Genomic DNA, 72,089 nt, shown 5'->3' with positions numbered 1-72,089 from the left:
TATCGTATCGTATCATATCATATCATGTCATATCTTATCATATCATATACATATACATATGCATAATTTATTTGTAAGTGCATATAAATAATGTGTTTATATTAATGTGTATGTACATAGGACCACACATATATTCAGTAACAACAAAGCCATCTGGAGATATGCCCTCTCAGATACCCCTTCAGGGTATCTCAAACATCTCAGGTATATGTAATTTCATTCCAGCTTCAAAAATACACTGTATAAAGGCAGGCAGCCACACCATAGCTCTCTGCTGCCAGAATTAAGAGGAGAGAGATCCTGGATTGAACTGCTTGGAAGAAATAGTCTAGCTCTTCCAAACATGAAGAATTTGCTTGGCAGCTGCTGAGGAACTTAATATACTTCAGTTCGTTGTATTGCACTTTAAAAGACTCTGCTTTCTCCTGGCACTGCACTTCAGCCTGCAGGATGCATCACTACTTATAGCAATCACCTTGAATATTTTCTTCACTTCAGATCACAGGGTCTTAGTTTCAACTTTTTCCCCTTAAGGGAGACAACAAGTTGACAATCAGCATGCAGCAGCTCAAGTTGTATGCCCTATGACACTAATCACAAGCATTACCAATCTGCTGGTGACTTTCAGGGGCTGTCAGGTCCACTTTGCCCAAAAGGAAAGGTTTTAACACAGTAATTTCATGATGCATCACTTTCTAAACCTTAGAAAGCAAACCTGAGGGATATGTAATCACAGACTATGCAGGAATTAATATAGGAATTTCAAAATTACATTCACTGAGACAAGAATTGTCCAGAACTGTGGTTGTGCAAAGCAGTGCTTGCTACCTGGACTCTCAACAGCAAAAAAATCTACAGTAAATAGTATCAAGAGTCTCTAATTGAACATTGACAGACTTTTATCATGGAAAAAACATAAGCTCTGCACACCATAGGAAGGTGGTTTGGAGATGAGTATAGTTCTATTCTGCTGCAAAATACACTACTTTTATATTAGATATTATTTATTTTGATATGTTGTCAGTCTTAGAGTAATTGAATGAAATAATGACCACAGCAGGACTGGATACATTTCAAATTAATCAATAATGTAATCTTTATAATAATGTAATTTTTTTTTCTCAAGCCCCCAGCACAATATTATCACATCTTTTATTTGTTTCCTAGTATTTCTGACTATGTTAGACTTACAGGATGAACACACATGATGCAACTCACAATTGAACTTTCTCAATTCTATTTGCCACTCCAGTCCTCAATGCAGTCATTTAATTTCATTTTCTGTCACCTTCAAAAATAATTATCAATTTCCCTTTCATGTTGTGATAGATGCACTCAACCCCTTAACCAAAGTAGGAGTATTTCAGTGCAGGTTTCAAAGGAGGTAAGGGACTGAGCCATAACCAGACCAAGAACTCCTCTAGTTTCAATCTGTTCACTGAAAACCCACAAAGGAGCAGAGTGACACAGTGCGCATCGATGCATATGAGCTTAGAACAATGCTCATGCATGAACAGAAGGTGGCTTTTCCAGGACTCCTTTATCAAGGAACAAAGAAAGTTGTGGGTACAAGGAGCCTCATGCATACCTTTCCCATCACATGTAATTTAACTATGAGACAATCACTTTATTCCATGAATATGACAGCCGAAGTGAACCTTTTTTGAGCTCTCCCGGCTAGTCATCCTGGTTGCTTGGTGGTGATCTCCCCTTGAGCTGCGACACCTCTCAATGGCAGATCTCTGGTATGTGACTGAAAGCATGCTGAATTAATACTAATGAAACATTACTAATACATGTACCTATTAAATATTAACTATTATAAAATTTATACAGATAATTTCATTAGACATAAACCATTGTCCATGTCTGAGACTAAGATTAGACATAGCCACACCTAAGCTCTATCAGGAACTTAGAAAGCAAAGGGATCCACTCTGAACCTTGTGACTTGATGGGAGGTTCTTCCTTTCCTTTTTGCATCTCTAGTCTCTGTGAATCATTCTAACTCAATTTTGCTTTGCATGCTTCTTCCATGCAGTAATTAATAAGGTGAACCTTGTCATCAAACTTACTGAACCTTGGTAAACTACTGTTAAACTTTGTTATATTCCATTGAATTTATTGAACTCTGTCAAATTATTATTTTTACCTCAATAAAATGTATTGCTGCTTCTCTCTTTTGAATAAGGTACAGTCCACTCTCACAACATATCTTGCCTTTTTTTAACTGAGTCTCATTTTACAATATGGTTTTGCAAAGCTATGTAACTAAAAAGTTGCAGTTCCTTATCTTAAATGTTCCATGTCTTAATCTCTTTTTCTTGGCTATCAGTATCATTTCACACTGGCATCTACACAGCATCAGAGAAAACTGCTTCCTATATAAGCAAAACTGTAATTTAAATTTGATCTACATGATATTTTGGAGCAGATGGGGTTTGTTGTGTGTCTCCTTGGCCTGAATCTGAATGAACGACTGAGTCATGCAACTACTGGGATTGCAGTAATTGCTTGTTGGTTTTCTTTCGGCCATTTGAGGCTGAAAGCACTTTTGATTTCTTCATTATACATTTGAGGAAGGTCACTGATTTGATTTGTGATAGTGTTCAATTCTGCTGTTAATGCTTGTGTCAAACATAGTGTAAATGTCTGGTTTATGATGTCTCCAAGACTCCTTACAATTGACATTTAAATTGTAATCAGTGCATTTATCTCAAATTGAAGGTTCTCAAAATTAAATAGTTATATCTAGGGAAATAAAGAAGTATTTATAAAATGTGATAGTCTTAATCGTCATTTTTACAAATTTAGAAACCAAGAGGACATAGTACATTTCAGCTAGATAATAACAGTGCGATATTTTGCCTGAGAATATAAATATGCAATGTTCAGTATTAATTTTTGAATGAGGAACAGAACATCTATACTGACTGCTTTATTACAAAATACACAATCTGGGGACTATAAATCAGCTTTTTTCTTCCCTGCTGTGGGAAATAGAAACCCTGGGACAATACTGCCCAAATCCTCCTCTGCTATATAGTTCTGCTGCAATTCCCCACGTAAAAACAGAAGTCAGTTCTTAAGAGGCCCATGTCACACAGATACTGAATGCCTTTGGCCATCTCTGTCCTGTAAAAGATAAATTCTACAGTAAGATTTTCCTTTTAAGTCACTGCTACTTAGTGTTGCAACAAAAGGATAGTGAACACTCTACTGCTTCATAATATGATTCCTGGGTTTGCCCATGTTCAGTTTTGTAACAAATTACAATATGTTTCCTTTAAAACAGCATGCATATTAACATATTATTGATGAAAATCTCTTGTTTCTTTACCTGCTGGCTGCCCAGCAGCTCAACATTTTTTTCTCTAGGTACTGCAGTGCCTGCTGTTTGATAACATACTGGCCACTCTGAGACATTAGTGTGGCTGCCTCAGTATGGCCAATTCATACTGAAGCAATATTACCTTATTGACGTTACTCTCACAAACGTATGCTTGAATCTAGGCCAGCTGTGTCAGTTTGACAAATGTGAAGGGCAATGATTTGGATGGGTAGGGATTCTGATTTTTCTTCATTAGTGTCCCAAGCGCTTCACAGCAGAAATGGTACTGCTAGCTGACAAGGCAAAAATTAACAAGCTATTGACTACCTCCATGATACACATCTACTTTTACCCTAGATTCCTCGGGATCTTAAAGCTCAAGCAAACAGGGTAAAAGACGATCATAGCCTTTCTAGTACTGTTTATTATCTGGATTTATCTTAAACCACCTATGTCGTCATCTTCTAGTACCTTAGCATGCCACTATATTCACTCCTGAAACTTGGAAAACTCACTTTCAATGTGACACTTCCAGCAGTTGCCAATGACAGGAAGTACAGCCAGAATCGGCACGCTGGAGATTCTTTTCTAAAATAAACAGAAAAGACTCCTTATCCTGTTTTTAGAAAAGTATTTTTTCTCTCTAACCCATTTCACAGGCAGTCCTTTCCCTTTCCAAAAAAAACCCAACCAACCCCCCAAAAAAACAGTCTTTGGGAACACACAACTATGTTTTAGCTGGAATGGAAAGTAAGAAAAAAATTAGGACATCAATTTTGGTAAACACCAGTGAGGTTTGCTCATGAGTGTTTCAGAAAGATGGTCTATTCCGTAAGTGTGTGTGTCCATATGTGCACATATACATTGTGATTGCAGAAATTATTAACTCCAGGCATCCTCAGTTGCTTGTCTGTACTAGCTTAGCTTAAACAGAAGATCTCTTGTAGTTGCCTGTTTAGACTGAAGTGGATAAAGGAGTGCTCATACAGTTTAGGAAGAAAATGAACAGCTAGCTTGGTTGACAATTATGTTCTTTCTTGTCTAGTACACCTGTAGACAGAGGCTGCAAGTCCTCATGCCTTATTATGAAGTCATTTCTGTGTAGTTCAAAAGAATCCCTGGTATGAAGTCATGTTTTCACTGCCACAAAGGTCAGAATCAACCATCTGAACATAGAGCAAAAACTTTGACAGAATCCTTGCTCCCTAGGATAAAGAGCTTGCTCTCTAAGTCTCTTTTTAATTTTTTTTTAAGAACTTTTCCTTTCTTTTGCAAATCAATGCACAAACTATAAAGTGAGCATATGACTCATGCACTCCACAGCACAATTCTGAAATCTTTTAATGAATACAGTTACAATCATAATCTGTTCTCATATATATAATGGAAATGTAGAAAAATACTAAGGAAAGCATCCAAAAAATATTCAAAACTATGGATGAATGCAAAGTCATGCAAATGTAGCTGTCCTGAATTAACTTTTCACCTCTGCTAAGTAGAAGAAAAAGATTATTCCATGTGTGTCTGGTTGTCAGCTCAGTCTCTTAATAAAAATACCTTTCATTTCCCATTCTCTTTTAGAAAAGTTCCCAAACAAGTACCTTCGATGCTCAGAAATGCATTACTTTAGTAAGTTGTGCAAACTTTCAAGTTAATAAATTACATTTTTCCTCTTTTGGCAAAAAAACCCCAAACTTCTATCATGTGTAGGTCAGATGTTTCCCACTTACCAACATTCATAAAATTTGTGTGGAACAAAAGTTTAACATTCATTACAATGAAACCAGTAGCAAAGCTCTGGTCTAGAAGTTATCTTGTTTATAAATATGAAATAGCAAGCGTTTTATTAAGCAGTCAGTACACCACATTTATTTAAGGCATGGGTATGTGTCCAAATTAATTTAATTATTGTTGTGGTTTAGCCCCAGCTGGCAACTAGGACCACACAGCTGTTCGCTCACTTGCCCTGGTTGGGATTGGGTAAAAGTGAGAAAACTCGTGGGTTGAGATAAAGGCAGTTTAATAGGTAAAGAAAAAGCTGTGCACGCAAGCAAATCAAAACAAGCAACTGCTTCCCATCATCAGGCAGGTGTTCAACCATCTCCAGGAAAGCAGGGCTCCATCAGGTGTAGTGGTTAATTGGGAAGACAAATACCATAACTCCGAATGTCCCCCCCTTCGTTCTTCTTCCCCAGCTTTATAGACTGAGCATGATGTCACATGGTATGGAATATTCCTTTGGGGAGCTGGGGTCAGCTGTCCTGGCTGTATCATCTCCCAGCTTCTTCTGCCCTTCCAGCCTACTTACTGGTGGGGTGGTATGAGGAGCAGAAAAGGCCTTGACTGCCTAGCAACAACCAAAAACATTAGTGTGCTGTCATCACTGTTTCTCATCCCAAATCCAAAACAAGAAAGTTAACTAACAAGAAAGTTAACTCCATCCCAGCTTAAACCATGACAACTATGTAGTGAAAAAAAAAACTGGGAGAATGGATTATCACTATATGCAAACTCATAGACTGTCTTTTTCCATTTGCAACAGATTTTTATCACCCAGTTGAAGGAATTCTGAAGAAAGAGAGTAGTAGATGACTAGGTTTGCCATGCGCCACAGACAAAGAATAGAAGCATTACAAAAAAAAATGAAACACTGAAGGAATACATTTACATCTTCTAATTAACCAATGAAAAAAAAAAAAACAGAGAACCATGGTTGTTTATATTACATGGTTTCATTCAATTGTGCAGAAAAAAAAAATGTATTCTTTTTCCCTACTTTAACAATTAAATCTGTAAGAGAAGGGAATAAAACCACTTTAAAACGACACCCAGGTACTTGTTTTTCAAAGGCAGTAAAGGTTGGTGAAGAATAAAGGTGAGAAAGAGAATCAAAGATGTTTTCAGCTCTTGCTTAAATAATCTAATCTCTCTAAGCAGATCTAAAACACTTATTGCCCTAACATTAAAGCAAAGTGCACCTTAGAATGAAAAGTCTAGAACTATAGCAGGAAAAGACTTTGCACACATATGGAGGAAAGGTAGTAATGCTCTGCTAATTTTGGAACCTTTAAATAAATTTGTTTTAAAAGATAGGTGATGTAAAAACATATACAAGTGAAATGTAATAAATACGCTGACTAGCACTGCCATTAATCTTATTTATGACACTTAACATGAACTTACACTGAGCTTTTGTTCATTTATAAAAACATGCACTAACACAAGGAGTTATGGTGAGACTGACAAGTTTCATGAATGAATCCTAGCCAGTCAGTGAGTTTGTGGAGTCTGTCTCTTTTTAAGACAAATTGCCATTGCATCCATTTAAATCATGCACCTAAAACTATAATGAGAGTAACGCGTGAGATTTATATAATATTCTTCATTCACAGGTCTCTGACTTTTGGATGAACCAATTTGTTAACTGAGGATGGATTTCTTAACAAGAGATGAATGGAATATAATCTTTTCCCAGGTTTTTGCAAGAAAATTTGCAAATACAGATAGATATAATTTAGGAACTCCGGCTTCATGGTTTAATTTCATAGGATAGAAAAGCATGAAGCCTTATCACAAGATCTTTTTGAATTTAGAGTCATTATAACATGCATCAACTAAATGTGAAAAACACATTCCAGAATTAGACAAAAAAAAATTTAAGCCACTCTTCACAATTCATGGTTAGTGCCAATATTTTAAAGCCCTTATATTGCTGGGAGGAAAACATGTGGCGGAAGCATGAGTCTCCTTTCCTCTTCTCTTGATGATAATGCTGCACTTGCAATTTAGCTGTAAAAGCAGTTTTGTTTTTCTATCAGAATTCAACTGCATCTCCCAAATCATCTGGCTTATCTCCTCCATGATCTCTGGCAAAGGGAAAACAACTTGAAGCCAACAACAAAAGTAGCTCTAACCATGTGGGTTTTAATCCATGCCAAGTGATTCCTCTCCCATTGTACCACTTAACACATCTTCTTGCTATTTTGTTCAGTAATACCAGTGAATCATGAGCTTCTTTGACGAGCTATGTCTGTCAGCATGTGGGGCAGCATGAGGTCTGCTCACCCTTGCACTCTCATAAGTAAGAGAGGAATTATCTGCTACCACACAAGCAACAGTCACCCTTCAGCGGTGAATACTGGCTTTAAACAGCTGGGACTGGTTGTCCTTGAGTTAGGAGAACTCCTCAAAACATCCCTGTTACACTGAAATTAGTAAATTATATTTTGTGTTCCATAAAAACAGAGAACCATGCAAACTCAGTTACAGTGAATCATTGGCCAAGTAGTTATTACACACTCTGTGTGTCTGTGTGTGTGTGTATGTGCGTACACGCGCACGTGTGTATGTGTGAAAGGTTGTTTCCAGACATCTGTAGGAAGCTACTGAGTGTTATTCACAGCATTTTTGAAATCTGTATCAGAATGAATGCCTGCCGATGCCTTTGATAAAAGGCAGGAAACTCCCAATCATCACCCAGCCAGCTGCTGTTGTTACCGGCTCATTTGCTGCTTCCTCTCTCCCCTTCAGGAGATGGCTTCTTGGGAGCAGAGTGTGCCATGAGTCTGTATGAGGAACAATAGATTGAAACAGAGCAAAAGACAATCTAATCATGAGGATGGTTTTGTTGTTTGGTTAATTAAAAATGAGAAGAGGGAAAATGCTAGAAATCATACTGTATTTTATTATGTATAATTTCTGCCAAACACTTCTGCCACTCTTTCAGCTACTAGTGCAAGCATTGCTCCCACCATTCCCCTTGAGCCTAGCACAGGCATAACATCAGGAGATGTCAACAGTCAGCTCCTATGGGGAAAGGGCATGTGTTAATCTTACCTTTAAAAAACCCTTTGGAAATAAATAATAACAAAAAAATAAAATTAAAAAAAGCAAAATTTGTCATCTCCAGGACTGAAGAGAGCATCTAATTTCTTCCATCATGAATTTTTAAGAAGAAAACTTGGGAAGGAATGAAAACGTAATTAAAGACAAGGTGACATTTTCACTGAGGAAAGTAAATAGAAAATAACAAAAATAGCCCCCTTTATGTGATTACCTTTGTCTCATTAAATTGCAGGAAGGTACTTCACTGAGATCACTTACAGCTAAAGACTAAACAAGGGAGACTGAGCAGTCACAAAGCACTTTCCCACTCAGAGCACTCCCGCATTAAATAATCAGTTAATCTAAACATTCTGACAAGATGTTTTTCAATATGTTGACTGATTACTGTGATAAAAATATGATTATGTAAAGTATCTTTCTGTGACCAGTAACGTGGCCATTTGTTGAGTATACATTGTGAGAAGAAAAAGGAAAGGAAAGGAAAGGAAAGGAAAGGAAAGGAAAGGAAAGGAAAGGAAAGGAAAGGAAAGGAAAGGAAAGGAAAGGAAAGGAAAGGAAAGGAAAGGAAAGGAAAGGAAAGGAAAGGAAAGGAAAGGAAAGGAAAGGGAACTGTGGCATCACAGATATACACATTCTTCATAGTTTTAGAAGACTGATTATTTCCAAGAATCAGAATTTAAAAGGAATCTATAAATTGTTTTGTTAAGAAAATTGCTGACAGGGAATATACTGATGTGGCAGACTATACCAGGATAACTTCTCTAACAGCTTACGCTGGTTTTCTTCTTAATTAAGGCAAGATCCCTGTCACTGAACTCAAGATAATTGAAAGGTATAACCTGGTTTAAACCAGTCAACTAAGTACCTATATAATCAATGAAGAGGCAAAGAGGAGAGTTGTCCTTGTCTAAGACAAGTGTTCAAGACAGTTTGGATTAATTGGCTTCAAGAAAAGTCTAATCCTCACTGTGGCCTACAGAGAGAAATGAGGCGATTAACAGAAAAGACCATAGCCAATGTTCAGGCAGCTTGGATAATTAATGGCTTTTAAGGAGTGGCAGGGGAAAAACCTGTATATGTTTGTGCCTGAAAAATAAATGATCTGTGTTATGGATATGTGTCTTAGACCAGTATTGGCGGAAGCAGCATGAATTCTTGGAGGTATAACATGTAGAAGATGCTTCATGTTGAATGATAGATCCTAAAGGCAAGCTGAAGGAGAATGAAATTGGTTTGAGGATAGGTTGTTCCAAGACCAACAGGCATCAGTCGTTTAGGCAGATGAAGACAACTAGAATATGGCACTGTCCAATGTTAAAGAAAAAAACACCTGAAGCTGTCTGTATGCATATATGACAGGATAAACACTGTCTTGGAGCAAAGAAGGATAAACCTGTGCTTTCTTAGCAGATTAACGCTAGGAAAGCCATGTAGATGAATGCAGAGAAAGAAATGGGACAAACTGACAAACTGTTATCCCTATCATTTTTCAGAGGCAGTACAGAAAATCATGCTTTGTGGAGTGAACATTTCTAATGATTTAAGGATTTCCAAAGTCTAATTAGAGTGCCAGCATACTCTTCCATTTTCTCTTGTTAAAATGTTGCTATGGTTGGTTACCAAACGCAAAGATGTGAACAAACTTAGAAAGTCATGAGGCTGTTGAGCCAGACTGTTACACAGAATCAGAATTTGCATGCTATAAAAATTAAGATCATCACTAATTACTTATGGTCCATTTTGCAGAACTATCCAGCTGCTCATTTTTAAGGTAGTGGTGGACAGCACAGCAGCATTTTGTAACACTTGACTTAAAAGGAAGAATTCTAGCTTGTCTCAAATATTTAAGTTTCTTTTTCAGCTTTGCCAATGTCAGTAGTGTTAGAGTTTGCATCTGTCACCATTGCTAAACATCCCAATTGCCATCTGCACTTCAAAATCACAAATTATTTCTCAGAACTTCCTTCATGCCAAAATCTCCACTTCCCGTTTCAACCAGCTGCAGAGATATCTGGTGCCTCAAAATAAAAGTGTTTTGATGTTTAGAATGCTGTTGAGTAGAGCTGAACAAGGGATATTTCCAATGATGAGTACAATTCAGTGCTGCAGTAATTCAGAGATCACTGGAAGAGCACTAGCAAAGGATCAAGCCTGTCACAGCATAGTGGTATCTTTTTATCTTCAATAAATTCATTGCTTTTGGAAATATCATGGCATGTGTTGACACAAGTCTTGACACATTAACCAGGAGGTGTTACAGTCCTGTGTATGCCTTGTGTGACTTGACTTAACATTTGAATAGTGAGACACAGTCTGCTGTCAGGAATTTTTCTGTCATCCTGGGGTATACTAATTTTGTGTGATTGCACCAAAGTATTTCAGACCTTTTGAAATTGCTGGGTTTATGTCACTGTCTGGCACTTCATATATCCACACGCATATACATGTATATGTATATGTGTGTAAAAACTTGTGATAGATGCTTGCAATGTAATGTCTACTGTTTAAAAATATTTAGAATGTAGGCAAAATTCCTGATACTAGCCTTAGTGGGTTAACCTCAGCAGGCCACAAGGTGCCCACCAAGCCACTGCCTCACTCCCCCTCCTCAGCAGGGCCGGGAGAGAAAATACAGTGAAAAAGCTCATCGGTAAGACAAGGACAGGGTGATCACTTACCAATTACTGTCACAGGCAAACCAGACTTCACTTGGGGAAATTAATTTAATTTAATGCCAATTAAACCAGAGTAGGATGGTGAGAAACAAAACCAAAACTAAAACCACCTTCTCCCCAAAACTCCCTTCTTCCCATATCTACCTCCTCCTCTCCCCCATGAGTGGCACAGCGGGAAGGGGAAAGGGGGGTAACTGCTCTCTCACAGCTGCTGCACAGTGGTTTTTTTTTACACTTGCCTAAGTATGTTACCACAGAGGGGCCACCGGACAGCAGGTCTGTCTTGAAGCCGGCTGACACTGGCTTTGTCGGACATGGGGGAGCCCCTGGTGCCTTCTTACTTCTTACTTACTTCTTACTTACTTCTTACTTCTTACTTACTTCTGCTACCAAAGCCTTGCCATGTAAACCCAATACACTAAATCTGCCAGAAAGCAACTGTAAGAAGAAAAAAAGTTTAGCCTTTGAAATTATCCATTCAGTCTTTAATTTCTTCACTAAAATGGAAAATAAGTACATGGCTGAATTTTTTCGTACCCAGACAATAACATAAACATTAAACCATCACTTTGTCATCAAACAGTAATGAAGTTCAGTTCTTATTGATATTTGATAGGCTTATATTACACAATAAATGTTGTACACCCAGTCTCCTAGCCAAAGATGAACGTTGTGTGTATGAATGGTTAGCCACTCTGAAATTCAAACATCTTAAATTTATTAGTCAAGAAATTTACCTTGGGCAGGACCACGAGTTAAGCAAGGCTCATGTATGTCTGCAAATAAACCACGTTATCTTAGATAAACTTAGATATAACCTCTCGTCTATCTTCTGAGCTATCTTAGTGTTATTGCATCTTTTCTTCAATGGTCATTAATCCAGGCAGTAATTTTTAAACAAGCTCTGCCCAAGTATTTTAGAAAAACCTGGCCATCCTAGTGAAATGTGTACTGTACTTACCTTTCCTGGTAAATTCATTTGAGACAAGTTCTTTGGCCAAATTACTCCATATGACTATTTATCATCCTTATTGTAAAAATCTTTGAGGAAAAACAAGAACAAAAGAGTTCCTAAGCTAGATTTAATCAACTGTACTAAGGAGCAAATTGTCGCAGTTTTGGTTCACAAGCACTGAGAAGCAATGAAGAATCATTTCAGAAAAAAAGTGTTCTTTCATTTTTATGAACTTAGGTGCTTAACAACACTTCATGGACTTTAGGAATGAATTTTTATGGTCAAGTGCATGAGTACAATTTGAAGAGAACTCTGATAATACTTGTAAAAGCCTTAAATACATTCAGAGCATGTAAGCTGACCTGACACCTAGTGAGAGCACCACAAGACAGAAGGGTCTGGATAATAGCATCAGATAACGGTATGGTATTTATATGGTGATCTTTCCATTCTCTTCCTACTATGTAGAGAGAGATTGTTCTCCTGTGGCTTCAATGATAGACTAACAGTGCCTCTGCAATCAAGTGCTTTTATTTAAACAGATTCTCCTCTCCTAAGCTTTGCTGAATGTGTCTGAATTTCACCCATAGAGAGTCAGTACAAAGCCTGTCTACCCTTTACTAACACATCTCTTGAAGACCTTTGACCTAAAGACGTCTGCAATGGGTCCTGTATGAATTCTCGATAAAGATTTAGTTTAGGTTCAAAAGAGCAGAGGAACAAAAAAAGAAAAAGCCGAAGTATCTGCGAAGTCACGCTCCAAAGGTTTGGATCGTCAACCAAAGCACTTCCTTACCTTCAAGTATACTCCTTAGTTTGAGTGACTCCAATCAAAGTTAATTATTCCTCAAACATGTTGCTGAACTGGTGTCTTAATGCAGTGCTCTGCTGCCCACATAAAGCTTACTGGAGAGCAACAGAACGAAATGACAGAAAATGACAAAAATGAGAAAATTACTGTTATTTGGCTTACTGACAAAGTCACCTTAGCTATTTTGATTTGGTTTCATTTTAAGTGGGTTGGCAATTACCACTGTTTCCTTAACGGACTGCATTATAGAAGTTTATTATGTGTCGGGTCACCACACTCATGCTGGAAGATACAACACTACTACACGGGGAGAAATGTCTTGAGGTCTTTTAAGATCAGGCCAGATGACCAGGCAGCCAACTCACAGCCCATTGCAGTGCTCTGTGAAGCTGCGTATCCTCCCCAGTAAGCCCGTCTGAGATGCCTTGAAACAGCCCGAGAGACGGCCCTGTAGACAGTCTGTGTATGGGGGCAAGCAGATTGCACGTAGCCTGATGCCATTTCAGCTGCTCTCATAGCTGTCTGTCAGCTAATGTGCTGACATGGATGAAGAGATCCATAGTCAGGCTGAAAAGAATAAATGCTTCAAAGTAAGTACTACAAGAAACGTGAGAGTAAGAAGCAGCTGTATGCACATTATTGTCTTTTTATTATAAATGACAAAAATGACAAAATATTACTGCAAAAATCTATTGTCAAATTGTAAAACTCACTTAAAAAACATTCAATATAATGGCTAAGGGTAAGTTTTACATCAGCTTTATACTATCCTGTCCTTAAACAGTGCAGGTGCAACTGAAAGTCAAGGTGTTAAGTGAAGAAATTGCATATAGCTTTAGTCATTTAAGAAATTATCATCCCTGGCAGCTTATTACCTCTCCTAGTTAGATGCTTCTGCCACCACAGTTGAAATGTCATAAAGTTAGATCACCTCTGTCTAAAGTGAAAACAGTTAGAGGTATGGAATATACAACAGCCCCCTGAACATTACCTACCTGCTGTTGAATACCAGTGGTTCATAGGAAAGTTTCTTGTTTGTGCAGCATCACCCACATCTTTCCAAAATCAGCCATTAACGGAAACTTCTGAAATGAGGGGTTCAGCAGCTGCGAAGCCAAAGGAGGCCGAAAGAAACACAGCCTTCTTTCTTTAAAAGCCATGCCTTGGTGCTGGAAGGTATTTAAAGTTCTCCGAGACAGTAAGAAGAGCACACAAAAAGAGATAGGACCCTTAGTTCTATTTCTAGTGGTTTCTATTTTACAGAGTTTTCATTGGGTGAAACATTTCAACGTGACTCAGATCTCCCATAGGTCAGTGCTGCAATTTGCAGTAAGGTTTCCTTTTAATTCTTTATTTGTTCCCCCTTTGTCATGTACATTTCCAGGAGCATGGACAATTCATCAATAGGACTGGAAAGAGCGCACGCACATACAATGCAGACTGGGATTAAGGTTCTGCCTGTGAGAACAGACTGGATCATATCATCCTCAGTCAGTACTGAGCAATGATAAACAGGGGAAAAAAAAAAGACAAAATAAGATTTCCTGTGCTTTAAGTTGCCCATCAATTGTAGTAGCAGTAATGATATGATATTATCAGTGTTGCACATTTTTAACAATGTTGAGATGTCATTGCATAATAATCAATGTATTTGTGCCAAATAGATGGACTCTTACAGGTACTGAATGGATTTTGAAAACTGACAAATAGTATTTTCAATAAGCAACTGCCCTGTTCTCTACCCTCACCCTTGTTCTGGGTTCTGCTTACCTACTTTCTCAATAAGCCATTACTAGATATTGTACAGACAGGAAGTATAACCACCTTGTCTGAAAAAAAAGCAGCCCATTACTCATTTTATGTGGCAAGGCATTCCCTCCAACTTCCAGTGATGTGTAGCAAGAGCATGCCCTGAGACAGCTGACTGGATCAGCTCCCACAGAGGACGTGGACTGAAGAACACTTGGTTTATGGATTCCGATTCAGAGATTTACAGCAATTGCCTTAGCCTTGATCATAGAATCATTTAGGTTGGAAAAGACCCTTGGGATCATCGAGTCCAACCATCAACCCCACTCTGCAAAGTTCTCCCCTACACCATATCCCCTAACACCACATCTAAACGAGTCTTAAACACATTCAGGGATGGTGACTCCACCACCTCCCTGGGCAGCCTATTCCAGTGTCTAACCACTCTTTCTGTGAAGAATTTTTTCCTAATGTCCAGCCTAAACCTACCCTGTTGCAGCTTGAAGCCATTCCCTCTTGTTCTATCACTAATTACCTCTGGGAAGAGACCAGCACCAATCTCTCTGCAATGTCCTTTCAAGTAGTTGTAGAGAGTGATGAGGTCTCCCCTCAGCCTCCTCTTCCTCAAACTAAACAGTCCCAGATCCTTCAATCGCTCCTCATAAGATTTATTCTCCAGGCCTTTCACCAGCTTCGTTGCCCTCCTCTGCACTTGCTCCAGCACCTCGATATCTCTCTCGTATTGAGGTGCCCAGAACTGGACACAATACTCAAGGTGTGGCCTCACCAGTGCTGAGTACAGGGGGACAATCACCTCCCTACTTCTGCTGGTCACACTATTTCTAATACAAGCCAGGATGGCATTGGCTTTCTTGGCCACCTGGGCACACTGCTGGCTCATGTTCAGCTGCTTGTCAATTAGAACCCCCAGGTCCTTTTCTGCCAGGCAGCTCTCCAGCCACACTTCCCCAAGCCTGTAGCGATGCACGGGGTTGTTGTGGCCCAAGTGCAAGACCCGGCACTTGGCCCTGTTGAAGCACATTCCATTAGCATTGGCCCATCGGTCCAAACTATCCAAGCCTCTCTGTAGAGCCTCCCTATCCTCAAGTAGATCAACACTCCCGCTTAACTTGGTGTCATCTGCAAACTTGCTGATGATACACTCTATGTCCTTATCAAGGTCATCAATAAAGACATTAAACAGAAATGGTCCCCACACCAAGCCCTGAGGAACACCACTTGTGACCGGCCGCCAGCTGGATTTAACTCCATTGACCACCACTCTTTGAGACCGTCCAGCCAGCCAGTGCTTGATCCAGCAGATTGTATGCTCATCCAGGCCACGAGCAGCCAGTTTTTCTATGAGAATTCTACGGGGGACAGTGTCAAATGCTTTTCAAAAATCTAGGTAGATAATATCCACAGCTTTTCCCTCATCCAATAATCGGGTTATCATGTCATAGAAGGAGATCAGGCTCGTCAGGCAGGACCTTTCATAAACCCATGCTGACTAGGCCTGATCCCCTGGTTGTCCATTATATGACTTGTAATGGCACTCAAGATGATCTGCTCCATGACCTTCCCTGGTACTGTGGTCAGACTGACAGGTCTATAGTTTCCCGGATCCTCCTTTCTGCCTTTCTTGTAGGTGAGTGCGACATTTGCTACCCTCCAGTCCATTGGGACCTCCCCAGTTAGCCATGACTTCAGGTAAATAATGGAAAGTGACTTGGCGAGCGCGTCTGCCAACTCTTTCAGTGCTCTTGGATGTAACTCATCCAGTCCCATAGACTTGTGTGCATCCAAGCGGTGTAGCAGGTCACTGATCACTTCCTCTTTAATTGTGATGACCTCGTTCAGCTTCCCCTCCCTGTCTCCCAGCTCATGAGGCTGGGTGCCCAGGGAACAGCTAGTTCCACTGCTAAAGACTGAGGCAAAGTAGGCGTGGAGCACCTCAGCCTTTTCCTCATCCTTTGTGACTATGTTTCCCTCTGCATCCAATAAGGGAGGGAGATTTTCCCTAATCCTCCTTTTGTTGTTAATGAATTTATAGAAACATTTTTTGTTATCCTTAACAACTGTAGCTAGGTTGAGCTCTAGCTGCGCTTTGGCTCTCCTAATTTTCTCCCTGCATAGCTTCACTACATCTTTATAGTCTTCATGAGAGACCTGTCCCCTCTTCCAAAAGTCATAGACTGTCCTTTTGTTCTTGAGGTCCAGCCAAAGGTCCCTATTTAGCCAGGCGTTCTCCTTCCCCGCCTACTTGTTTTTTGGGCACATGGGGACAGCCTGCTCCTGTGCCTTTAAGACTTCACTCTTGAAGTATGTCCAGCCTTCCTGGGCTCCTATATCTTTCAGGGCAGCCTCCCAAGGGATTTTGTCCAGCAGTCTTCTGAAGAGGTCAAAGTTTGCCCTCCAGAAGTCTAAGGTGGCAGTTTTACTAACCCCTCTCCTTGTTTCTCCAAGAATCAAAAACTCAATCATCTCATGGTCACTGTGCCCTAGATGGCCACCAACCTTTACTTCCCCAGGTTCTTCCCTGTTCACAAGAAGTAGGTACAAGAGGGCACCTTCCCTGTTTGGCTCACTTACAGCCTGTGTAAGGAAGTTATCCTCCACACATTCCAGGAAGCTCCTGGATTGTTCCCTCTCTGCTGTGTTGTATTCCCAGCAGATATCTGGGAAGTTAAAGTCCCCCACAAGAACAATGACAAGTGACTGCAAGATTTCCCCCAGCTGCTTATAGAAAGCTTCATTCACCTCACTGCTTTGATTGGGAGGTCTATAGCAGACTCCCACAGCAATATCAGCTTTATTGGCCCTTAACCTAATCTAAACACTCTCCACCCCATCATCACTATACTTGATTTCTGAGCTCTCACAGCATTCTCTAACACACAGGGCCACTCCAGCACCTCTCCCTTCCTGTCTGTCCCTCCTGAAGATAATACAGGTGTAGTTTCAAACATATTAATAGTGCAGTTTTAGTTATTTCTGGAGCAATGAACAAAATGAGACAAGGCCTCCACAAGATCTGGGTAGCTTCACAGTTAGATGACATACGAAGAGCAGGATCAGAAGTTAACATCTGGGTATTTTTCCCAAATCCCTTTTTAGATAAATAGTATTTATTTACAAGCATAGATATTTTTTGAAAGATTTGTTTTATTGTGTTTTTCAAATAAATCCTAAACAGCTAGAATGCTTACACAATGATGTGGTTTCTGGTAAAGCAAACAAACAATTGAAAAAAAAAAAACAAATATTTGATGCTTCTTGACCTAAGCCTAAAATAGAGTTTTTCCTAGGATTTTTTTTTTCAAGTGCATACATATATAAAAGCCTACAGTATCCCAGGAGACTATTCATGTGGAATACTACCAAATAACAATAAAACTTAAAAAAATGAAGCATAAAAGCATGTTTTAATGATCTTTTAAGTGAAGTGTTATGAGGTTAGAAGCATCAGCTCATACACAAAACACATATTTTCTGGCACTTCTATCACAGTGTTTCTGATTTACTGTTGTTGAGGTTTTGTTACCTGGTGTGTCAAATGAGCTTTGACTCTGACACATGGAAAGAAAATGCTAAATATATGCTTTCAAAAATCAAATCAAAAATCAAAATCAAATCATAAACAGTTTTCATAGAGCTGCAAAGGATATTAATGACAGCTACATGGAGAGATTAAAGGAATATTTTCTGTGGATGTTTTTTTAGATTTCTCTTAACTTCAGCAACTGGAGATGTATTATTTTAACACTATGGTATCAGATCCACATTGGGCCTAAACTTGCACAGTGCCACTAACTCCAGCCAAGATAAACACATTTATTTATACTTCTTGAGAATATGAACAGCTACTGTTTATACCTTGATTTCCAGGGGCAGGATTTTATTTCCTTCCCATTCCTCTGATGCACAACATTGTGATGCATACATAGGATGCCTACAGTGTGATCTCTTATAAAGAGGATCTTTTCTCTAGCTTTATTAATCTTTCTCAGGAATCTGTACCTGGAGAGAAGAAATGCTTTTCTTCAGTCACCAATACATAAGTCTTTGAAGTTTAGTCTTTAGAGAAAACCCTTTTTGTATTGTAGAGTCATACTGTGAGCAACAAAGTCCATAAATAAAAGAGTGCCACACAGCTCACAGGTTATCTGTTTAACAACGACAGCTTTGTTCTTCTTTCTAATTTAACACATTTCAGTATGCTAAGATTCTGCAGTTTAATCATTCTTAAAAATTGACTAAAACGATTCCCACTGAGATTTGAAAAGCAAGAGCAACCACAACACAGGTCTAAATCAATGTGTGCCCTGCAAGTGGGTTGAAAATTAGAAAAGGTTGGATCCTTTATTTTATTATGTGAAAAAAAAAATTAAAAGTGGTAGGAAGCTTTTTAATTATATAGGCATGCTTAAGTCTCTAACTTCTAGATGTTTCTTGGAATACATCTACAAAATAAAGCTTTAAAGTCTCAGTGTTATTGACAGCAATGAGATTTTAGGGATTGAGTTGAGTTAGATTAGTTTATCCCTCACAGAAACTTTAAAATGAAAGAAAAAAAATATCCTTGGATTTATTTTAACTGAGTAAGATAAGGTTCTTCGCTGGTTTTATTTAGTGCTTTGGCTTTACTACATACTTCAGTTATACAATTATTAAGTTATCAGTAAAATAAAATAATTGTAAGAAAAATTATGAATTCTCTGAATATCCCTTTATCAAGCTATAAAATCTGTTTTGAATGTATGTTTTTACTTCTAACTAAAATGTCTAGCAGGTGCTAAGCATTTATTTAAGCATTTTATTGAAGAAAATCTTTTAATAGCTCTAAACACTCTGTTGATTCCTATCCCCAAAACATGGTTTTCAATGGAAACAGGTCAGGGAAATCACTTGCTGTTGATAAATGAAACAGAGAAGTTTTAAAATGACAAAGGAGCTATTGCCAATCATTTCACAGCTCAAGACAAGCAGAACTAAACAGTTTGTAAGGCAGGAGTGAAATTTACCAGTTCTCTTGCTTTCTCTGTGAGATTTCTTTAACAGACCCCTGTTTGATACTTGCTTTCTAGAGCAGCATTTATTCCTAGAGGGCTACTGTATTATCTCTTCAGTTCTCAGATCCCATATTAAAGACACGATGAGCGGCTATTGCTTTTGGCAAAAGAAAAGCTATAGCATAATATAAAACCGACAAATATTTGGTCAAAGGGTGACCCTCCCTCCTGCTGTTGCTGTTCCTGATATGAAGGTGGGGAGGTCCTGCAGCCCAGTGCAAGGAATTCAGTGAACTGGGCAAGTACTGACTTCAAAGTTTTAGAGGTGTGAGCCTAGCTGCCCTGAATGCTTGTGAAACCCAAATGGAAGGAGTGGATATTTAGAAGTGAGGCTTAGGAGTGGAGGAGCTTTTGTCTTTGAAAGTAAGAGTTCTGTGAGAGAGAACTGGAAATTCAAAAATTGCATAGGGAGGAACACTGTCTTAAAAAACACCGCTGGCAACATCTGTTAAAGATCTGGAGCAATTTCTGTAAAAGAATGATTTTTCTGTTAAAAATATTGTCAATGACATTTCACTTCACTTTTTGGTTTTTTTTTAATTTTATAGCATTTTTCAATATTACTGTGGAATGATGTCAAACTCACAGGATGAAAAAATTCATTGCTTTCAGCATGTCAAATTCTTTCATTATTAAAAAAAGGTGGAGAAGCTCTGAGAATGTGAAATTACAGATTCCTTTAATTTTAACACAGAAATAAAATATAGTGTTTAGTCCAACCTATTCATAGAATTCTAGAATCATAGAATGGTTTGGGTTGGAAGGGACCTTAAAGATCACCTAGTTCCTGCCATGGGCAGAGACACCTCCCACTAGACCAGGCTGCTCAAAGCCCCATCCAGCCTGGCCTTGAACACTTCCAGGGATGGGGCATCCATGACTTCTCTGGGCAACCTGTTCCAGTGCCTCACCACCCTCACAGTAAAGAATTTCTAGTATCTAATCTAAATCTACCCTCTTTCAGTTTAAAACAGTTACCCCTCATCCTATTGTTACACTCCCTGATAAAGAGTCCCTCCCCATCCTTTCTGTAGGCCCCCTTTAGGTACTGGAAGGCTGCTATAAGATCTCCCTGGAGCCTTCTCTTCTCCAGGCTGAACAACCCCAACTCTCTCAGCCTGTCTTCATAGGAGAGGTGCTCCAGCCCTCTGATCATCTTCATGGCCCTCCTCTGGACTCGCTTACGTCCTTCTTATGTTGAGGGTCCCAGAACTGGATGCAGTCTCCTGAGAGCAGAGTAGAGGGGCAGAATCACCTCCCTCGACCTGCTGGTCACAGTTCACACTGCTGTGATGCAGCCCTATTATTTCATGTTATAATATATTCCTAATGACTCATGTCATGAAGGATGTATAAAATAATGTGAGTAACACAAGAAAATAAAAAAATATTCTTTTAAATACACTATTTGTAATTCTTATGCAAGAAATTATCACAATTCTGTATGTCTGTCTTGGTTTTTTTTTAATTCGTGAGGATATAGAATAGTTGAATTTGTTCCAATCAGAATAGAAATCTTATACGAAAAAAGACAATTCAGCTAGGAACAGAGCAATTTACATTTTGAATAGCTCTAACTTGAACTTCTATAACTATACAAAGTGCTAAAATTACAATATTGCTGTAACTATTTCACTAGAGTATTGTGCAAGACAATGTATGCCTCAGGATACTGAAACCTATTTTACCATCAAGTTCAGTAAAACTGAGTTTCTCTTGCTGTTTTCAGTTGGAAATATAAGAGTTTTATTTTCAAAACAAGTGGTCTATAGCAGTTGTTAATGATTTATAAAAGCAAACGAAAGTGCTTCATTGACTTTAATACATTTTGCACAAGAATTTAAGCAGTCATGATTCACTAATGGGATACATAGACAGGATTACAAGCCTTCTGCTCTGCTGATGTCACTTCAAAGGAGACATAGGCCAACTAAAAAGAGTCCAAGTGAGAGTAATCAGAAAAGTCAGAGATTTGCAAAATATGACCTATAAAGAAAAATAAATTAATAGTAATTGGTTTTTCTAATTAAAGAGAGAGTGAAGAGGGAGATAACAATCTTCATATACATAATCTATTTTCCATATTCATGGAGAATAGAACTAAAATGAGATTATGTAGGATCTGCAAAGTTAGACAGTGCAATTTTTCAATGGTAAGGTCAGTGAGGCCCTAGAGGACCTTGCTGAGGACAGTTATGGGCTTTCAATCAACAGAGGCCCTTTGAGGACAGCAGATGTCCAGAATAATACAGTTATAGAGGATCTGCTCTGCAGAAGTTGTGGATGATTTCCTTTGGTCTCTTTGAAATGGGGATATGATGTGCGTAATGAAAAGAATGATAATAAACATGCAAGAGTGATAAAAAACTGCAATAAACATGAGAAACCACAAATATCTATAAAATTATTTAAAGCGTTTGACTAAATAAAACCAGATACAGATAGGACCAGAGATCTTGATTCCTACTTGTTAAATATACGAAGGAACTGATCTCACGTTTGTTACCCAAACCAATCACACAGAACTCTGAACCTGCAAAAGGGCTGTGGAGTAAAAACCTTCTTCATTATGGTCAGTGTAATGCCTGACTTGGACCTTAGTTTGCATGCTTGCTAAGGTATTCTTATTTTTTTTAATTAATATATCATCAAACTGTTGCATTTTGGCCTCTATTTTCTGAAAAAAGGCCTTTGAAACATACAAGTAGAAGAAATAGGCTGAAAACCAATGCAAATGATTCTAACTTACTTATAAATACTTTTTTTAATATCAAAGAAAAGTTATTTTCTTTTTTAAAATTGACTTGATATTGATTACTTTTATGTGATTTAATTTCATTATTTTTTCAAAACTGAATGGTTCCATTTACAGATCACAGGGATTATGAATGCAAATTGGAGAGGGAGGGAAAGCAGTGGGTAGGTAACCGTGGTGATTGTTCATTTCTGCTGACACTAGGGTTAGTAAAACATCAATTGTGGGTAAATTGTACTTGACATTATTGATGAAACAGAGAAAATGACAAAAAATTCCAATATCTCTTTCATTTATTTAATAGATTCATGGACTTTTCAGGCCAGAGGGGGGACCATTACGATCACATCATTTGACTGCTTCTATTACATAAGCCATACAACTTCCTTGGATTAGTTTCTGTGGCTACACTGGAATATAAATTGTTCTAATATTTAAAATGTGAATTATTTCCTATCTGAATATGTCTACCTACAACTTTCATATGCTATAATTCATTATTCAATTCCCTGCTAGATTTCAGAATAATCTCAATAAATTTTTATTCCTTATATTATTTCCTATCAAAAGCAATCAAATCATACTTAACAAGTGGGAGAATTGATGTGGAGTTCATGAATTATTATTTTTTTGCTGTGGAATCTTTATGTTTGTGCAACTTTAGCATCACTATTGGGGCTTTCTGTTTTATTCTACTACCTTTATGCCTCAATTTTGAGGAGAAATTCTGAGGGGAAACGACACAGAACTAAATCTAACAAATTAAGAAAATGCTATTTAGGAGTGGAAACAAACTAATGGAGTAGATCAACTAGTCAACAACAGATCAACTAGTCTGAAATGTATATTGATCTTATTAGTCATTCAATTTCAGGAAATTACTCTTTTTAAATATTGGAGATATTCATCCCACTGTGGAGATGTTCTGTCCCCACATATGCTGCTGGAAGAACAGTTTGACAACACCACAAGACTGAATGTGACAAAATCGTCTCATTCTTTAGATGACACTAGGGAAAAGCCATCAAACCTCTGCCTAGAAACAATAGCCAATGTTTAGCCAGATTGATCCCAATCAGATCCCAATCATCTGCGACAATCCAGAGAACTAGAGACAGCATGAATGGATGCACAAGGATGCCTCAGGACAGATGAGTGGCAGCAGCACCCACAAGTGCTGGGTTTGTGCAGGGAGCTCCAGTGGGACACCAGACCTCCAAAGAGCCTCACAGGAACCCCAGAGCCCCGTTGGATCCCAAAGTAGCCTGCTGGGACAAACAGTGAGCAATGGTACAGGAGAAAAAAGTGAGGAATCCAATCTCTGGGAGAGGCAATGTATGTAGGCATGTGTTGAGTTTTGTGTTTGGGGATGGGTGCACCTATGGCATAAGAAACCCTTGCACTGCTCTACGATCCTGCCATACCTCCATTGTCCTCACCTGCTTTTGCTAGAGGAAATTAAAGGCTGTGTGATTCAAAATTTTAAAGGCATATCCGGAGTTTGCATTTCCCTCCATGCAACACTCCAAATCCCTCCCAAACAGCAGGCATGAGCAAGAAGAGCTACAGCTCTGCTGTACTGAACTGGAAGGGAATGAGTAGGACACCACACACAGCCAAAAGACATGAATAAGAGAGAACATTTTAGAAGAGACATCCTATGCTCAAGAAAGATTCTAGGTACACTGGCCAACTCAGTGAACTGGAGAAAGGTGAGGGAACAAAAAAATGCCAACTCTGACTTTTAATATTTTGTTGAGAGCTGACATTCTGTGTAGTAACTAAAGCAAAATGCTTTTGCCGAAAACCTCTACAAGCCTGTTGGCAACACCATTTGGTTATTTCAAATCCATGTAAACAACCAGTGTGAATTACAGGAAAAGGTATAGCTAAGGTGGTCCGTGGTGATCCTGGAAAGAAGGCCAGCTCAGCTATGAGGTGCTGCCTCTGGAAAGGGGCACCAAGGTCTGTACCAGGCATTTAAGAAAGGACAGAGAACTGGCAGAACATCCTTTCACAGTGCAAGAAAAGCCTGTGAACACAAAGGTCTACTCTGATGAGCATCCAGCTGTGAAGAGCTATGAGTGCTATAGACACAGTTCTTAACCTTTCCTTTGCTAAATTTATAGTTTGAGCTCCCTGAGTCTCTCATAGTCCTTTAATAATTCTCCTGGATTTCCATTAATCCTCTCCAATTTATCAATGCCCTCTTTGAATTGTGGATTTCAGAACTGGAAGCAACAGCCATACAGGGAGAAGTACAGAGGTAGCATAATTCATTTCTACTCAATATTTTCATGTTTATGTCTCACATTTGCCCTTTCCATGTGGAACTGTATTGAGTGTTCATGTTTGGTGTGACTTCTTGCACCTTTTTAAGAGCAGCTGCTCTTCAAGACAGCATTTGTAGCCTCAAAGTGTGGCTTCTATTCACACATCACTACATCGAAATGTGACTTGGCTACACTGAATTGCAAGTGGTATATTTATACTGTACTTACCAAACAACCTACATTTCCCTGCTGAATACTATTTCTTTGACATTCCTTTATGTGCATGTGTGCATATGCTATAAAGTCAATCAATAACAGTTTTGTTTTCCTCCAAGTCATTGGTAACAATATTAAATAGCAAAAGGTCAAGAACTGATCCTTAAAGACCTCACAAACATCAGTAAGAAAGGCAGTGTTTAATCAATATGAACTGTTCTATTGATTTTGTATCATCTGGCTTCTTAATCAAAATATCATACTGTTGCAAACCAAACAGTTTACAGAAATGGAAGTGGTAAATTACACTATGCTGTTATCAATGAAGCTTACATTTAAAAGAAAAATTAATATCCATGTAGAACTCATAACCCCAGTCTGCCTAGTATTGTTATCAGTCAGCTTTGCATTATTTTGATAATTACATATTTATTGTAAAAATGTCAAACCACCTAGCTGCTGAGCATTAAGGAGTTCACATAACACGACTCAGCATGGCAATGATGTTCAATCATCATTAGCACTTTCAAGCAAACAGCAGAAGACATAGACATCAGTCATCTGATAGTTACTCAGAAGTATTACACTTTCCCCTGTCAGTCTTCAGTCACGTAGGACTGACACAGAAAGAATTATTAAACTGAACTTAAAAAAAAAAGAAAAGGAATATAATACAATTACTACAGGTAATGTAACTAATTTTTTAGGTGTGTGATAACTTGCAGCAGGAACAAATGGGAAGAGAAGGTTCAAGTGGGATACTATGAATGTATGTAAATATCTGAAGGGAGAGTGCAAAGAGGATGGAGCCAGGCTTTTTTCAGTGGTGCTTAGTGGCAAGACAAGAGACAATGGACAGACTGAAACACAGGAAGTTCCCTCTGAACATCAGGAAACCCTTTTACCATGAGGAAGACCAAGTAATTGGGATATCTTGCCCAGAGAAGTTGTGGAGTCTCCCTCATTAGAGATATTGCAAAACTGTCTGGACATTGTCCTGGGCTCTAGGTGGTCCTCCTTGAGCTGTGGGGTTGGACTGGATTATGTCCAGAGGTCCTTTCCAACGTCAAATGTTCTGTGATATGTCACTTTAAAGGAGACATAGCTGGGCATCTCCTTTATCAATAATACTTCTTGCACCCTGGGAAAATGCCATCACCTTCAGGATTATATATTGGTTAAATTTTGGACCATGACAATGTAAATACTGAAGCGATATGAAATATTCTGTGCCATTGTTTACCTAGCTAGACCTGAAGTGCCTCAGAGAGTGCACTGCATTTCCTAGTGGAGGGAAATGCTATCTTATTCTGCACCAAACTTTGCACTGTCGTATTTCTTGTTCGCAACTGTCCCCAGACAGATTCTCTTCCCTCCAGCTGACGCAGTAAAGCAGGGGCAATTGTCATCTAACCAAGTTTCTACTTGGTAAACCAATCTATTTTATCTATTGTGTTTTAAACAAAATCACTTATTTTGTCCGATAGTTCGCATGAGATTTTTCATGCCTGAGATGGCTTCCACTGCTCTGCATAACTTTTTTTCTGTGGTGGACAATTGATCAAATTGTAAGCATTTCAGAAACAGTCAGAAAAATCACAAAGTTAGAAGGAAAAATTACAAAATGGGAGAGACTATATATATTCATTCAAAAATATTCTTTCAATAAGGGCCATGTAAGGATTTAAAAGACATAAAGCAAGAGGAACAGATATTAAAATGAAAAAATACACTGGGAAAGACTAAGGCCTGTCTCACAGTAATCTAGAAAGCTGGATAATGTGACATCCTAGAGCCTATCAGCTTTTAAATGACTACATGATATTAACGCAGTCTGATGCTAACCTCTGTATGTGTGAAACAAAATTAAAATTAATTTCTGTACAAATTAGGACTGCTGAAATTAGCAACCACGGTATAGAAAATGCCAAGAAAATGAGAAAATGCAAATGACAAGGTTATGGACCTAAATACAATCAACTTTCTTCTTAGTATTATGCTTATCTGTATCTGATAATATCTTTTTACTTGAGCAAAATCAAACAAAACAAACCTAGTGATCTACTGGATGTTGTACTCAATTTATACACACACACATTTCTCCATATGGTGAATGATAAAGGAAATTCTGTCCATCATTTCTTTAAATTTTGTTGCTTATAACTGAAAACACATTTTAATACTTTTTATATGTTACTGTGGCAAAATTCAGCCTAACTCAATTTCTAAAGGTGAAAAAATTCCACCACAAACATGCAAACTTCAGGCACAGCCCTTAATGAATTAACTAAAGCAACATAGAATCATAGAATCATAGAATTGTTAGGGTTGGAAGGGACCTTAAAGATCATCCAGTTCCAACCCCCCTGCCATGGGCAGGGACATCTCCCACTAGATCAGGTTGCTGTCTGTTGAAGAAACAATATTTTCTTTCCTTTCAGGTAGGAATAAATTCCTTATAGGTAAGCTAAAGCTTCACTGGCCTTACATCACAATGCCAGTCATCTCACAACTGACCTAGGGAGGAACATTCCCGGAGGTTCACCTGGATGAAACTGGGAAGCTATGCTCTATAGCAGGAGGAGGAAGATCACAAATGATGTAAAACAAGTACACAATTCATTCTGTTTCAAAGTTAAGTATTGCAAGCTGTTTAAGTTGTGATACGCATTTAAAGGACTTCTCGTCACTCACATCTCACTTCTTAAACTTTGTTTTTGTTTCAATGTTAAAATTCTAAAATTGTGTTTCAGATGAGCACTAGTGTTCAGCAGCTGCAAGCTGTTAACATATGATCTCTTCCTGCTATAAAAGCAACAATCCTACAGAAATGCTTACAAAATGCATAGAGCAAATCATTTAAACAAAACATTCAAATATATTTCTCCAAACATTAGGGGAAAAATACATTCAAGAAATGGTAAAATTACTTCTATATATATTTTATTGCTAAAAATATTCCCCAAGCACTTTTGCAAATTGCTCACAAGCAGTTCTTTGAAAATATCCGTTGCTACTGGCATTGGTTAATTTTGATCAAATATCTTTTCAGCTACCCAGAGGGAGGGTATGGAAAAGATAGTGCCAGACTTTTCTCAGAGATACATATTGAAAAGAAGAAAGGCATTGGGCATAACTTGCAATGCAGGAAATTCCAATTAAACATAGGAATTTTTTCACAGTGATGGTACTTCAACACTGAACAGTGAGTCAGCTGTGAAGTGACACTGCCTGGTAAAGTTAGTGGGATATATCCAGCCAAGTTAACTAGGCACAATGAAATAACTGGAAATGACAGAGAAGAATTAAGTAATGTTACTGTAAGCTGAAAAAAATAGTGAGGGAAGAGAAGATATTTTGAATTATAGGGTTTCAGAAAAAAAAATCATTAAAGAAAAAGAAAATAAAAGTCAAAGTCAAAGAAAAAGATACAATAATAAGATTAAAAGGAAATTTTAGACAGTTAAAATCAAATGAAAAATATAACAAATGAAGGTACTTACTGACAGTGCTAACTAATTCAGATAGGAATAAGAAATAATCAAAACAATTACAGTGATTTGTTAAAGATTAGATCTCCGGTCAAGTGGAATGTGTTCTGGTGATCATTAAAATGATAGGTATATTGATTGAGTCTTTGGGACGGAAGAGAGACATGTTTGCCAGGCACAAATCCAGTCATTTGCTCTGACTGGGTTCTTGCTACAGCTACAAGAACGCTTGCGGCTGTTGTGCATAAAGCTGATGTTACACACTAGTCTGTTTACTTTTAATTTGACTTCGCGTTGTGAACAAACAATGAAAATATCTATTACATATCCCATTTAAAAGGAGTTACCAAGCTGAAAGAAAAGCTGAAATTTGAAGGTTTACTCCTGCTTTTATATATGACAATAAAAGGCATCTGACTGGTTTAAGGAAAAAAGAATGTGTTTCCAAGCCTCCATTTGCAAGGCCTTTTCAATAAAATTGCCGGTAAGGGCCAAAGTTTTGCCCTACTAAGGGAATTCTTGAAAATTTCTTGCAATAAGTAAAAGCAAAGTACAGGTTCTGCAAAATAAGCTCTCTGTAATGTTATTTCACAAGATCCTTGCATTTGGGCAAATATGGAGCCCTGCATAATATGCATCACTTATTGTGCAGATTAAGGCACGTTAGAAAATTGCACTGCTACTTTGCTTTCTATGACCTAAGTGATTTAGTGTCAATACTACTCAGGGAAGACCAGTAATAATTCTTACACTGTAATATAGCTGTAAATAAAGCTAAGTAAATATTTACATAGTTGATCTATTTAATTTCGCCATATTTTTTAGCTCAGACGTGACTCCAAGTGTGTAAAATATCTACTTCAACATAAAATGTTGCTGGATTTTCTTTTTTTATAAATTCAAGATGCCATGCTTCTGACAAGGTAAAGCTATTTTTCATTTCTGTAATGACAAAACAAATGCACCTGTGGAAAACAGCACAGGTATTTTGGGAATAGAGACTGCTTGAATTCCCAAGCAAATTTACGATTAGAAGATTATGTTGGTTCACCAGAATTTTGCTCCCTTTAATTTCTACAATCTTTCTAATTTATTTTATTTTCTGTAAAGAGTTGATAAGAATTGAAATTACAACCGATTCAAGGCCCACTTCTGCTATCACAAAGGCCCTACACTAGTTACTGAAAGCTTCATCAGCATAAAGGAGTTCAAACAGCACCTATAAGTCCTTACCCTTGTAACCAATTACTGTCTATTGAATGAGAAAGGAGAGCTTTTTCTCCCACTTCTTTGCTTCCCTGGTTCACAAAGCCACACATTCACCAAAACACATTCTTCCTCTGTGCTGATCTTGACCTTACTCTAAGCTTAAATCAATACCTACTTAGCCTCTGCATTTAGTCACACTAGAATTGGACCCATAACTTCTTCTGTGTTCTGTTGCTATGTGAAAACGGATTTTTGGTGAATTACTCATTCTTTCCTAGTAGACTCTGTCCTCTACATGAAAGAAACCTCGTCATTTCAGTTATTGCTGAAGCTCTTTGTTGAAGCATCCTCTCTTCTGTTGAAACACCTCCTTATGTAAAACTTCTTTCTCTTACATAAACGTGTATGTCCTTTTCTATCATGAAATGTAGGCCTACTTAAACTCCCAGGAAGAAATATTTTATTACAAAATATACTCCTTAAATCCATGGTTCATGCTAAAAGGGCTGTACAAATTTGTTCAAAGCTTTAGTATTAGCATAATGCAAACAATGTTATCTTCATGTGACCCAGAACTCACTTATATGTTGTTGTTTCTTTTTCAAACTAACCCCTGGACTAGAGAATGTGAGAATGAACAGCAATGGGTCTGCTGGAATTCATTTCTCTTGAACTAGGTAGGACTCTCAGACACTTCTAGTGCCCCATGCTTTAAATGTTGCTTTTGTGTGCTCTTCTGACCTCTACCTACCCGAAACAAGGGAACAAGAAATTTATTAATGCCTGGTGCACTCTAAGCTAAACCCACACAATCTCACTATTGTCATGGTGTGACTAAGGAAAACTTGCCCATTTCACTTATGAGTAGTTTTTCTTGAACTTAACTGCTGAAGTAATAGATATCTGGTAAAGAGGAAGGGAGAGAGGAAATAAAAACCACTATAGACATACTGTGAGATCAGAGAGAAGTACAAGAAATATTTCTGTTCTGTGTTTTAGTTGTCTTCACTTGAAGATGCATAAAAGCGGGCCTTAAGTCAACAGGCAAAAAAAATCCAGTGAGAACGGATATAAAAGTTGTGAGTAAAGAATAATATACTATCTAATATTAGACCACAGTGAAAGGAAGAAGCACAGGATTATCTGTTAAAAAGCGTCATAGTTGCTTGTAGTTTTTTTATATAACCTTTTGTGCCACTGTTTAAAGGGAAAAATTTTCTTGTGATCTTTGCCTAGTATCTCACTAATGCAGCTACTGCAAGCTAAGTTAGGGTTTCAAGATCAGTAGCTTCACAGATTCACTCATTTCAAATTTAAAAACAACCCATTTTTTTTAAAGAAATAACAGCTATCATCAATTAAGAAAAGAGAAAATTTGTTTACAAATTAATCTGCTATAATATCAAATGGTATTTAAAAAAGTTTTCATCCTTTTCAATACCAAATACATCAAACATATACTCTTTTGAAGATTACATTTCTTCTTTTTATTCTGACAGCTCATCTGTGGATTTAAAATAATACAGAAATAAAGCTTTCTTGCAGTTCAGAAATTCTCTCATCTGTGTTTGAAATTACATGACTGCCTCAATCAAAAACCCTCTAGAAAATACGTACCTAGAGATTTCTGTGTTTGCAGTTTTGGTGAATAGATCAAATGTGCCACTCTCTGTATGTTTTTTAAATCTTCTTACAAGAGAAGTCACAGCATTGATAATACTTTTTTTACAGTGAACTAAAAAAATAGCACCTCTCTAAACAACTCTGCAACCAACAGTCCTTATACACTGAAAAACAAAAACTAGTTAGAATCGGGCCACTTCAAGGTTGTTTTTTATTATTTGCCCTTTTTATTCCTCCACTACATTCCCCTTAATGCTTCTAAATCATCGATTGAAGCTGTGAGGACTAGGAAAAGCTAATGAAACTAACTTAACATTCACCTGGTAAAAATCCAGATAAAATTACAATTGTTATTTACCCAGTATTGGGTCTTGCTGAAGGCAGTTCCTGCTTATTCATAAAATCAGTCTACTGTTAAAGCAGTCATAATCCAGGAGGAACTTCGGATCCAAAGATATTATTCAATATGCTTTAGGTCATGCTGCAACCTCTTCTATTATTCATGGCCGCTACCTTGCTTGCTTAGACTTGATTTGTGGCTGTGCTCCAAGCCCAGAAAAAGTGTCCAAGAATAGAGTGTAAGAGGAGACAGTGTATGAAGGCATTAGGCAGGAGAGGAGAATCTGTAGCTGATATAAGACATACTCGAGAAGTAGAAATGTGCTTTCAGCAGAAGCGCTCTATGGAAGTGGTGTCAAAGTGTGAATAAAGACAGCCAGGAGGTTCTCCAAGAAGAAGAGAAGCCAGACAGTCAGGAGTCTTATTTCAGCAATGGTAAGAGGAAAGGAAAACCTGAAAATTCAGAAATTAAAACAATGACATAGCCTCAATTGAAAGAATGACTGTTTGATTTGTCTTAGACCTACTGAGCTTTCTATATTGAAATGTCACTTATCTAAGTCTATCGAATCCAATTCTCAACTTGGTTAACTGCAAACTTGTGCCTAGATTAGGGCAGGTCAGCAGGTCATTGGGACAATGGACACACTTTGTATTTGAGCAGGGACTGGCAAAACAACATGCCAGCTCTTTATAGAATATAGTGGTTATATCCTTCTCCACCATTTTAAGCTCAACTCTATACACTTCTGCATATCAAAACATACCTGGATATGACACATAATCACTGTTTCAAATGTCAAGACTTTTCCTTACTGACGAGAGTGACTGCAAGTTCCTCAATGTGTTTGCCATCTGGATGGTAGCATTTGCTATGGTTTTATTATTTACTTTCTCATTCATACTATATGCAGTACACTGCTGATTCTGTTACTTTTTCTTTTCTTCCACTGCAGCACAGCAGATATTTAGTGATACAAACAAGAAAAACAGTGAATAATTGTAGAGATTAGTTATCTCACAGAAGGACAGTAAGAATTCTTTAACAAGTCCTACCTTCCCCCACTCACTCTCTCCCTGAAAAATATAATAAAATCTTTTAATCACCTAGGCAGAGTGAAGGAAAGAGGAAAAGCTTTATGGAAAGTATCTAGATAGAGTCTATTATTCCATGAGAATAAGGCTTATGAAATAGGCACCAGATATTTTTACCCAAAGTACTCATCTTAATAGAAAGTAGGTCATGGCTAACGTAAAAGTGAATGCTTCAGAATAATCATTTTAAAAGGGTGTGACAGTCTAAGAAATTAAAATATATCAATCCTAAGCAGTCATAAAAATCCACTTGTAACCAAATGCGTTCCAATAAGTTCCTTGTACCTAATAATTTATTTAAACGTTAGCATTCTCAATATCTACCATAATTTAGTTTTCTAAGAATAAAACAGAGCTGCATATACAACAGTTGAGTGGAGATTTGTTTCTCATAACTGTCAATAGATAACCTAAGTATGCAGTCTTTTCCTGGCATAGACAGAAGGGGAGCTCTTGTTATTTCTACTTTGAAAAACTTTTCTAAATCTGTGTTCTTTTACAATGCATTACAGACTGAATATGAACAGGCATATTTTCAGAAATATAATTTTTAAAGAGGGGTGTTGCTAATTTAAAGTCTGAGGGAAGTACCTCACTGAACAAACTGAGCAAAAAGCCAGACAAATTTCTCACAAAAATGAGTCAAGTGAGTTTCCATGATCTTTATTTCTAAATTTTGACTAGTTTCAGGTAACATTTGTAACAATGATAAAGCTACAGTATTATGTTTTCTATAGTTTTATGTTTTAATATTGAGCATCCCTGAAAGGAAATTACCAAGATTCCAAGGCAAATATTAAAATAATAATAAAAATCTCCAAATAAGGCAATAATATTCTTCATTTTTCATTTACCTATTTCTATCATGTTTCCATATATTCAGGAAAAATCTATTAGTATAAACATACACCAGAGAAAGAATTGGCTGTTACAATTATTGAAGACAAACAAGTCAATCAAAGGCTTGCACCATGTTCACAAAAACTTGAGTACATGAACATTGTGTTGAATCTATATTTGTTATGCCTGATTAATGAGCACTTGTAGAGTCTCTTCATTTTACAGTTTTCACATAGAAATATCAAATTGACAAACCTTTAGCAGCTTTTGCAAACTACACCCAGCACGTTTGTCATATAATCTTTCAACCATGACTGGGATATAATTCACTATTATCTTGTTGACAAGGCTATGATTCGTTTCACACATCACTGTTCATTAAAATAATATGTAACTGTGCTTTGTCCCACTTCTACCAACAAATTCACGGTCAATTAGTTTAACTGAATGAATAACAGTTAGAAAACTATGTAGGTTTCTCACCTTTTTGTATTTTGTGTTTACATTAAATTAAAACCTCATAAATCAGTTACAATACAGTGAATTAGTTGTGGTTCTCCATTTCTTTAATGTAGTGGAAAAAGATATGTTATTTTCTTTTAACTTGGAAGTGAAAAAAATCTCTCAAACAATTGATTTATTTCTGTAGGCTGGTAAATGCTGAAGAAATGCAAAATTAATTCTCTTAATGAGTTTTCAAAACAGTACATATTTCTTTGGGACTTGCAGAAGCAAAGAACTGAAGATTCTTTACTGTGTAACACCTCTCAAGACTGATCCTTTATGCTCATATTGTTGGCCTTTCCCTCCATGAGTGTAGTCTTTTTTTTTTGGAAAAAAAAATGTAACAGACATTAAAATTGAGAAAAACATCTAGTTTCTTATTCCTTAGAGATATATTCTTCTAAAATATTGACCAGAAAAATAATCTTTTATGTCACTCATCTTTACTTGTATCTTTTGTTTAACTTGAATGTTTCGTATAGAACATGTGTAGTGTTTTTTAGTATGTGCAGGTGGAGTTAGCATTAGTTTACCTCATATTTCGGAGCAAGTATACTGCAATTGGGAATGCTTGCACATACAAACCACTACTGTACTCAGGGGGGACCTTAGTATCTGAGACATCTGTTGAGCAACAGATACACATAAAAACTGATCAGTTAAGAGAATCTTAAGTCACACAGAGGGCAACAGATGATCCAGAAACTAAACAACCTGGCTAACAAAACAACTTAAGCCAAACTCATTCTTTCTTTTAAATTCAGCAATTCACTTACTCAAGAGAATATTTGGCCAGGATGAAATGGATATCTTTAAAAAGTACATCATAGTCATCTGTGATCTTAATTACATTATGAGACAGCTGCTTCTGCAAAAATTGTAGTTTCTGGAATAAATTTCAGAGGGATTTTACTTGAGGAAGGAGAAGGTTAACATAGAGGGATCCATCCTGACATCTTTACACAAGTGAAAAATGGTAAGTGGCTGTTCTTTTCCTTTAAAACCTGTTATTCGCCATCCTCATTTTTCGCTCTTCTAAAACATAATAATCTTCAAAAGGCCTTGTTTGTTCAAGATGGTTACACTCATATACGGCAACTAGGTTTAGTTTTTGGGTTGCTGACACAGATTAATACAAACAGAGAAAAAAAAACCAAAACAAACCAACCAACCAACCAAACTCCCCCCCAAAATCATAGTCATAATGTTTTGGTTGAACTTCAAATATGCTAAAGTAGTTTTGACAATATTTTAGAGAAGACACACTCCTTTTAGTAGGCCCTTTACTGGTAACAATTCCTATTTTTTACTACCTTTGCTTTAGCAGACTGGATTCCTCAAGGAATTTCAATATTCTCTGTAAATTCCAATTGCCTATGCAGAGAAGTCACTACAAACCCAGATTCCTCAAAATACCTTGAGCTTTAATTTTTCAGCTAGTGCCTAGAGCAAGACAGCAGGGACAAGCCAAGGATTTAAAAGGCTGATTGGTTTGGGTTTGCTTTTTTTTTTTTTTTTAACTATATTAATGATTTAAGTTAAATGAAAACAGGGAAAAATAGGACAGAAATATGATCTCAGAGACTTTAGCTAGAGTTGTGTTCTGAATTAGTTCAAAATTAAGTTGCTTGATATTATACCATAACAGAGTTTGGGCAATTTGAATGTCAGTTGTTCATGACTTATTTTTCTTGATGCAAGCAGTATCATAAGATGCTGTGCTATATCATATGATTTATCAAAGAAGAGAGAAACTGTCACCTTACAAAATAAATAATGTGGCTATATAGCTTGGACCCTAAGAGAGAACACTACTATCCCATGAACATTTTCCATGAATCATGGTGGCCAGGATGATAATTAAAACTGAACTATTATTGAATTAAAAGATGTTTAGGTATTTCATTAGACCAGCACAGGTTTTTCTGGACAAGCTCAAAAACAAAAGAACAAGGAGATCCTGGGCAAGCTCAGAAGCAAAATGAGGCCTACAGAGGGTGGAAGCAAGGAGGGGTAGGCTGGGTGGAATACAGAGAAACTGTGTGAGTGGCCAGGAACCAGATTAGTCAAACTAAAGCCCAGATAGAATTAAATCTGGCCAGAGACCTCAAGAAGAACAAGAAAAACTCCTAGAAGTATGTCAGGGATAAAGGCAAGACTAGGGAAGATGTGGGTACTCTCCAGAAGGAAACAGGAGAACTGGTCACCCAGGATATGGAGAAGGCTGAGGTGCTGAATGACTTCTCCCCGGTCTTCACAGGCAAGGGCTCCAACCACAGTGCCCAAATGGCAGAAGGCAAAAACAGGGGCTACAAGAATGAAGAACCACCCACTATAGGAGAACTTCATGTTTGAGACCATCTAAGGAACCTGAAGGTACATAAGTCCATGGGACCTGATGAAATCCATTCACAGGTCCTGAGGGAGCTGGCAGATGAAGTTGCTAAGCCACTTTCCATTATATTTGAAAAGTCGTGTCAGTCTAGTGAAGTTCCAACTGACTGGAAAAGGGGAAACATAACCCCCATTTTCAAAAAGGGAAAAATGGAAGACCCGGGGAACTAACTACATGCTGGTCAGTCTCACCTCTGTGCCTGTCAATATCATGGAGAAGATCCTCCTGGAATCTCTGCTATGGCACATGGAAAATAAGGAGGTGATTGGTGACAGCCAACATGGCTTCACCAAAGGCAAATCGTGCCTGAAAAATTTGTTGGCCTTCTACAATGGTGCTAGAGCACTGGTAGATAAGGGAAGAGCAACAGACATCATTTACCTGGACTCATGCAAAGCATTTGACACTGTCTCACATGACATCTTGGTCTCTAAATTGGAAAGGTGTGGATTTGAAGGATGGACCACTCGGTGGATAAGGAACTGGCTAGATGGCTGCACTTAAAGGGTTGCAGTCGATGGCTCAATGTCCACATGGAAACCAGTGATGAGTGGCATTCCTCAGGGGTCAGTACTGGGACCGGTGCTGTTTAACATCTTTGTCGGTGACGTGGGCAGTGGGATTGAGTGCACCCTCCACAAGTTTGCTGACGACACCAAGCTGTGTGGCACGGTGGACACACTGGAGGGAAGGGATGCCATCCAGAGGGACCTGGACAGGCTTGAGAGGTGGGCCTGTACAAAACTGGTGAAGTTCAACCAGGCCAAGTGCAAGGTCCTGCACTTGGGTCACAGAAATCCCAAGCACAAATACAGGTTGAGTGGAGAATGGCCTGAGAGCAGCCCTGAGGAGAAGGACTTGGGGATGTTGATGGACGAGAAGCTCAACATGAGCCGGCAATGTGCACTTGCAGCCCAGAAATCCAACTGCATCCTGGGCTGCATCAAAAGAAGTGTGGCCAGCAGGTCGAGGGAGGTGGTTCTGCCCCTCTACTTTGCTCTGGTGAGACCCCACCTGGAGTACTGCATCCAGCTCTGGAGCCCCCAACATAAGAAGGACATGGACCTGTTTGAAGGGGTCCAGAGGAGGGACACGAAGATGATCAGAGGGCTGGAGCATCTCTCCTATGAAGACAGGCTGAGAGAGTTGGGGTTGTTCAGCCTGGAGAAGAGAAGGCTCCGGGGAGATCTTATAGCAGCCTTCCAGTATCTGAAGGGGGCCTACAGGAAAGATGGGGAGGGACTCTTTATCAGGGAGTGTAACAATAGGTGTTTTAAACTGAAAGAGGGTAGATTGAGATTACATATTAGGAAGAAGTTGTTTACTGTGAGGGTGGTGAGGTGCTGGAACAGGCTGCCCAGGAAAGTTGTGGCTGCCCCATCCCTGGAGGTGTTCAAGGCCAGGTTGGATGGGGCTTTGATCAACCTGGTCTAGTGGGAGGTGTCCCTGCCCATGGCAGGGGGGTTGGAACTAGGTGATCTTTAAGGTCCCTTCCAACTCTAAACATTCTATGATTCCTGGACTGGAAAATTAGTCCACAACTCATTTTCCTCATATAGATACCATGGAAGAAACACTTCTTTCATGGGAAAAACGATGTGCTTTAGAGGCCATTGGACTGTGCCTGAATAAGGATTGCAGGTCTAGAATACGACTGAAGAAAAGTACAGTGTTAATCAAACAGTTTGGTTGTGGGTTTTTTGTTGGGTTTTTTTTGTTTTTGTTTTTGTTTTTGTTTTTTTTGTTTAAGAAGATACTTCATAAGAGTCACAAGACAGCAAGGCTCCCTAATAAAAGACCAGGAATCAAAATGTAAAATTTAATGATGGGAATGCTAGTTACTTATCAGACTTGTAAAGAGTTATGTCACATATCAATTTGTACACACATTTGAGAAGCCCTGAATTTAAAGTAATAATTTAGAAAGAAATCATTGCATTTACTATCATCTGTGCTTGCAGGTTGGCAAGGACAATTTGGGGATGACTTTGCATGCTCTTAAGACTGGGAGCTTTGGAAAATGTGACACAAAGGTTACTGGAGTTACCAGTCAGGGAGACAGTCGATGATGGTGATAGAACGTCTGTGATAACATATATAAGAAGCCGGGGGGGAACTGCAAAACGCCAACAGCAGCTGGAGAGAGCAGTGTGAATATGTGAGAGAAATAACTATGGAGACATCAAGGTCAGTGAAGAAGGAGGGGGAGGAGGTGCTCCAGGTGTTGGAGCAGGGATTCCCCTGCAGCCTGTGGTGAAGACCATGGTGAGGCAGGCTGCCCATCTGCAGCCCATGGAGGTTAACAGTGGAGCAGATAGCCTCCTGCAGCCTCTAGAGGATCCCATGCTGAAGCAAGTGGATGCATCCAAAGGAGGCTGTGACCTCATGGGAAGCCCACACTGGGGCAGGCTCCTGGCAGGATCTGTGAACCAATGGAGAGAGAATCCCAAGCTGGAGCAGGTTTGCTGGCAGGACTTGTGACCCCATGGAAGGGACCCACATTGGAGCAGTTTGCAAAGAACTGCAGCCCGTAGGAAGGACTCACATTGGAGAACTTCATGGAGGAATGTCTCCCATGGGAGGAACCCCACACTGGAGCAGGGGAAGAGTGTGAAGAGTCCTCCCCCTGAGGAGGAAAGAGCAGCAGAGACAACATGCAATGAACTGGCCGCAACCTCCATTCCCTGTCCCCCTGTGCCACTGGCAGGGGGAGGATGTAGAGAAAATCAGGAGTGAAGCTGAGCCTGGGAAGAAGGGACGGATGGGGAGTAAGGTGTTTTAAGATTTATTTTTGTTTCTCATTACTCTACTCTGATTTGATTGGTAATAAATTAAATTAATTTTTGCCAAGTCGAGTCTGTTTTGCCCGTGACGGTAATTGCTGAGTGATTTCTCCCAGTCCTTATCTCAACCCACAAGCCTTTCACTATATTTTCTCTTCCCTGTTCAGCTGAGGAGGGGAATGATAGAATGGCTTTGGTGGGCACCTGGCGCCCAGCCAGGGTCAACCTACCACAACTGTCTTAGCTATATCCTACTGCAAGATTCGGTGAGGAAGTCTAACAATGGCAGAAAAGGAAGAGATAAGCAAAACTTAAATCTTAGACATACAGAAATGGTTGTCTAACTGTATCTTGGTCTCATAAACCAATACATGCCCAGATACTTGTGGGTTTTTATTCTGATTGTCTCCAGAAGGAGAGTCAACTGTTCTTCAGCCAAATGGCTCTGATCATAGTCAATTATTAGCACAAGTTATGAACAAAGTCATTATTTTCATACCACTTACCTGTGCCCTGCATATCAACAAAAGCTAAAAAAGCTTTAAAAAAGGCATGTCTTTTAGGTTGCATTTATCTTAGAAACAGAGATTGAGTAATAGCTATAAAATGTCTTCCTATTAAAAGGGTCTGAAACCCTGGAGCAATAGTATAATGGCAAATGTTCTTACAGTAGCATGGGTTTCTGGAGGGAGGAAGTAGAAGTTCTTAAATATTTCAGTGTGATTCCTCAAGGGAAATATCTCATACTTCTGCAATCTCCAGGGCAAAGCACAAACAATAAACTTAGAGAAAAAAAAAAAAAAAAGAAAAAATAATTAAAGGCTGGTTTGTCAGTGCCAAAACAGCAGATGATGAGTGTTTATATACCAAGACCAAAGAGACTTTTAATCTTGGATGGATAGGGCATTTGGCAACATAAATAAGAATTTAAAGCTTAAATTTAAGCCTACCTGATTTGATTGGCTTGCTGATTTCAGACAAAAAAGCTTAATTCTCCTGTGCCCATAGAAGCTGCTGGGTCCGAGCTAGGACACCCTGCCAGGTATCACTATCATCATTTAAGGTTCTGCCCTCTCACACAGATTACACTAAGAAAATCCAGCTTGGGCAATGTTCAAGATCTAAGAGGGATAAGGTTTTCAGATAGCTTGACTGACAGCATCTCCTGCAGTGCTACAGGGAAGTGGTGGGCTCCTGCAGAGAGTTTCACAAGCTGCCGACGCTTTTTGTACTCCTCCGTGTCATTTCTCATGTACCCGAATCTAGCTGTCACTGCTACCTTGTCTACACTTGGTACTCAGCCCCACAGCTTTTACTCTAGCTCTGCCATGAAAGGTGATGGATAATCCCCTATCTCACATCCCCTACAAGGAGATTCACATGTGTCATTTAAGGAGAGATGACAACTAACATGTCTATGTCATGAGGAGAAAGGGCAGTGAAAGGTGGTCTTTGCTGAGTGAATAGCCAAAGAGCAACACAACTGGATCTCTGGAGACATCCATCACTATAAGAAAATATGGAGGGGATTCTAATCCCATGCATTATAATAGAAGGAAATAGCATTGCTGTACTTACAGAAAGTTGGGGTTTGGCTCAACACTGCACAAGAACAATTGTAAACAAAATCAAGACAGAGTGCTTGCAATCTGGCAAATATGACTGCATGTCCCTACGACAGCTGTGGTTGAGAGATAATGTCATTCCCAAACTCACTGTTTATTACTTCTCTATGCTTTGCTTAGTTCCTGTGAATGCAAGACAAAAACATGAGTTTGTAGTTTTAATAACAGGTGTCATTTTTTCCTGAGGTATATATTGTTTATGAAATAATTTTAACTTGCAAGAAGGAGTTATCTGACCTAGAGAGGTTGGTCAGCAATGTGCACAACTAAAGTGGACTCAGCCAGCCCCTAAGGGCAAGAGAAAATCTCTCACTTCCTATTGATATTTATGAGTATTAAATGAACGATGATTCTGAAGACTAAAAAGGAAATCTCAGCTTTGAAATGTCTTTTTCATATTTTTTTATTCTCATATAAGTCTTACAATGAGTATTCTATAAGCCTGTCCTAAAAAGCAGTATTTCTTTTCATGTTTTCCTTGCAAAGAAACCTGATTTACAATATATTTTGATGAAAACACATTTTTTCATAAGAATGATGGAACAAACCTGCAAAAAAGTTGCTACTATACTCACCAGGTGTCTCAAGAGTGTAAATGAGAGTCTACATGCGGAGCAGAGGCAGTGTCTCAGGCTTTGCTCTCTAGGAAGAATGTCAATAAGACAGTCAACTTGTGGGCACTGACAACTGTTGAGATTCTCCAGTAACACCTGATGACGGAGATAAGCTTCAGGACACTACTGACAATACATTTTGTTGCTTTTTGTGCCTCAGTTTACAAAGTGCTTAATCAAATGTTTACTATGAGAGAATAAACTAGACTTACCCTTTATTTTAAAAGTCATATAATCATCCTGGTCCCAAAGTTATTTGAGAAACACTAGTTATGCTGTTCCTACAAGAGTGATGGATGATGAGTTATAATGGCTATTACTAAAAATAGGATTCAGAGCTGGAGTACATACTTTCAATCAAGCTGCAAGGACTGGTTTAAAGATAGATACCAAAACACTGGAAAGAAATCTCCTTTGGCAGGGGCAACTTCTTTGGCAAGCATCACAAGAAGTGTGAATACAGTGTGTTGCTCAGAATATTCATGCAAATTACAGAAACCTACTTAGAAATGTTGAGAAAATTTGGATTCCTTACTCTTCAGAAGAGGATGATGAGACAAACAATATTCAAATACTTCAAAAATTGAGGAAAAGAGGAAAAGAATAATCTTTCATTCAAGTCTGTAGAAGATAGGACAAGAAGTTCTGGCTGTGAAAGTATCAAGAGAGATTTATATTGAACGTTACTTTGAAAGGAAAACTTTCAAACTAATGATACCAAATGAATCCATTCTAAGTGTAAGGTAGACTCTTCATTTAAAACATGTTAAATGACAGAGCTGCAGGTCATCCTGACATGTTAAATATTGCATAAACATTTAGCAGCATTTTGTCTGCACATGCAATATAATTCTAATAATAATTTACATCATAAGCTGTACACTCCTTTTTTTCCTACACATTGTAAGTTTTACAGAACAAAGTTCATCAAATAGCGACACCATTATATTACATCCTTGTTTGAAGATAACAACTAGATGATGGCGCTTAGTGGCAAGCATTGTGAAAGTTTATAGTAGATACAACACGTTTGACCACTGACCCTGATCCAAAGACTTTACTACCTAATAAGCACTTCAAACAAATTTACAATTAAAATACAAAAATATAAAAAGTAATTAGAAAATAATTTTGAAATTAAGTTCTACTGTGGTACTTCCACAGAATGGCAATTAGTTTGCATCATGGTGCTGGCTTGGCTTTAAAAATTAGCGCTTTTTTGTGCTAAACTTTTCCATACTAATCATGGGCTTTTTTGCACTGGAAAACAGTAAAGATTTGACAAGCAAACATCACTGAACATTTTTCCTAATATGTTCAGGACTGAGATTTTAATGTCAATTTTAAGCTTTATGCCTTAATTCTGCCAGTGTTTATTCATGTGCTACCACTGTTATCAATGGAGCAATAATGTCAACATCAAGCCTTCACCTAGAAGCATCCTTCCTACAAGCCAACAATGTAAACAATTGAGGCTTGAAGAACTTTATTTTGCTGCAAATTTAGTATATGCTGTTTCTAAACAGTTATAAAATTGCATTTAAAGGTTAACATCTATAAATATCATAGAGCCTCAAACATACACAAGGACAGAAAATGTTCAATATCACTACGGGTAGGATACATCAGTTAAAATATATGTGTTCTTATCTTCATTTTTCATTTACATAGTTTATATCAGCAGTTCTACACTTTTTAATGGTCACCTAACTGCTAGGAGAAAAAAAATAAAAAGAAACACATGCCATCTCATATCCTCTCTCTTTTTTTGGTCACTGTGTGTCAGGAGAGATACAGAAATAACATACAAACCAGCAGAAATACTGGAGTGATTATACCTACACTAAATTCATTTTAATTAACTGACTCACCTCCATCATGCCTAAGAATCCATGTGACTGTTAGCAAAAGCACAGCTAAATTAGATCAAACTTTTCTGTGAGAGTGGGCAGAGGGAACAACTTCCTGATAATCAGGCTTGCAGGAACTCGGTCCCAGCTGTGACTACATGGAGGTGTACAGCAGGAGGGTAATGAAGCAGATCTAGATACCAACTCTCTGTCTGAGCAAGGAGGAGAGATAGATAGAAAGATGCATATTAGGATTATTTGTAGTAAATATAATTTCAATTTTCATAGAATACTTTGCACCACTTCTGCCAATTCTTATTTATAAATAGCTTTATTTCTTACAACTAATATTTCAAAATATTTAAATTTGCATAGTTTTAATAAAATTATGTAAATCCTCTATAGAATAAGTCTGTCACAACTTCAGCTTTTCTAGTGACTAATGAATGATCATGAGCTAAGGCATTGTAGAAATGTAGGCATTATTGTAGAAAAGCATACAATCCTAGCTTAAAGACTAAAAGTGACCACCACATCCCTACAAATTCTTCCAGTTGTTTCTTATCTTCACTGTTAATAATGTATGTCCTTTTTCCTGTCTTAATTTGTACAGGTTTGAATTTCAGCCACTGAACTTTGTACTGCTTTGGTCTGGTTAATTTAAGTGTCCTGCTGTATTAGAAATCTTTTCAATTACTGATGACTCTACTAAATTACCTTTTTAACCTTCTTTTGGATAAACTAACAGAACAGTAAATGTTAAGAACACATGTAGATTGACTAGATGGCTTAAGGGTGATATAACTCCACCTTCACGTTTCTCATTAGCTCCACTCTGTATAATGTAAATTTTCCTAATCAGATGAAGTGGTACAGAATTGTACAGTCCCTCCATTCAGACATTACTTAAATGCAAGCAGCTCAGAACAATTTAATGTATCTAATGCATTTCATCTAAAATGCTGAATAATTTGAATAGTTTATTCAGTACCTCTGAAGTTCTATTGTCTTCAAAAGATTTTAAAATTAAACCAACTTAAAACCAAGATAATCTCATTTAGTGTCATTTCATCTAAAATGGTATCTGGCAATCAACTTTCCTCCTGATTGATGAACAGTAGGCCTATAGGAAGTCAAAGTAAAATCAGCAATAAAATTATAATAATATACACAGAGGGGTTTTTTTAACTGTAGATTGTAATTCTGGTATGTGCTCCATCCTGCTCATGACAGTTTGATATCCAAGTTCCTATGTGACCACTTCTTAAAGCACATCCTTGCTTTATTTTGTGTTTTCTCTGACTGATTCAACAGTCCTCCAGAAGGAGAATGCTATGTTGGTAGATAACATTAAGTAATAAACATTGTTGAACTTAGGTAGGGAGATGCAACTTAACCTTAAGAAACAAGCAATGACTTGCCTTTTTCTCACTCTCCATGGTCAGTTTTCTTGTATCTACAGGAGCTGCAAATTTTATGAGAAACAAACAGGGTTTAACATCTACCCAGAAGCACCCAGAAATCACAGCCCTGAGGAACCCAAGTACACTGGTAATTAATCTTGTGGTTGAAACATATCTGAATCATGGATAAGCAGATCATATTTAAAATGCCAGGAGTAGATAGAGTTGTAATGATTAAAAAGCATGTAGATACTACTACCAATGGTCTTAAAAGTTCCTAGAGAAGTTCCTAGAGCATATCACATAGGTGCTGAGTACAGGAAATACACGTTTTTGTATTTCAGCTTATTGGAAAGAGTTAAAAACCCTCTGTTCAAATAGAAACATAAAGTGTTTTTCTTATGACAAGGTTTTTTTAGGTTTCTTCTTTTGTTTGGTTTTGACTCCACAGTCCCTCCTTAGTTATATTTTGTTAGAGGGGAGGACATAGAAGAACAGTTATTATTCATTATTATATGCTTAATAACAGCAGTTAACTGGAGGAGGGCAGGGGACAAAAAAGGTGGAGCAGTGATTGCCAGTTCCTAACCAGAAGTTAGCTGGTCTGTACTGGGGTCTTCTGAGAAGCTTTGTCAAGAGATACTGCATTCAAATGAATACATTCATTTTATCAGCTCTATTAATTCCATTACAATGGTAACACATCCCCAGGGACCCAGACTCAACTCTCCTTCTGTCTGCTAGCATCACAAGGAAATCTAAAGAAGAGACTGAAAATGGCCCTACAATTCATCATATCCTGCTTGGTACAGTCAGAAGAGCATGTTATTTATACATGAAGATTAAATATGCATTTATTTATCACAGGCAAGGATAAGATGATTAATATGACTTCTGAAAACCAAAAAGAGCTTACAAGGGAAACAACCAATCCAAAATTGTAAAATCACAATCAACTTTTCAGTGATATAGCAAAATGATAGAACAATGGGTAATTTTACTGTACAACTGAAGACTTAGTTTTGATTTTGCATCACAGATCCACTTCTGGATGAAAGGGCGATAATGATTTCAGACAGTACATCAGATAAGAAGCTTCAAGAAATATAATCACATAGGTGTTGCTGCATCTTATAGAAGAAATGTAATACTTTCTTTTTATCCATGTATATTTAAAAAAAAAGAAAAAACAAAAAAAAAAACAACTAAAAAAAAGATATTCATATTCAACAGCACCTGCAGTTTGCAAGGCAGGAAGACACCTACCTCAGTGATCTGAGAAAAGGGTAGCGAAATCATAACGAGCAAGGATGAGTCACCACTTATACAAATAGTCCTAATGGAAGTAACTGCTTACTAAAATGCGTGTGAAGATCAGTGTGTGGAACAAGAGAATGATGTGGATAAGGCTGGTGGTGAGAAGTATCCGCCTAGGTGTGGATATTTTCAGGATTTGAAAGAGTATATGCTACAACTCAGCTGCCTTTCTTTTGAGCTATCAGTTATGGAAAAACAGGCCAATGAAGCGAACTCTTGGAGAGTGGAAGCAGCCACAGGCAAGAACCTGGAAGAAGGTGTGAAGAAGCAGTAAGAGGAACAGCTAAGTGTGAAGGTACTTCCGAAGGATGACCAGCTCAGGACTGCCATTCTCTGTGCAGCGGAGGGCTGAACAATAAGGGAAGAGGGATGTCATGGTGTGAGCTGCACGGCAGTGTCCTCCACTGTGGATTTCGTGCTCAGGTCACTGGGAACAACTTCATTCCTCCCATGTGGAATGCCGTGGGTGAATACTGCTGGTCACCCCGCACCGTGGGTGAATACTGCTGGTCACCCCACACCGTGACGATTCCATACCATTCCTGGGCACTCTGGGCAGATGTACCACGTTAAACAAAACAAGTCACTGATAATTAAGTATATTTATGGTTTATATTTGACTGATATTATTTCTCTGTCTCTCTCCATACCAAACAAGTCTCCTTTCATGAGATAAAGCTAGCAATACAGACTTCAGGTACAAGTAGGAATAGTAACAGTATGTTTTAAAACTTATGAAATATTACATTTCATTTGTGTACTTTTTAAAACTTACACAAAATTAAAAAATGTTCATATAAAATTTAGTATGTTGAGAACTTCAGGGTGACAGAAGTGTACCTATAGAGTATTGGGAATTATTTCTCCTGGATCAGTAAATTCATATAGATACTGCAAACAATCATAAAAAACCTATTCATAGATCATGCTGTGATTAACCACTCCACAACCCATCATATTGCTGTTTTTACAGAAGTTTATGCCCAGCGTTAAGTTTAGTACAAGAACATGATCTTAAGGATATAAATTTAACACATCGACTAAAGCACAAATAGGTTGCAGAAAAAAGCACCGTACCAGGTGCAAGTACCTGGGCGCTGGAAGCTGGGGTGCTGCCGGGCGGCCTCTGTGGTGAGCGGCTGGGGCGGCCCCGAGCCGGACACAGCCGGTTCCAGCCGGCTCCAACCCACTCCCCGCAGGGCACGGCTGAGCCCCTCACTCAACCAAGGTGGTGGCTGCATGATTGAGCTCCCTTTGCTCATTCCACAAGGTTTGTCATGCCGAAGGAAATGGGCTGTCCAGGCATTTCAACACTGATGATGAAACATAATCACCAAAATTCAGGACTTTGGGAGAGTTGTGAGAAGCTGGTATTTTTAAGAATCCAAATTTGGAGATCAAGCACCTAGAGTCTGCCTAAATTTTACTTGGAGAACAGTGGCGGCCACACAAAATGCAGTATTGGGAGCCAGGCTTCCCTTGTTAAAAGAAGAATTTGCAATGTTACCTTAATTTATCCCCTAAACTGTCAGTTCCCTGAAGTGCATATACCTTGATACCTTGTCCTTTTGGGCAGTATTCTTCTAAGTGGAAATCTCTCAGAACAGATTTCTCTGAAGTCCCTCTGAGAATCTGAGCCACAGATATGTTCTGCAAATTTGGCACAATTCATCCTTGGGATATGGGTCAGACTAAGACAATGCTTTGGAGTCTTTCTCCCAGCATAGCCGCACTCCTGTGGCAATAACATAAAGAGAGGAGGGAAAAGTGAAATGAAGATTTCAGTGGGCTATCATTGGGATATGGAGAACACTGCTTCTGCAGAAAAATCTTTCCTGCCTCTTAGGTCCTCATGTATTTCTACCTGAGATGTTAGAAGAGCTGTATAATTCAAAAATATGGCTGTACATTCACTTAATTCTCAAAACTGATGAGAATTGTAAGCATAAAGAGCACAGAACCATAGTCATAAAAACCAAGGAAAATGAAGCGTTTCCTAGATCTAGTATCTTGTCTAAATATAATTCATTCAGTATAGTTCATCAACTTTAACTGTATCTGCTTATTCAGACTATGAAGGTCAAATACAAGAATGGATTTGATCTCCAGGCATTTCTATATTTCTAGCTACCAACACCATATATCAATGGTTCATACAGTGAAGAAAATAAACACTTCACTAACTTGATAGTCTGTGGAAGAGACAGGCTGGAAAAGATGCAAATAATTAGTGACACACCATATAAGAGAGACCTGGAAGAAGGTCAAGAAATCACACCGTAAGAAAGACTCAGACATACATTTAACACACGAGCTCTCTCTAGGTTATCATGGTTGCATTGTTTTGTTATTGTTGTTAAGAGGAAAAATAATATGACTTGATAAAGCAAAGCATAGGGGCATATTTTCTTTTCACTGACTCAGAATTCATTTCAAAGGCTTAAATGCAGAAAGTCCAGGAGGTGGGGTTTTTTTGCATATTCTTCAAATATCAGACAACACAGCATAGAATCAACTTACAGTGGGACAGAGATCTGACATTTTAGGGTAGCCCTGGGGGATGATCCTTGTCATTTGTTGTAATGGCAATTTGGTAAAATAGTCAATAGAACATTTATTTTTAATGGTACTGCTAGGTTCTGAAATTATACTCAGCAGGTTAGGTGATCCTGCAGAGATTTCAAACACAATATTGCAAATTGTGCAATAAAGCATGCTACTTTAATCCCTGTATTAAGGACATACAGTCTTTTCAGATAAACTAAGAACCTTTGCAGACTTTCTCCCAGCTAAATGTACGAGGCCAACATAAGCCTGCTTTGTAGGTTTAGCAAAATTTGGCTTAAGCCATCAGCAAATATAGCAGACACAACTCAAGCTTTAGCATAATGTGCTTGTGGTCCAAAAATAACTGAGGAAAAGACTCATTCAATAAATTATGACCTTGATCTTGTTGATGTTTTTCTACATTCTGAACTCATGCATATGGATAATCCTCCAGACCACAATAGCATTATTCATAAAGTTAGCAAGTATTGGAATAAAGGGTTCAATCTTACCTTTAGTGGTAATGGCTATTGATTATGTTATGTGTTTGCTGTTTATTAAAACTTTTAAAAATACATTTTTAAAATATACGTAAAGGAAACTTACCAAGATGCTTATTTCCCTGATTAAAATTTTGTTAATTCCATATAACTGATGTGTTAGAGTACTTGGTGTAGGAGGTACATGAGCCCTTGGAAATAAGCATGTAAAGTCTTGCGTTGGCATAAGAGTAGACATTATTTTTTAGTAATGGGGTAACAAAAACATTTATCTTTGTAAGGCATTAATGGATTTGGTTTGAAATACTTGTAAAATATATAGTAGGAGGTTTTGACTATCAGTTATTAGATATTTCATCATCAAGTTCAGTTGTCAGTGAAATTAGACTGTCCTTTTCATGATATTGCAGTTAATGGCTGATGTTGTAACTCTGGTGATGTTGCAATATAAGATTGATAGAAGTGCGATATTAAATTAGCAGAATAAACTACTGGTACAATACTATGGAAATTATTTTGGACATGGTGTACAAATGTGTATGCTGGACATGTTAGGGCCACAAATGATACATTGTAGGTTGTTGTTTGTTTGTTTTATGAGGAGGAGCTATTCTCTTCCTTAAGAGGATTCTGACATACGACATTTCTTTTGGTTCTTGCTAAGGCAGAGAAGTTGTAAAGATGATAATAATTGCTACGATTTGTTTTAGAACCATGTATGTTTAACATTCTTTACAAACTTGCTTCATAACAAATTGTATTATGTTTGTGACTAATTCCTGAAGAGCAATTATACACTATTCCTCATCATAGCATCAGCAAGACTAAAGCGAGAGACTAAGATACACTAATCTCAGTGAAAGATGGGAATTTCATAGTCAAATTTGCAGAGGGAAGAAAAAAATATTGGAAGAATCTTTCATGCAAATGAATAGTACTTTTTTTTAATATTCTGTAATGATACAAAGTAATGATGCAATGGTATCATTACAGAGCATCATTATGGAATGATCCTGAGGAGTAAAGGAGCTGCTGTGCTGTACAATACACTAAAGCTCACAATATTTATGTGCTTTTACTTCTATAGCCTTTAAAAAAAGTGGTAAAACTAACTCTGTTTTAGTAGCATTTTCATAGAATCATAGAATCATAGAATCATAGGGTTGGAAAGGACCTATGGAGATTACCTAGTCCAACCCCCCTGCCAGAGCAGGGTCAGCCAGAGCAGGCTGCACAGGAACGTGTCCAGGCGAGTTTTCAATGTCTCCAGAGATGGAGACTCCACCACCTCTCTGGGCAGCCTGTTCCAGTGCTCTGCCACCCTCAAACTAAAGAAGTTCCTCCTCATGTTTAGGTGGAACTTCCTGTGCTCAAGTTTGTGCCCATTACCTCTTGTCCTGTCACTGGGCACCACTGAAAAGATCCTGGCCCCATCCTCCTGACCACCCACCCTTCACGTATTTACAAGTGTTGATAAGGTCCCCCCTCAGTCTTCTTTTTTCCAGACTGAAGAGACCCAAATCCCTCAGCCTTTCTTCATAAGAGAGATGTTCGAGTCCCCTAATCATCTTCGTAGCCCTTTGCTGCACCCTTTCCAGCAGTTCCCTGTCCTTCTTGAACCGGGGAGCCCAGAACTGGACACAATACTCCAGGTGTGGCCTCACCAAGGCAGAGTAGAGGGGGAGGATGACCTCCCTCGATCTGCTTGCCACACTCCTCTTGATGCGTCCCAGGATGCCTTTTTGGCCACGAGGGCACATTGCTGGCTCATGGTCATCCTGTTGTCCACCAGGACTCCCAGGTCTCTTTCAACTGAGCTGCTCTCCAGCCTGTCCAGTCTCTCTGTATGGCGGCACAGCCTTCCAGTGTGTCAGCCACCCCCGCCAGCTTTGTGTCATCAGCAAACTTGCTGAGGGTGCACTCTATCCCCTCATCCAGGTCATTGATGAATATACCGAACACGACTGGACCCAGTACGGACCCCTGGGGAACACCACTCGTCACTGACCTCCAACTAGACTCTGTGCCCCTAATCACTACCCTCTGAGCTCTGTCTTTCCACCAGCTATCTATCCACCTTACTGTCCATTCATCAAGCCCACTTTTCCTAAGCTTCCCTATGAGGATGCTGTGGGAGACTGTCGAACGCCTTGCTTGAGTAAAGGTAGACAACATCCACTGCCCTCCCCTCATCTATCCATCCAGTCATGCCATCATAGAAGGCTGTCAGATTAGTCAGACATGATTTCCCCTTGGTGAATCCATGTTGAGTACTTCTGATAGCTTTCTTTTCCTCCACATGCCTTGAGATGACACCCAGAATGAGCTGTTCCATCATCTTTCCAGGGATGGAGGTGAGGCTGACCGGCCTGTAGTTCCCCAGCTCCTCCTTCTTGCCTTTTTTGAAGACTGGAGTGACATTGGCTTTCCTCCAGTCCTCAGGCACCTCTCCTGTTCTCCAGGACCTTTCAAAGATGATGGAGAGTGGCCCAGCAATGACTTCCACCAGCTCCCTCAGCACTCTTGGGTGCATCCCATCGGGACCCATGGACTTGTGAATATCTAATTGATCTAGTTGATCTCTCACTTGATCCTCCTCAACCCAAGGGAATTCTTCTTCTTTCCCCATTACTTCCCCCAATGCCTGGGACTCCTGAGGGCTGGGCCGAGCAGTAAAGACCAAAGCAAAGAAGGCATTCAGTAACTCCACCTTCTCTGCATCCTCCATCGTCATGGCTCCTGTTTCATTCAGCAGTGGGCCCACAACTTCTCTGGTCCTCCTTTTGCTTCCAATACACTTGTAGAAGTCATTCCTATTGAGCTTGACATCCCTGGCCAGGTTTAATTCCAAGGTGGCTTTGGCTTTCTTTGTTTCATCCCTGCACGCTCTGGCAGCATTCTTGTAATCCTCCCAAGGGGTCAGTCCCTTCTTCCACTTTATTGTAGACTTCCTTCTTCCATTTGAGCTTTTTCAGAAGCTCCCTGCTCAACCATGCAGGTCTCCTGCATCCTTTAGCTGATTTTTTTCTCTTAGAGATGCACCAATCCTGAGCTTGGAGGAAGTGGTCTTTGAATATCAACCAGCTTTCTTGAGCCCCTTTGCCTTCCAGAGCCCTAGTCCACGGGATCTCTCCAAGCAGTTTCTTGAAGAGGTCAAAGTTAGCCCTCCTGAAATCCAAGGTTGTAATTTTACTTCTTGATGTTTTGTGTGTGGTACCCATGATCCTGAACTCTATCATTTCATGATCACTACAACCTAGGGTGCCCCCAACCTTAATGTCCTCCACCCGTCCCTCTGTGTTTGTCAGTACCAGGTCCAGGAGTGCTCCTCACCTTGTTGGCTCCTGCACCACCTGTGTCAAAAAGTTATCATCAATGCACTGGAGGAGCCCCCTGGACTGTGCATGCCTGGCTGTGTTCTCTTCCCAGCAGATATCAGGGTGATTGAAGTCCCCCATGAGAACCAAGGCCTGTGATTGCGAGGCTACCTTCAGCTGTCTGTAGAAAGCCTCATCAGCTTCCCCATACTGATCAGGTGGCCTGTAATAAACACCCACAACAGTGTCCCTCATATTTGCCTGCCCCTTAAACCTTACCCATAAGCTCTCGACCCTCTCTTCATCCTCTCCTAGTGAAAGCTCGATGCATTCCAAATGCTCTATCACATAGAGTGCAATTCCACCACCACGCCTCCCTGGTCTGTCTGTCCTGAAAAGGACGTAGCCATCCATGACAGCATTCCAGTCACGTAAGCTGTCCCACCACGTCTCAGTAATTGCAATGAGATTGTGGCCCTGCAACCGCACACAGATCTCCAGCTCTTCCTGCTTATTCCCCATGCTGCGTGCATTGGTGTATAAGCACTTCAGAGAGGGCGTTGACCCTTGAGATGTGGTGTGCCTTCTGGCTTTCAGAAATACTGGCACACTGGCCCACGAAAGCTGAGCAACTACACCCTGGCACCTCACCAGCAAGACCATTACCATCCCCTCCCCGCTTCAAATCTAGTTTAAAGCCCTCTCAATGAGCCCTGATAACTCTTGTCCTAGAACCCTTTTTCCCCTGGAAGTCAAGGTATTCCCGCCTGTTACCAGGCATTTTGTAGATCAGGCCATGATCAAAGTACCCAAAGTCCTGCCAGCAACACCAGGCTCGAAGACAGGCATTTATCTGCTGGCTCCTCCTATTTACCCCCTCGTCATTCCCTGCAACTGGGAGGATAATTTTATAATTTGTTCTGCACAAAGCAGTGTGCTTTGCACTCTGGCATCTCTCGTCATAGGCTCTAGAATGCAGGGCTAGCATGAGGGCAACCCTCTGAAGAAAAGCGGTGCCAAATGGGTAGTGCTTCCCGTTAGCATTCCCACAAAACTAATTCTGTAAACACAAATTAGGCATACTGAACTTTCATCAATAGATGCCATGCTGTTTCCTGAATGGCAGCTGAAGATTTCTGGCTTCCAGTGGGTGAAAGCAGGGACAATCAATTTTACAGGCAGCTCGGGTGACATTTTTTATTACCACAGGTTCACTCATGGGACCATAACTATTAACTTATTAGCAGGATTCTAAAATTTCAAGCTTACAGTCACAAATATCAAAACATGGTACTTAGGGAATGCTTAGCAGTGTCTATTTGAGGGCATCACTGTCAAAGATTAATTGGGATTTTTAGGTGTTTTCCTATTTTGTTTGTAAACACCAATGGCTGAGAAGGCATATAACCTCACTTTAAGAATAATCGTACAATATCTGCATCTGAGAAATGCTTTTAGACTGCCTTTATAGTCAGTGGCAGAAAAACCCAGTCACTTCTATAGTTCCATTAACCTCATCCTAAAACATATAACACAAGACAGACAAACTGCACACAAAACACCTCTAACTCCATCAACCATGCAAAAATCTAGATGATGGATTCCTAATGGCGTTGTGGACATTTAAAAAAAGATGAGTTAAAACTCCATTTTATGAGTCCATTTTTCCAAGCAAAAGAAAACTTCCCACAACTAGAAATTCATATAATCATAGAATGTTTAGAGCTGGAAGGGACCTTAAAGATCATCTAGTTCCAACCCTCCCTGCCATGGGAAGGGACATCTCCCACTACAAAGCTCCTTGCAACCTCCAGGGATGGGGATGGGGCTTAATTTTAGCTTAATTTTGTGAATTCTGGTTTACTTAGAGTTTCCACAAATGTTCCAGGAAGTCCTATGAGTGTCAGACCTCCTCCAGTCCATCCTAGCCAGACTCCCATCTCACAGCAAATCAGATGCGGAGCAAGCCATAACTGCAGCTGAAAACAGCAGAGAAAATACTAGCTGTCTATACAAATATGGTCCCTAGTCTAGCACTGTATGAGGATAGCCTCTTATTCATGTTCCTGTACAGATGGAAATGAAGAGCTTGTGCTTAGAAAAAAACATCAGATAAAAAGAAATGGAAAAACAGCATAATAAATAGGAGAAAACAGTGAAGGACAAGAGGGTACAGAGAAACAAAAATGGAAACAGGATTCTATTAAATAGGATTCAAAGCAAGGATGGGAAATAAACAATGAAGTAGGATATATTAAGTGATAAATAATACACAATAAACCTTAGTATACATATATTCACCAAGGGCAAGTCCTGCCTGACCAACCTAGTGGCCTTCTATGATGGAGTGACTACATCAGTGGACAAGGGAAGAGCTACGGATGTTTTCTATCTGGACTTCTGTAATGCCTTTGACACAGCCCCCCACAAGATCCTTCTCTCTAAATTGGAGAGCTGTGGATCTGATGGGTGGACTGTTCAGTGGATGAGGATTGGTTTGGATGGTCACATCTAGAGGGTAATGGTCAAACGCTCAATGTCCATATGAAGACAGGTGACAAGTGTTGTCTCTCAGGGTTCCGTATTGGAACCAGTACTGTTAGATATCTTCATCAATGAGGTAGGCAGTGGGATCGACTGCACCCTCAGCAAGTTTGCAGACAACACCAAACTGAGTGCTGTGGTTGACACGCCTGAAGAATGAGATGCCATCCAGGGGGACCTGGACAAGCTTGAGAAGTGGGCCCGTGTGAACCTCATGAAGTTCAATAAGGTCAAGTTCAGAGTCCTGCACCTGAGTTGGAGAAAACCTCGATATCAATACAGGCTGGGGAATGAAGGGATTGAGAGCAGTCCTGTGAGAAGGACTTCAGGGTGCTGGTGGATGAAAAAACTGCACATGAGCTGAAAATGTGTGCTCACAGCCCAGAAAGCCAACCGTATCCTGGGCTGCATGAAAAGAATTGTGTCCAACAGGTTGAGGGAGGTGATTCTGCCCCTCTACTCCACTCTGGTGAAACCCCACCTGGAGCATTGTATCCAGCTCTGGAGTCCTCAATACAGGAAAGACGAGGACCTTTTGGAGTGGATCCAGAGGAGGGCCACAAAAGTGATCAGAGGGATGGAACACCTCTCCTATGTGGAAAAGCTCAGAGAGTTGGGGATGTTCAGCCTGGAGAAGAAAAGGTCTGAGGAGACCTTATTGAGGCCTTTCACTACTTAAAGGAGACTTATAAGAAAAATGGGGACAAACTTTTTAGCAGGCCCTGTTGTGGTAGGACAAGGGGTAATGGTTTTAAACTAAAAGAGGGTAGATTCAGACTAGATATAAGGAAGAAATTTTTTATGCTGAGGATGGTGAAACAGTTGAACAGATTGCCCCTGAGAGAGGTGGTAAGTGCCCCATACCTGTAAACATTTAAGTTTAGGTGGGACAGGGCCTCTGAGCAACCCGATCTAGTAGAAGATATTCCTGCTCATTGAAGAGGGGTTGGATTAGATGACCTTTAAAGGTCCCTTCCAACCCAAACTGTTCTATGATTCTATACGTAGAACAATAAACTTACCTGTAGTCAGCAGTGGTTAGGGAAATTAGATCAGGAGAAAATAACAATATGACCAATTTCCCAACTGAAAACCGTGGTCACTATAGTGACTTGCCTACCAAATAACATCAAAGTTTTTACTTATGTCCTTCCATTGATTTCCTGAAAGACATTTCTTTGAAGACTGTACTTTTAGAAATGAAATAGCATGTAACTCTAGTATTTTGGTGACATCAAGATGTTATTCTCAGAAATAATACCTTTTTAAAGTGCTGCTTCCAGAGTGAAGCAGTGACAGGGTACTCCTCTAGATTTCAAGGGTTAATATACACATGTTGAGAAAGTGGTTAGCACATAGGCAGTGGCACTAAATTGCCTTAATACTATACTGACTTAGTCACTGACTTAGTTTTAGCAGAGTAACAAGTCACAAATAACACTTGTACACATAGACCTTCAGAGTTCAAGAACTACATGAAATAAGTTTAGTGACCTCGATCCAATTGCCAGAAGCCAAGTGTCCACATAGATAAAACTATGGCTTCAGCTGAGACTAATGAGTGCACTAGCAGACAATATCAGTGCACTTGCCAATTACTGAATGGTCAAAAAGACCTCTTCTGTCTCTTTTCAGAAACGTGCTGTGGGATGAGAAATTTTTACTGCTGCTCCTCATGTTGAACCTGGTTTTTGGACTAACCAGAAGAATGAGGTCTTCAGGGATACATATCAAGAATTTCTCTGGTAAATTGTATCTTCACAATTAATTAAGCATATGTCTTAATAAGTCCAGTAAGAGATAACTCCATTTTAAATGGAATTATTGTCACAACAAACAGAATTATATATCTTGGCTTCTGAACTCCCATGTCGCTCTCAGAAGGAAAGATCTGCTTCTTAATATATGCATTTTCATTTTGCCTTTCTTAATACAAAACTAATTATCCTCTGCATTTCAACATTTTACTCAATTTATCTGTAGACTATCCAAACAAATACACTAAATGATGGCACTTAATGAAACCTTTGTCCACACCGTTTGTTTATGAAATCATAAATATTTCCTGGACCAAATTCGCAATAGCAGAAGCTTTATCAAGCACACACTTGATAATATTGATATTTAGATCATATTTAGATGCTGTGCCAAGTTATACCACCCAGTATAACAAAGGCACTTATAAACTGAAGCAAGGTAAGAGGAGACATGCCAAGTCAATCAACACTGGAGCACTTGCCACGTAAGGAGAGGCTGAGGGACCTGGGCTTGTTCATCCTGGAGAAGAGACGGCTGCAGGAAGGAGTTGGGACAAAAAGCTCTGTGAAGCTATAACTGTAAGGTAGGAATGGCTAGGACGTTCACTTCAAAAATATGCCACTAGTGCTACAGAGCTGATGGCAATGGATTCAAGCTGTTACAATGTTATACTGGTACTGCCATAGCACCATTCCCGACTAATTTCTCTGTGTTTTGGAAGAAGATTCTAAGCCTTGAGAGCGAGCAATCCCAAGAGAGAAACAAACCATATAGATTGTCTCCTTTTACTAAGATGAGCTTCTGGTCTGAGGAAATGAATGATACAGGGAAAAAGGCTAGCCTTAGCAGGTAATTCTACTTTTCAGTGATTCTGTATGTGTTTCCTCTGTTACAGCTAAAATCTCATTATGCATGAAAGGGAACATCTCATATTCATTGAGCTAAGAGCATATTAGTACAATTAATGCTGTAATGTTCTAATAGTCCAAATCATGCAAGTAAAATAGAAAAACTTTATTAATAAAATATTAAAATCATTATCTGAATAAGTATTTCTACTATCTTCCCCTTTTCTCTGCTTACCCTTTCAAGGTTCCAGTGTGTCCCAAGGTTGACAGTTTCAATCTTCCTGAAGAAGACTGAGGATTTTTATGATGAGTTATGAGTACCCCGTAGTCTTCACTGGAAGCAGTATGCTGTTGATGGTGGGGTATTTTGCCTCATCACTCCTGGGGGCCCCTTGGTTTTCTTTAAACACATTTTTCCCATACCCACCTGCTCCCTTACCCCTGCTTCCAGGGAAGGAGTGAAAGCTGCCCCGTGGCTCCCCAAAATCCCTGGGGACCATTTGTCTGGCAGGGACTGCCTGGGACTGTCAGCCCCTTCCCCAGCAGCACTCACAGAGCTGCAGCTCAGACAGGCTGGGCAATGGCCATTTGGCGACGGGGTGCCAGCTCAGCCCTGCTCAGGCCAAGGACAGCCCAGCCACCCCCTGAGACGTGCCACAGACTGATGTCTGCCCCCAGCAAAGGCAAAACCATATTTACAGGGCTAGAGCTCACCAGAGCTTGATGCAGAAAATAGCATGGATTATAAATCCTGATATGGTACCTATCTGCTAGTAAATAAGGAAGCTGAAAACTGCTTAAAATGTATGTATATTAAAATGAACATTTTGCTTCTCTTCAGATGTGATTTCTTAAACTATGTTCACCTGTCAGTAATGTGAAAAGGGGACTTTCATGCCATGCAAATGGAAGACAAGAAAGAATGAATACTCTATCAGGTGAAATTTCTAATAAGTGCCTATTTTAATAATGTGGAATGGGAAAGGAGATATATTATTTGAAGTATCATGGAGAAGACCAGAAATTTTTAGATCTTTTTCAATCAGATTGCAGAACATTTTCGCTGAAGAAAAGATGAATAAGGTGGAGAATAGTATTGAAAGCTTTTCAGTAGATAGATTATATGTGAACTGAGGTTGAGAATGTGCTCACCTGAAAATTGTTCAAAGCCATATGTACTAGGGAGGTGTAAAGGTGACAATATTTCTGTCCTTAGACCATGGATTGTTCTTATTGTATAGTGACCACAATGCTGACCTGCCAGATTTTTTTCTCCTGCTAGAGGCTATTAAAACTCTATGATAGATTAGTCATAAACTTTGAGAGCACAGTTGGGGATCATGCCCATGCTGATAAATTAAGTGTGGATTTGTGATCTAGACTGTTTCCTCTGTGGATGATTGAACACAGAATCAAAGAAGAGATGAAAGTTAGTGGATTACCGTCTGAGCCAACCTGCTTCTTCATTTCTTTTATTATTTTCCCAATCTTCTGTTCATCAGCTGCTATTTTGCAAAATTCAGGCATGGATGAACATTTTGAACCATGTTATGTTAATTAAATTTCAACTTCTGAAGTATTAACTAACCAAATACCTTTTGTGAGTCACTAATTCTTAAATGAACTTGATTTTCAGCATTACATTTTTACCTAATTGCATGTATTTGACAATGTATGAGAAGGAAACTTGCATAATAAAACATACAGTAATGCCTTTTAGAGTTAATGGCGATAGGTTTTAGGGCAATACTTTTTTTTTTTTAATAACTCGGAAGGAGTCTTGTCAAAAGGCAGGCCAACAACATTTGAAACATTTGAAATTAATTTGAATAAGTAAAATTTAGACATATTTTTTTCTTAAATGAAGATTATCAGGTTATTTGTTATATTAATTGACTAAGTACTATATCTATTTGGAGAGCTTTTAAAATGTGTATCTTTGACCTACAGACATTAATGAGCTCATTATAGATAACACACCTATCCTTGGGCATCTGTTTAAGCAGGTTAAATTGTGTGATCATTTGTTGCCACCAAATCCTCTGAGTTGGTGTCTAGAAAAAGTTCTTACCTGTTCTCTTTATGAACTAACATGGAAAAAAAGTGTCTTTATTTGCAACTGAATAGGGAGAAATTTCTCAGTCAAGCAGATGAAAAGATTCGAGCTTCCATTTTTTCATTCATAGATCAGAAAGCTTCCCCCTAGATTTCCTCAAGTCATGTCCACAGTGGCCCAGCCTTCCTCCCACTAGGTAAGCGTGAATCAGGACCAGAGTGGCATTCACAGACCACTGTTGCCACTAACCTTTCCTTGTCAAGACCTCAACCACTCTCTTAGATATGCACAGTTTCAGCAGAGAAATAGCTCTTTCTGCTTCCTTGTGTTATAACAGATTGAGCCTCAACAAAGAATCAGGGGTAAGGGTTCAGTTTCAAATTTTGTCACGGTTTTCTAGCTGAATTTGAGTGGGTCACTCATTCATTCTGTTTCTGTTTTCCTGTCCAAAAAAAAGGAGGAAAAAAAAGATTTACCAGTTTATAAGGTCCTTTAAAATGTAAAAATGATAAATCTCTATAAAGCTAGTTATTACTGCTGTCTCTTGTAATTATTCTACTGAAAAATTATTCAGTAAAACACTTGCTTCAGGATACATTTATCTGTAATCTACCTAGGTTTGTATTAAAAATTGGGGAATGCTTGTTAGTTGGGTTTTTTTTAATAAAATTAAAGAAAAAAAAGATAATACTTCTTTTCTTGAAGAAAAAGAACTTAAGATTTTTAACCAGAATAAATTCAGTATTTTAACAAAACTGCTGGTTTTGTGTCAGGGTCTATCATTTACTAATGATAGCTACAGTGTTTGTCACTGAAGGGTTCAAGCAAAGTGACTCCACTCTGAAACTAACTTTCTTTTGAATTGCTTGAACAACTGACACCCACAGATTGTCTACATATAAGCAAGCTTTTTTATGTTGTCTTTCACAAAGTGTGTATATTTACAAAAAAAATATGCTAACATCACTTAAAATGTCATAAGATTCTTTTCTTAGTCATTCTAAGAGGTTTATTATCTGTTTATAGGTTTACAATGACAGAAAAGCACTTAAAAGCTACCAAGAAGTGTCTTCTCTCATTGGGTCTGAGCTTGCATACTATTATTTTTTCCTGCAGTTTGTTTGCTGTTAAGAAACGTTCATGAATTTTCACTTAAACATTTAACACAAAAAACCTTTACTTTTAAATAGTTCTACTCATACATAATTTGTTTCTTAAGCTAGATGTTCCAAAATTACCCCACCTAAATTCTACTGAAGGTAACTGATAATCTAGCATCAATGCAAAAGTCACATTTAAATTTGTGGTGATAGATATTTTGTGCTTTTAAAAACACAGACATAAAATGACTGTTTCTTTTTCCAAAATTTGTGTTATAGTGAATTTACAGTCAGGAAAAAAACCTTAGCAGATATACGAAAGTATTATCTTTGCCATTCATTTATTGTAAGGGATGCTATTCAATTTGCATACAAATCTATTAATATAACATTAGAATCTATTTCATTCACCTGAGGTTTTGAAGTGAAATACATTGGATGGAGACGAACTAATTTCATTATTTTGCCAAACTGGCTGGCTTCAATAACTGTTATTTCTTTCTTAGGAAAAAAACCCTGAAAATCATAATTACATTTAACATATAAATAAGTATTGAATTCTCCTTGAATAAATATATGGTGTTCAATAGAATTTAAATAACTCTTAAAGTATTTCCAGCATTTTATTTACAGTAATCTAGACCTGACAAGTCTTTGGAAAATGTTCATTTGAGATGGCTGTAACATTTTAATTACAGTCTTTTAAAGAAATTGTTAGATGTTTTGCTTTCCCTTTTATTTCTTTGTATGCTGCAGCTCAACAGCTAAAGTTTGTGGGGTTGAACAGTATATGTAAACAGATACACATTTAATGCATATATATATAAACTTAACATACATTAAATTCAATTGTCTTTTCTCTTAAACAAAGTTCTCCAACATATTGCAGTATATAATGCCATGAGTTTTTGTGTTGAGGAGGAAAGCGTCAGAATGTGGTCTGAGGAGACAAGTCACGTAGCTTGCAAGTAGTCCAAATCCAACAGTATACAAGAAGGAGGTAATAAAGGCAGGACCTGGGTAATTAATAATTAATCAAAATGATAACATGAAAGGAAAAGAAGCATACCTTGATTAATCAACTTATCTCTCATCCAGTTGCTAAAAATACAGGAAAAAACAGACTACATGCATCACTGGTAAATTCATAGCTGAAGGACTCTGACTTACTTTTGACTGCATACTTTGCTTATTTGGGTTTGGCTGGTGTTTTTTTTAACACATAAAACCCATAAAACCCTAGATATGTTTAACCTAAAACATATCTAGCTAGCTACCTGGTTAGCCCTAGTATTTAGAGATAATTCTTCTCTGGTCTGTTACCACATTCTCACTCTTTTTGAGTATAAATCTTTAAAATCCTTTTGAAACTGTTTAGGGGGTGGAAGCATCGTTTTGTGGTCTCTTATTTAGTCCCTCTGAAAAAATCAACTCAGAAGCATCAAAACAGCTGTTGCAACAAGTTCAATCTTAATTGTCTTCTACGCATTGTGAAATTAAAACAAATCATTTATTACTTCCAGAAACAAGCATTTTCATTCTGAAGGAATCAAATGGAATATTTTAGTAATTTCAGACATCTCTTTCCTATTTGAAAATCAAGCTGCAAAAGGTGCCAAAAACAACTAATCTCATAAATGGTTTGAATGTTTCCATTAAAAGACAAACACAAATAGTCATAACTTTCACCATAACTTCTGTTACTGCTGTTTTTCCTCTCAAAACCCATCCTCGATGACTGAAGCCTTCATTCTTGTATCGTTTCAGAAATTAATCTTGAATCTTGCGGTATCCACTAAAAGGTCAGGCTTACACATGGACATCTTATTAATTTTGATGAGACTCGCTCCCCACCCCCTAACGTTTGAGTTTTGCTGAACTCAGCACAATGCAGAATGGAGAGCTTAGACTCTATTAGTTAGATACACAGAGAAAATTAAATGTTCCTTTAAGAACTGTGGTTTTGTTTGGGCTTGGGATTTTGTACTTTGTCTAATGAAGCTCAGATAAAAGGCAGTTGTCCTACAATTGATCCTCTTCTCTCCTTCTACCTGACCCCACTTATCTTTCCTATTTTTTCCCTCTTTCCAAAACAGCAGTTTCAACAGGAATTACAAAAACTTTTATCTGTTTGGAAAAGAAAATATATGCATTCATCTGTATTAAGATCATAAATATCTGATGGTGATAAATACCAAGAAGTTAAGATATTTTTACAGTGGAATGCTAATCTGCTCTGAATTCATGTAAGCTAGTTTTCTTACCAGATTATTTGAATGTTCCCTTTCAATAAGGTCACACAGTAATTTGTAGAGCTTTAGCCGAGCTTCAAATTTTGTCAGTAGGTCAGTAGAGTTGTAGTTGCACAATTTTGATTTTTTCTTTTTTCTTTTCAAAGGCTATACTACTACAGCACAGATTTTCTTCTAAAATAAAAAAATCCACTTAATTTACAGTTTTCAGATAATTTACATTGCAAGTCATCTTTCAAATATCAAAACATAGCGTCAGTCCACTCCACAATGCAATATCTGCAAGATCAACAAGGCATGATTGATTTGATTCAGTGACTTACCATGGTGAGTCACTGAAATTGGTAAGGACGAAGAGAGACACAATTCATTGACAGCATATGCACTTACTTTGCAAAAAAGTTATGTTAAAAAATTAAGAAAAAATGATTATGAAATTAGAAACTTTCAAGAGTATTAAAAATGAAGACCACAGCAGAAAAATAATTCATATTTTGAAGACTGCTTAGCCACCCACACAAACATGTTAAAAATACTGCCTTTTTCTACTTGAGTAATGCAGAGTTCTTAGAGCATCATGTACTATTCTGTAATCAGTGTATGCTACCAGTTCTACTACTAGCAAGGTCAGCACCTCCATATTAAATTGGTGTTAACAGAATTTAACAGTGCTTAAACAGTACCGCTCTGAGGTTCAACATCATAAAAAGCACAACTAAGGATAATCAGGACATTTTCACTTCAATTAGTTGATGTTGCTAAATCTATACATATGTATAAATGTAATTTATATAAATTCTTTTGCCAAACCAAAAACTACTTTACAGAAAAATAAGTTTTCTGGTACATTGTTAATTAAAAATGTTTTGAAATTGTGAAATATTTCTGAATATCATGTTTTAAATTTCTTTTGCTCCTAAATGTAGGTTGATTATAGTGCTTTTTAAAAGATTAAGTGGTTGGATAAGGTTTTTCCCAGTTGCTCATTTTCAATTTTCTAAATAAAGAATTTAGATTTTATGCTATTAATCATTAATGTTCTTCTATATTCTCCTATGAATAAGAATATATGTACATATACACCCCTATATTTAAATAGATTTTTAAATGGATATGAGCCACCTTTTCACTCTTTGGTAAACACAAATAGGAGGTTATAGAGCTTCCCCCTGCTTCTGAAGAAGGCATATTTTTTTCATAAATAAATTCACTTAGGTGGTTTAATCCTGCTATTTTGTATTACTTCTACATATTTGTAGGTAGTTTAATTATAAATCAGAGTAAGAACATAGAAATAACGTTCTCAAGGGATTATTACTATAATTCCCTAATAATACTGCTCTGTAGTTTCCAACTGATAAATTACATTAATGCTTCAAAAGAAGCATTGATTAGGGAAAGAGTACATGGGTTTCTTTTTGCTAAAGTGCTGAATCTCTGTGTGTAAGCTAAAACCACACAAGTACAGCATATTAATTATCATCAAGCCGATATTTTTCTTGCACCAGGTCAGTTGTGTTCTATATTGATTGCAAAACTAGTTTCAAGCATCCTAGTCTTGAAGTCAATTCATTCTCAATTTTTAAATTCTCATTAATTGAGCATCTTTCTCTGCAGAAAGGAGGATAAATCTCACACACATAGAGTATGGCTGATTCTTAGCAGCAAGTCTCAAGTCACACAAATGGCGTAAAAACTGCCATATAGATAGTCAAAAACATTATTTTAAGTGCCTAATCTAAAATAAAGAAATATTATTTGTCTTGATTACTGTTCTGGGTAACTATCCCCTTCTGCTGTCATCTCTGTAAATTCTTCTTCAAATGGTGAGAAACTCATATAAGGTCTAGGAATTTTTGTTAGAATGGCTTAGGTGGACCAAAATACAAGTGATAACCTTGTATCAATACACAAAATAGAGATTCAAGATTATAGCAGAATTGAAAAGGAGTCTATTTCTAGATTAGAAGATTAGAAAAAATAAAGCAAATCCAGTCAAAGTTATTACATGTTTAACCAACTACCATTATTTATCATTTAGGTCCTAGTTTGGTTTTCAGGATCATGGCTGCCTGTAATGTAGATATTAGAAGTGGTAACTGACACTGGTCCAATCTAATATGCCTTCAGAGGGCTTCAAATTTCTTTCTAATTTGAAATATATCATCAACTATATAAAACGAGAGATATCACCTTTGTCCACAAAATGCTTCATAATGTGTCATTTTCAAAAAATAAAAAAGGCAGGAAAAGCATTAAGTGAAAAATCATAATAATAAATAACCTGTATTGAGACCTGTGTGTATAATACATTTTATAGATAACTACTTATTTATTTATATTTTGCATATATTTGTTTATATTTATAGTTGATATTAAATTTCTTCCCTGCATTCTTTCCTCTTCACCAAGTCAAATAAGCAACTGGTATCATTAGGTCAATTCAAATAATGATGTCGTTTACAGGTTCCATCAGGAATTATGAGTCTTTCATAGTCGCAGAGATGAAAGGGACTCTCCCCAGCTGGGGAGTCCTACAACCTGCTGTACATTTTCTATGCAACAGGGAGAAAGGTCTCTCACGCAAAACATTTTGGTTAAAATCTCTCCCAGATGCCAAGGACTTTCTGTTGACTTCTGCAGAGCAGGATTTTCTTACTCTCCCTTTCGTCTTTTGCAACTTGATTTTATTCTGTACATTCCCTGTTAGCAAAGCTAATCCCACCTCAGCAGGAGACTTATAAATATAGCTGAAGCCTCTTCTCATGAGGAGGCTGCAGGGCCTAAGCATCCCAGTCAGGCTGTCTGACCTGCCTCTTTATATGCCAATAGGCTACAAATAATTTCTTGAATAAAATACCACAATAGTTCCCTTTTAAAGTTGGAAATATGCACTGTTTATTCCTATGTGTTCTTTCTTCTGAAATATAACTTAAATAAGGGAGAAAATAAAAATAAATTATGGTATGGAAATTAGGGTATGGTATCCCTAGGAAAATAGATGGTAGATACAAGGTCCAGGATTCCAGTACGTAGGAATATGCTGCATCTAAAATCATACAAAATGACTGTAGTGTATATTAGAGATCTGCAAATGTTTTCAACCTGCAGGTAAAAGCATCTGTCCAACCTATAGCTAAAGACTGCTACAGTCTCTGTATATGATGCTGCCTTGTGTAGGTAGACATAATACTTTATCCATCTCAGCAGTAAGCTTTACCTATCCCACTCAAAGCTGTGAAGATGTACAGGTTGTGTGCACACATGAGGCCACACTTTATTATGTGAATAAAAGCAGGTAAATATGCTACCACTGTTAATAAAATTATAACATATGAGTATATGTACTTTCTTGAATTCCTCTAACAGTGCAACTCTAGTGTTGCCTTAATGATGGTATTCTTATAAATATTAGATACACATATATAGAGAGTACATGCAATTGTGTATATATATATATAAATTTACTGTAAATTATTCTCTAAAAGTATTTCACAAATTTGATAGCTAGAATATTGAAATAAATATTGATAATTATTCTAATATTCCAAATTTTTACTTTTATAATTATGGAACAGAAGTCTTGTATTTTTGCTTACTCATCTGATCAGATTACTCTAATTTAGACTTAGCTACAAAATTTTTTTTTATATAGAAGGAAGATGTAACAAACAGATGAAATAAAATCGATTTGGAGTCCAAATTCAAAATTACTTTGGGAAAAAAAAAAAGCTAATCAAATAATGCACTCTGACTATTTCTTTTTATTTGTATCCACTGACTGAAAACAGTAGATCAATTTAAGAATAGATTATAAGATATTTTAACTTTCTTCTTTCATTTTTATTGCATTCTTTTTGCTTTGTTTGTTTTTTTCCTAGCTAGTAAATTAGAAATGATGCATCTTTCATCAATTTTTCATTGACCCTAGTGGTCTTATTAAGGTCAAATAACACCGTTTTTTACATCCTCACCAGCATTATTTACTTGACAATATTTATTACTTCGTAAGCAATATGGATTTCTGACTTGTACTGAAATCAATTACTTAAAAGAGCAAGGATGCTATTGCTCTTACAAACCTAGTTTTGGTTTTTTTGGTTTTTTTTTTTTAAAAAAGAGAGAGAAAGAGTGATACTGTCAATTTACCCAGCTATGTTATATTTCATTACATTATAGACAGTATGTGACAGGAGATCATAGCTCCCCCCCCTTCCCAAGTATTAGTTCATGCGTTGGTCATGCTGCTCCCATTGATACATTAACTTCTGGAGAAACTTCATTTCCCTTTGTGTTGCAACTACATTTTCTGCTCTCAACATGGTGAACCCAGTGCATCTACGCTGGGGTCCTGACACAAAAGGGTTTATGGGTATTTACCTTAGGTTGACACATGAAAGAGTTAAGTACCTATCTAATATTCAGTACCCAGATATTCTATGCACTCTCCTCATTTTGAATGAGTCAACCCAAATGCCAATTTTTTTTTTCTTTTATATGAGAATTTGTAAAGTCTTTCTAATTAAGAAGCAGTTTATATCCAGATTTCTAATACCTATTGCTATACTGCTTTGTATGTTCAGGGGTCTTTCTTTACCTTCTTTGAAACATGTATGTCCTGGATATTTTATGAATAGAGTAGAAAAAGCAGTAGTAATTGAGAGACAGTATCAAGGGGACAACACATCCTCCTTGTCCTGATAATTACTGGTTCAGAAATTTTGGACATAAAAATATGTGTTGAAGTGATTGAATATTCTGACGACTGAAAAAGAAAGCAACTTTGTTGCTCTCGGCTCATTATATTCTGGCAAATCTTTGCCTATTTCACAGGTTCTCACAGTAGTTGCTGGGGCCAAAAATGTCATAATTAAGTGAGAAAAATAAGTGTAAAGTTACTTTGTCATCTTCTTTAAGTCTTATGAACAATCTGTGAAATCACAGATTTTTATGAACTTTCACCTGAGATTAAATAACTCTGAAATCTATTAACCTATTAGCGTTAACCTTATAAAAGCCCAAAGCAAACAAAAACTGCCAACAAGCATTTGATGTTGTGCACCAGATCCATTCAAGTTAACTTGATCCTTCCATGTAGAGCCTCTCACTGAAATAAAGATGTGTCATTCTCCAAGAGTTTATTCCATTAACATAATTTACCCCTACTATGCTTTTTTTTTCCTTTTTAATCAGATAAATAAAAAAAAGGTAGATATTCAGATCAGATTTTTTGGTGGTGCAAACAGATGAACTCATAATAACTATTTTAGATTTTAGCTGTCTGTCTTTGAAATACAGAGTCTAGTTCTGTTAATCAGTGAAGTGAATATATCATTCTGGTCTTTTTTATTTTTCTACCATACATCTTATTTTACCTCTGAGACTATGCCTTGAAAAGTGGTACCAATCTTTTAGTAGTAATAATGTAATGAAATAACATGAACTGCTTTATAAAGGTATGCTACAAATGATCAGGGATACAGCTAAAAGTACAGCTTCAGAAAATCATAAACCTCTTTCTCACTAGTGCTTTCATGCAAATGTTTTAAAAAGTATTTCCAAAACCTATAATTTCTGTTTTAAAGATCCTAACAAACCTTCTCACTGCATCTGAAGCTATGTTTAGAAGTCATCTATTCCAAGCACAACTACCTTCAAGGTATTTTGTTAATGATATCAATCCCTATCTATGAAGGCACATGAAGGACAACCAGGTGATCAGGCCCACTCAGCATGGGTTCATGAAACACAGGTCCTGCTTGATAAACCTGATCTCCTTCTATGACAAAGTGACCCATCTGGTAGATGCGGGAAAGGCTGTGGATGTTGTTTACCTGGACTTTGGTAAGGCCTTTGATACAGTTTCCCACAGCATCCTCCCGGAGAAACTGGCTGCCCATGGTTTGGACAAGAATACTCTTCACTGGGTTAAAAACTGGCTGGAGGGCTGGGCCTAGAGTGTGGTGGTGAATGGAGTTAAATCCAGTTGGCAGCCAGTCATGAGTGGTGTTCCCCAAGGCTCAGTATTGGGGCCAGTTCTCTTTAAATATCTTTATCAATGATTTGGACAAGGGGATCGAGTGCACCCTCAGTAAGTTTGAAGATGACACCAAGTTAGGTGGGAGTGTTGACCTGCTTGAGGGTAGAAAGGCTTTGCAGAGGGATGTGGACAGGCTGGATTGATGGGCCAGGGCCAATGGTATGAGGTTCAGCAAGGCCAAGTGCTGGGTCCTACACTTGGGTCACAACCATCCCATGCAGTGTTACAAGCTTGGGGAAGAGTGGCTGGAGAGCTGCCTGGTGGAAAAGGACTTGGGGGTGTTTGTTGACAGCCAGCTGAATATGAGCCAGCAGTGTGCCCAGGTGGCCTAGAAGGCCAATAACATCCTGGCTTGTATCAGAAATAGTGTGATGAGCAGGACAAGGGAGGTGGTTGTCTGCGTGTACTTGGCACTAGTGTCCAGTTTTGGGCCTCTCACTACAAAAAAGACACTGAGGTGCTGGAGCAGGTCCAGAGAAGGGCAACGAAGCTGGTGAGGGGTCTGGAGAAGTCTTATGAGGAGCGGCTGAGGGAGCTCGGGTTGTTTAGCCTGGAGAAAAGGAGGCTGAGGGGAGACCTTATTGGTCTCTACAACTACCTGAAAGGAGGGTGTAGCCAGGTGGGGATTGGTCTCTTCTCACAAGTAACAGGCGACAGGACAAGAGGAAATGGTCTCAAGTTGCACCAGGGGAGGTTTAGACTGGATATTACGAAAAATTTTTACACTGAAAGGGTTATTAAGCATTGGAACAGGCTGCCCAGGGAAGTGGTTGAGGCACCATCCCTGGAGGTATTTAAAAGACGGGTAGACATAGTGCTTAGAGATATAGTTTAGTGGTGGTTTTTGTCAGTGTTAGGTTGATGGTTGGACTAGATGATCTAAAAGGTCCCTTCCAACCTAGGCAATTCTACGATTCTGTGATTCTATCTCAAGTAAGTGTTCTGAGATTACAACTATTAATATTTTACATACCTTAGTTTATACACAGACATTGGAAATATTCCTCCTTTTTGTCAGGGAGAAATTCATGTACGCTCTTTGCAGCCAATTAACAGTTAAACATACCTGGCTTTTTCAAGATAGGAATGAATTTTCTGATGATGGCAAGTGACTGAAACTGTGACTGCAGCAGTGTAGCGCAGGAGACAAGAGATAATGCCCTATCAAATCACTTTCGGTCTTGGAGATTATAGGAACACCCAGGGCTGAACTTCCATTCAGCAGAAGTCATCCAAGAAAAAGGGATATAATAAGGGACTTCATCTTAGAGCAGTATACTTCTCAGAAAGAAAAGACTGAAATTTATCTAACAGTCTGCTGCTTATTTCCTGGGAGATGTTTGAATTGGCTTCAAAGATAGGTGACTTGTTATTCCACTAGCAGAGAACACAGAAAACATATTGAAACCAAGCTAGAATGAGAGCTAAAGGGGAAGGAATACTGTTTTTTTTTCTTTTGTCACCCTCAAAAGAAGGTAATTACTTTTTTCTTTTTCCCAGTCTTCATATTTTATTAAAATGAACTTATTTTATTTTACTTAAAAGTTCACCCTGGTGCTGCCAGACTGTCAATCACCAAATGGTCCAGAGCTGAGATCGGGGAATGGATTCTCAGCTGTGGAAATCTGCATTCCAGGAGGGAATATTTTGTAAATCTCTTGGAGTACATCCGCTAGGATGCAAGTCATGATTCCTTGGTCTGATGACACAAGGTTATGCAAAAAGTGGCAAGAATCTCCCTGGCAAGTGTAAACTGGAGTATTTTTGAGTACCTCAGCATAAAACGATTTTACCAAGCGAGTGGCAATAAAAATAAACTTTCCAGAAACATGGGAGCTAAGCATATGCATAGAGGACATTGGATAGTATTTATACAAACCATACCAACAATGACAAAATGTAAAGAATAGAAATGGAAATAATAATGACAGTTGATGATCCTATGAGTAAGGAAGGTAACCCAAAAGATTACACAAGCACCAAAAATGTTAGCTAATTCTTACATCCGTTTGCAGATAGAGTTGGTTAATCTCCCCAGCATTTTGGAAATGTAGCCTGGCAGGTGCCAGTGATAGGCTGATGTTGCTGTTAAGGAATCAGGGACCCAATTGCAAATGGTATTGTAACCTAGTAGTGGGACTCACGACTTGATAAACCTCTCTCACAGGAGATCATAATAATGTTGCATGATACCTGTATTGCATTGAACATAATTCATGCAGACCACTGAATCTAAGATAGCTGGGACAGAGTGCGGTTACGGACAGAGAGCGGTTATGTCCAGTTTGGGATTTCTTCCAGTCTTCTCACAAGTTCACTATCAACACACAGTGGAGTGAATTGCAGCAAATGTGCTGACTTGTGAAACAAATCCAACTGTGGCCTCCTGCTCCTGCTCTGTCTGCTGTGATTCCCTGCTGAGTTTGGATGCCAATTGGGTCCTTTTGGACCCTACCCAACTGAGAATACCCTACCAAGTCTACATGCCTACCTTCTCCTTTAGCCTGACGTAAGGCTAGTATGGACACACTCTAATGGTCTTTGTACTCACAAACTCCTCTCCAACTGTATATTAATGAAGGGTAAATATATGCAGTGTCCTTGTTTTTGTAGTGGGAGTAAACATTCAATGACACTTCTGAAGCACTAGCTCTGACCATTCACATCTAATCTTGATCCAAGCTTCAATAGAAGGACAGTCTGGCTGTATACCTCTGAGGAGAGGGACTGCACTGTCAGTGAGAGCTGCCTGCAAAGGGAGGTGTCAAGGGGAAAAAGTGAACAATGGATCCTGAATATGAGGTATAGAGATGGAACATGAGATGGAGTAGAGACACCTAAATCAGGAATTAAACGCTGAGAGGGTGTCATTATAAGGTGAGACACAGCTGCCTAAAAGAAAAAGAAAGGCCTAACAGCGCAAATACATCAGCAGAAAACCGGACTTAATGCTCCAGGATATTTCTTCCACTCATAATGCTACAGAAAAATCTTACTGTCCTGGGTTGAGCGACACAGGACTAATTTCTCTTCTGATGCTGGGTAAAACTCCACTTTTGGAAGACTCTAGTGTCTGAATTTGTGAAAATATTTACTTTATAGCTAGATAGGCTATGCAGGATTCAAGGTCTCAGTGTTTTCAAGCCTTGCCAGGTGCAGGGATGAAGAGAAGCGAGGCCTGGGCATTTGACCCAGCCTGGCCAACAGGATTATTTCATACCATGAATGTCACATTCTATATAAATTAGAAAGTTTGCTGCATAATTTCTCTCTTCCTTGATGGCAGCAGTCCAGAGAAACTCCTTGCCCTGGTGTCAGACTCCTGAGGGCTTCCTTTCTTCTCGAAGCCGTTGCACT

This window comes from Rissa tridactyla, chromosome 1 (genome assembly GCF_028500815.1).
Source record: "Rissa tridactyla isolate bRisTri1 chromosome 1, bRisTri1.patW.cur.20221130, whole genome shotgun sequence".
NCBI lineage: Eukaryota > Metazoa > Chordata > Aves > Charadriiformes > Laridae > Rissa > Rissa tridactyla.
Note: the sequence above shows the minus strand (reverse complement) of the source record.